Source organism: Ranitomeya variabilis, chromosome 5 (genome assembly GCF_051348905.1).
Source record: "Ranitomeya variabilis isolate aRanVar5 chromosome 5, aRanVar5.hap1, whole genome shotgun sequence".
Taxonomy (NCBI): domain Eukaryota; kingdom Metazoa; phylum Chordata; class Amphibia; order Anura; family Dendrobatidae; genus Ranitomeya; species Ranitomeya variabilis.
The window spans coordinates 394,528,204-394,600,292 of NC_135236.1; the positions used below are offsets into that span (position 1 = coordinate 394,528,204).

Genomic DNA, 72,089 nt, shown 5'->3' on the forward strand with positions numbered 1-72,089 from the left:
ATAGTGGATCGGATAGATTCCATTTTGAAGTTTTGATTTTCTAAAAAGATGTTTAACTTTTTAAGGTTTATAATAGTTCTGAATGATCCATCTGGTTTTGGAACCAAAAATAAAGGGGAATACAATCCCCTTCCCTCCTGATGAAACGGAACTTCCGCCAATACCCCTTTGGATAGATGATTTATTATTTCCTGCTCTAAAGCCTCCTTTTGTGATTGAGACTTTAAGGAAGTCAATAAAAATGAGTCCGGAGGGACTCGGGCAAATTTTAATTTTAGGCCAGAAGTTATGAGACTATTCGCCCAAATGTTGGAAGTTATTGCTCGCCATTGACTCGAGAAAAAAGACAATCTACCTCCCACGGGTAGATCTGCTCTAACGGGGTTTGTCTTCAGTTTTAAATGGGTGCTTCCCAAAAAATGCACATCTCTGTTTGGTGTCTCTATTGGCCCAGCGGTCCTGGTTTTTAAAATCCTTCCTTTTATTAAATACGGGCTTCCGGAATGCTCTCCTATAGGATGGAAAATAATTATTAGGGAACCCCTTTTTCATTTCACCCGCTTTGGTTAGGATTTCGTCTAGTTTAGTACCAAACAGGTACTCACCCTGACACGGAAGGCCACATAATTTAGATCTGGATTTAGATTAAGTCTGGGGATCTCCTTTCCAGCCCTTAAGCCAAAGAGCCCGACATGCTGCATTCGTCAGGCCTGCTGATTTGGCTGCCAACCGTATAGAGTCAGCAGACGAATCCGCCAAGAAGGCTGCAGCACCTCTGATCAAGGGTATAGAGATTAGTTTATCTCTAGAAAGACCGCCTTTTAGCCCCTCCTCCAGGTCGTTTAACCAGACTAACATGGACCTAGCAGTGCATGTAGCTGATATAGCCGGTCTAAAAGCTCCTGTACAAGATTCCCATGCTCTTTATAAGAGAGAGTCAGCATTACGGTCCAGTGTGTCTTGTAACGAACCTGAATCCTCTACTGGTAGCAAGGATTTTTTGGACGTGGATGCTACCGCCGCATCTACTTTTGGGGCTTTTGACCATGTGGAAAATTCTTCATCATTAAAGGGATAACGCCTTTTTGATGATGATGGTAATCCCCTTTGCCCCTGGCTCTCCAAATCTCTTTTTTGACTAAATTTTTAATTGCTCCTATTACTGGAAAAGAGGGTCTTTTCCTTTCTGATACGCCAGCAAACATTATGTCTTGTGGCGTTTTAGGGTCCTTAGTATCTTCGATGCCCATGGTGTTACATGCAGATTTCACTAGGTTATCAATGCTATCTGTGGGAAAGCATGTATCCTGTTCACCATCTGAGGAAATGTATTCCTGGGAAACGTCCGAATCTCTATCGTCCATATCCGTATATTGGTCAGATTTAGGTGGATTGTATTTACTCCTATCTTTAGAATGAGGAATACTCTCAGAACTACGTAAGACTCATAATTCATCCCTAATCATTTTCCTATGTCTTCTGATCTTACTGAGGACTCTTCACGTAAAGTAGAATCAATGCATGAATTAAATAGTCTCTTTTTAGGACTATCCGGGAGGGGCTGGGAACATAACGCACACTGTTTGTGTTTCGTTTTCTCAGTTCTTTTTGCCTAGGGTGTACAGAAGAAGAGGGAACAATAATCAGCTTAATAGGGTAGATACACACTCACCCCACTGAAGCTATTTTCCAAAGTACCGGCTGACGAGGAGACGGAGGCACAGGCTGAGGAATAGATCAGTCCGATCTTTTATCCTTGGTGCTTTTCGTGGAAGACCTGCTCTGTTTGGAGCGTAAGCTGCTGGTACAGCTGCCTGGTGTAGTTGCGGTGACTTCCAGTGAAGACATCGCAGGGTCCTGTGGAGATTCCATATTGGACGCCGGAGTATCAGCGCCGACGTCCTTTTGACAATGGGGGCTGCAGTCTTCTTCCTGTTGGACCCGGAAGTGTTCATCACTTCCGGGTCGTGGCCATGCTGTATGCGCCTGCGCGGCCACGGGTATCAGCGCAGGCGCCGTCTATCCTCCTTCTTCACCCCGGAAGTTCTAGCTGTTACTTCCGGGGGAAAATAAACTGGAGCCCCACGCTGCCTGTGCGCCCGCTGAGGACGGCGCGACGAAACCCTCACCCGAGTGCTTGCTCTCTGCAGACCATCCCGGATGGATTTCCGTGAGCCAGATGACTCCTCCGGTCCTGGCCTCACAGCGTCTGCCAGTAGAAGGGGGAACTGAGCCAGGACCCCGACGCTGCTTCCAGCTCTGGAGCCCTTGCCATCCTCAAGGTAAACTGCGCAAGTGGCATCCAGGCTAGGTATCCTCTTCTCTCCATGGATTCCCGTAGGAACAGGAAACCAACTGTGGGAGCGAGAGGGACCGCCCCTTTTATCTCTCCATAGGGTTTCCTGCTCCTAGGGGCGGATCCCCTCTCTCAAGTGGGTGCTGTCGTGGCGAAGAGAAAAAGATTTGTTATGTAATTTCTCGTCCAACCTGCTCTCTGTGCTTCAAATAGAAGCCTAAGGCTATGTGCACACGTTTTTTTGAGGTTTGATTATTTTTCCGCAGCGGATTTCAGAAATCCGCAGGTAAAAGGCACTGCGTTTTACCACGGATTCCAATTATGGGGCAGGTGTAAACCGCTGCGGAATCCGCACAAAGAATTGACATGCTGCGGAATGTAAACTGCTGTGTTTCTGCAGCATGGGCACAAGCCGTTTCTTTTTTCCATAGGTTTACAAGGTACTGTAAACTCATTGAAAACTGCTGCGGATCCGCAGCAAAATCTGCAACATGTGCACATATCCTGAGACTATCACAGATCAGGTGCATTTATACAGAGACTTGATTACACACAGGTGGATTATATTTATCATCATTAGGCATTTAGGACAACATTGAATCATTCACAATAAACTGCTGAGTGAGTTTGCTGCACTGAAAGTAAAGTGGCCGAATAATATTGCACGCCCCACTTTTCAGTTTTTGAATTTCCACAAAACCTTAAAATAACCAATAAATTTCATTCAACTTCACAATTGTGTTCCACTACTTGTTGATTCACCAAAAATTTACATTTGGCATTTTTATGTTTGAAGCATTATATGTGGGAAAAGGTTGACAAGTTCCAGGGGGCCGAATACTTTCGCAAGGCACTGTATGTATGGTAGATATATCTATAAATATATCTATATATAGCTGTAGAAAGGGACCCGCAAATGCTGGAATATCAAAACACGCTTTTCCCCAAGACAGATGTAGACTTCCAACCTCTGACCCAGCAAGGCCAAAATATTAGCAGCAGGGCTGGCAGTGGAAGAAGAAATTTCTGAGTCCTTAGACACTTTTTTTTTTTTTGAGACAAACTCGTGCACCAGCACAACAGAGTCCAAGTCTTACACGTGGTGAACCAATGGAGAGGATGGTGTAGGAGTGTCTAGAACTAAATATCAATAGCGTCAGGGAGGGTTTGGACCATTTCACATTTTGGTCTTCCAAAATGGAGGAGAGGCCTGAGCTCTTCACATGACATGGAGGTTTTATCGTGGCCAGCGTTCTCTCAGAACATGTCTTCAGCGCTGCTGGTGGTGTCCTGATGAATAAGCGCATCTGGCTGAAAGTGTAGACTGCCTAACTTTCATCAAGATGAACAAGTCATGGATCTCCAAGGACTTTTGCACGCCAATCGCAGACTGTACAGACTAGTTGATATTGCATTTTTTCAGTGTGATGCATTAATGTCTCATAACTGCACTCTGATATCTTTAATGTCGCTTCTGTGGCTGCTGTTAACACACATTTGTGGAAATGTGAACATGCATGGTTGGTCTACATCTGCTGGGTTAGCTGTAGTGGAAGACATGTCGGTGCCAATTATACTATTTCTAATTCTCATGACAATTATTCCATTTCGGTGGTGTCAGGCCCTCATTTTTTAAAATGTGAACACTCCTGGTTGGGTGCCCATCTGCTGGATTGAGTGTAGTGGAAGACCTGTCGGTCCCTATTAGACTTTCTACTGTGGTGAAGTTGATGCCACTTCAGAGGTGTAAGGCCCTCATTTTTTTAAAATGTGAACACTCCTGATTGAGTGTCTTAACTGCTTGATTGCGTGCAGTGAAAGACCGGTCGGCCCCTATTCTACTATTTCCACTGTGGTGAAATTGATGCCACTTTGGTGGTGTCTGCCAATCATTCTTGGAAATGTGAAAACTCCTGGTTGGGTCTCCTTCATGCATGTTACCTGTAGCAGTAGGCCTCGGAGACGGTTTCTCAGACAATGGTAGTCTACAAAAATTATTTGTGCCACCCGAGTGTGGCTCAGCATGCAAGCAGGTAGAGGTGTTACATGTGGTATCAGGGATCCCAGCAAAGCGGCCTACACCGATCCCTCACCCACCTCGTCTTACTGTGACATTCAATTGAAAGCTGTAAATGCTGTACCAGACCCAGATACCTCATGCCTGGCTGATTGCTGCAGTTCCATGCTGCAATTTGTACTGTGGGTGAATTGAGGCCACTTTCCCGGTATCTGTCCTTTTGATGTGTTTTGACAGCATTTGGGGCTGTTCTAAGGTGTTGTGCATGCATTTGATTTGCCTCCCATTGAGGCGAATGGCGTTCAGTTATGTTCGGCGAATATTTAATGAATTAATCAGCGAATATTGCAAATTTCTCAAACGTAATCCAAACCCAACATTCAAATATTCGCTCATTTCTAGTCCTGATAGGAAAGGGACAAACAATGGAATGGTGGATTAAAGGAATAGGGGCTTTAACCATTTGTCCTGGCATTTTTAAGTCAGTAGTACAATCTTTAATGGGTTGTAGTTACGTAAAACACATTTTCATATCTGAGTGTTCAATACAATTGCAGTTGTGTATTGGCCAATATCCTACAACTACTCATTAGCTAAGGGATATTTTTATATATATCACAACTGTTCCCAACATCATTGTAAAGAATTTAAAACTTTATTAGCACAAGAGAAATCACAAACCGCTGCCAAAAGCCTAAAATATGCAAATATAAACCCAGGGCAGTGTAGTCATATCAAAAGGTGCAACAATAGCAAAATTATATCACAGTAAATATAACAATGAACTAGTAAGAATACCAGTCTATACAGATTAATACAGCAGTTAATGCACATTTCCATGCCACACATCCAGCAATAAAAAAGTCAATATATCAACGCAACTTGTGTAGACTACAAGTCCTAAGTACTAAATACACCAAAACAGGTCTATCAGCCAGGTCTGTATTAAATGGCCCACCTCTGACATGACAGCATCCATGAGCTTAAGGATTAGCTGACCTGTTGTGACTTCATGCCAGGCTGGCTAATCAAAAGCAGAACAGACACCGACATGGTCACAATGGAACATAAACAACCGATTTTTAGCAACTCAACATAAGATACAATTGCCAGCACATGCCATTGAAGTAAGTCATATGACAAGTGGTTCACTGACATCGCACAGCAGGTATTGCACTTACTGCCTTTAGGATAAGATTGCTTACACAAATTGCATTGTTATAGGGGATATTTTTATTGTTTATCTATGGCACTATAATACCCCTCATCTTAAAAGTAATTTTAGAATAGTGTATATTTTGGGGTATGCTTCAGTGGTACATTTATGCAAGTCTGTAGTGGGTTTTGTGGTTTAGTAAAGCGTACAGGATGGATCAAAAGTAGTTGATTAGTGGCAGAAAAACCTTAGGCGTGAGTATAAGAATTTATCATAAAACTATGTACTGTCCAGTCTTTAACCCCTTCTCACCACGGCCCTTTCGTTTTTGCGTTTTCCCCTCCCCTCCTTCCCAGAGCCATAATTGTTTTATTTTTCCGTCAATATGGTCATGTGAGGGCTTATTTTTTGTGGGACGAGTTCTTTTGAACGACACCATTGGTTTTACCATGTCTTGTACTAGAAAACAAGAAAAAAAATTCCAAGTGTGGTGAAATTGCAAAAAAAGTGCAATCCCACACTTGTTTTTTTTGTTTGGCTTTTTTCTAGCTTCACTAAATGCTACAACTGACCTGATATTATGATTCTGCAGGTCATTACGAGTTCATGGACACCAAACATGTTAAGGTTATTTTTTATCCAAGTGGTGAAAAAAAATTCATAACTGCTTAAAAAAAAAAAATGCCCCATTTTCTGAAATTCGTAGCGTCTCCATTTTTCGTGATCTGGGGTTCGGTGGGGCTTATTTTTTGTGTGCTGAGCTGGCGTTTTTAATGATACCACTTTTGTGCAGATATGTTTTTGATCGCCCGTTATTGCATTTTAATGCAATGTTGCGGCGACCAAAAAAAGGTAATTCTGGAGTTTCAAATTTTCTTCTCACTTTGCTGTTTAGCGATCAGGTTAATGCTTTTTTTTATTGATAGATCGGGCAATTCTTAATGTGGCGATACCAAATATGTGTATGTTTGATTTTTTTTGTTTTATTTAGAATGGGGCGAAAGGGGGGTGATTTACACTTTTTATTATTTTTTCATATTTTTAAAAACATTTTTTTAAACTTGTGCCATGCTTCAGTAGCCTCCATGGGAGGCTAGAAGCTGGCACCACTGGATCGGCGCTGCTATGTAGCTGAAATGCAGGCTTGCTATGAGCACCGACCACAGCGTGGCGCTCACAACAGGCTGGCATCAGTAACCATAGAAGTCTCAAGGACTCTATGGTTACTGTCCTGACATCGCCGACCCCCGATCATGTGACGGGGGTCGGCGATGAGCTCATTTCCAGCCATGTGGCCGGAAGCGGTAGTTAAATGCCGCTGTCAGCGTTTGACAGTGGCATTTAACAGGTTTATAGCGGCGGGTGAATCACGATTTCACCTGCCACTATTGCGCGCACATGTCAGCTGTACAAAACAGCTGACATTTCGCGACTTTGATGTGGGCTCACCGCCGGAGCCCACATCAAAGGGGAAGACACGACATGCGCTGTACTAGTACGGCGCATGTCGTGAAGGGGTTAAAGAAAAGGATGGACAATTTACATTTAAAAAAAAAAATAAAATGAACTTGAAACATTAGGAAAGTTAATCTTCAGGTAGTTCAATAATTAGGGATCAGACCGCTGCCATCCCAACAGATCAGCCATTTTCTACAATACCTGGGAACAGAGCCGTTCTGCTCTGCTGAAAGCCGATCTGTAAGAGTGCCATGTCTATGATCCCCATCATCTGATATGAAGGACAGATCCTGAAAATAGGTCATCTGTACAGTAAGCCTGGAAAACCTCTAAATCAGCTTTAAGTCTACGTAACATTTTCAGATAACATTTAATATATGCGTGTGGGCAAAGTATGAAGGCATTTACTAGCAATGAAAAACAGAACAGCTTTTGGAGCCATCATAGAAACTAGAGTACAGTGTGCAGATTAGAAAACAAGCAATTACTAATAGAAGACTTTATTAACTTGATACTATTTCAGAGTGACAGTACACATTAAAATAAGGAAATTATAGTACACAAAGCACCTATAGTTACATTAAGTTTACTACATCCACTCCCCATACTAATATGTGACATGATTCCATTCAAAATATCTCCATATAGGTGTAAATATAAATTATAAAAACTGACTAGACATTTACATATGAGCCAACACATGATTTGGTTATGAATGGTTTTGTCTATGGATCCATTGATTGCAGCTATTGTTGTGAAGGAAGTGCTAAAACAATGAATGAATACTGTGCACAAAGCTTAGAAAGTAACAGTACAAAGTGCAGCAAATGTAAGGAGCACCGTACATGGGGAAAGGCAAATCTAAAAAAGATTTACTTATGGGTTTTGGTTTTTTTTGTTTTTTTTTTTACACAGATAAATACTACAAACCCAAGTGATATACATCAAACACTGAAATTAAAAATGCCATTTTTCAGCTGACATCACCATGAGCCAACTCGCTCTGAGGAACAGTTTTCATTTGCTGACTTCACATTTCAAGGTTGGATCTCATCCTGAATATTTAGAAGAACTCTCCAACATCTGCTCTCTTGTCACGCAGTTTGCTTCTAGCCTTTGTACGAGCTTTGAATGCTGCAGAGTTGTTCATGTGCTTAAATGAAAAATAACTTTAGTCAGACAAATTTCACAATGCACTTATTATCCAAGATAAATACAGATGTATATCTTGTGCTCATATGCAAAGGAGGATTCCTTTTAGTGATTACTACTTAAAGGGTTAAAGTAACTTTTAATGTTCTGAAGGTCTCAGACCCCTAGTCTGCAGAAGTTCAGATCAGTGGGATGCTGACACCCGAGACAAAATTCACCACCTTTGATATGGTCTAATGGGTCTCATACATAGCGCCTTACAGTGGTTCTGTATACACACTGGTAATATGGCTCCTACGGAATATAGGCCTATACTACAGCTGTGCACACCAGATTTTATTCCTTAAAAAAAAAAAAATCAGAGAAACTTCAATTAAATGAGATTAACATTTCACCGTACTATATAAATATACTGCATCTTGAATATGTGTCTTAAACCTTAAGTGTAAATGTGCAATCCTGTGATCACTAAACACAAACCATGTCACTTCCAAGAATAAACAGGCCACACTTGCGGCACTCTACTCTTCCATAACGCAACACCCTTCCAAATAAACTGCTGACCACATAGCCCGTATACATTCCCAATCACACCCTAGACACCTTATGATGGAGTGAATGTTGGAAAGGAACATGGGCCCCAATTAAAAGCTTTTAAGCCAGAAAACTGGGGTATAAAATTAAGTCACAAAACTTTTGAGCAATATGCAAACATCCTGCAACTTTTAGCTTTTTTACATCATAATGGCCCAGCTCCAAAGTAGTATGTGGAGCAAGGGCAGGACAGGCATGGCAACCAACGCTCAAATTGTTGACTTGTAGTTGCATTCTTTAAGCCACAAATATTACTCCTTTCCTTAACTGAAGGGTTAGGGCGAGGCACACACTATTTAGTGCCTCACCAGATTCATTAAGATGTCTCTTAATAAATCAAATGCCTTAAACGCTACTACCCCCTCAAACTAGAGTGTGAAAAACACATGATAAATTTGAGCTATAGTTTCCCTTGTGTAAACCAACAACTAGCAAAAGCTGGAAACAAGAAAAATGTACCAGATAAAATGGCTTCGACAACTTACCCTTTCGTCACGAGAAACCTTCATTGCTTTAAGAGTAGCTGCATCTAAGAGCAAAGGGGGACCAAGCTCAAAAATACTACGGAGAAATCCGTTTGTCTAGGTGAGGGGAAAAAAAGGTTTATTTTAGAGACCATAATTACAACAGTGATTTTAGAAGGGAAAAAAAATAAACAGTTTCGATTATGGATGCCTTTAAGAAGAATCCTACAACTAATTTTTGAAATGCAGGGATTGCTTGAACAGCAACATAGTCCCAGTCTTCAGTAACACCTGAGACTTTACATCAGATTTCAATCAATACCAAGTAAGACTTCACATCAGTAAAGGGCAATGCGCACTTATAATGCGGTGAACCCAGTGATCATACCAGATTATAGGAGGATCTTAAAAAAAGAGATGGCCCAGGTTTGGGGTTCAAGTCTGCAGTCACTGACTGCAGACTTGTGAGTCATCACAGATCACACAATGCACTCTATCAGGATTCGCTGGTCCCAGGTGGTCATGTGACTGCAAGTATGCAATTTGCATATTTACAGCCATATTTTATCTTCCATTCACATCCAACCAATCGCCATTCACTTATATTGAGAGGCTGCGTACATTTAGTAAGAACACTTGCAGTTTTGCACCTGGCCCATTCCCAAGAATCTTGACTGCACACTGAGGATTCACAAATCGGCAGCCAGACTTTCAAAACCTCCAAAAAATATTCTAAAGTGACAATTTGAAGCGTTAAAATTTCCCTTTCCCTGTATGTAGGAGAAGATAGGTGCTTGGAAGCCTCAGACAAGTGGGCATTCCCTTTGAAGGAACTATGATCTAAAACTGCTCATCTCCTAAACTCACCATAAGATGAAACTGCATGCCAGAGCCAAAAAGTTCCTTGAAGACGCCATACGTGAGCCTCTTCACCCAGCAGTCAATGTGCATGCGTTCTCTCCCAAAGCGAATCATCTCAGACTGGAATTCTCCATCCTATGCACAATAAGATAACTGCTGACAATGGAACAGAAGTGGGAAGACCTTGTGTGACGTTCATCGCCATTACTTACCTCTACTGCTTTAAGGACATCTCGAAAAACTGATCGCTGTTTCCTCCTATCTACTTTGGCTCTGTGTTTGTTGCAGTCGGTGGCCAAAGCTTTCAATGTTTCAGTTAAAGGTTCAAGTTCTTCATAATAAAAGTCCTAAAGTTAAAAGTGGAAGTTAAATTACATATATGTTTTAACACTGAATACTACAACTTTAAGAACATGTACACTTCTACAATCTTGTTGGCATCTAATATAATTGATAAAAGTATGCATACTTTGTAAAAATGCTTAAGTACAAACATATTCCTGCTCACCCAGACTGTAGTTGCCAGCAATCCTTAGCACAGATAAAAACCACTGCTGCTTAAAATAGTAAGAAGCAGCATATGAGAAGGAGAAATGCAGCAGTTTCCAGATAAATAGGCAAAAACATTAGCCCAAAATAGAGTAAATCGGAAATCCCAGTGTTCCAAAACTAAGAACAAACCCTACACGTTTCAGACGAAAATCTAGTCCTTACTCATGGATTTTTTTATCAATGTGTAATCCACACGTTTTAGTCTGAACCAAGTAGGACTTGATTTTAACAATTTTGTACTAGCGGGATTGCCTATATTAAAATAAAGTTTTTTGCATATTTTATATGGATGCACCTATTTAAAAATAAGACCCTTGTTACTAGCAACCATGTCTTTCAAAAGTGCTACTACCATTCATGGACACCTGTGTGAAGAAAAAAAAAAAAAAAGTTGGGCACAGGGAAAAAGTCTGCTCAACACAGCTCCCCTTTAGCTTCTCCCCTCCCAGCTCAGCTGGCTTAACAGGGCTCTTCCTATACAATCATTTCATTAACCCCTTCACGACATATGACGTATATTTATATCATGTGTCATTTCTTTGACTTTGCATCTTTTCCAACACACCGGCTGATTTAATCAGCCATCATGTGCCTTTGACAGCCATGGGTGCAGCGGTGCTCTGCCCATGGCTGGTAACCAGTTAGATCATGATCTTTGACAGTGGGATTTAATAGGTGCCGATAGGGGCACGCATTAATCAACACTCCCATTGGTGCGCTAAAGACATGATCTTGGGGCGTAGACGGGTTTACATAACAATGCCTACAGGAAATATACATCTTGGTACAGTGTTAGCCAGTGGATAGAGAAATATTTAGAATTGAGAGTCCTCAGTAGTTGATACCTTTTAATGGCTAACTGAAAAGATGGTAGCAAATTACAAGCTTTCGAGACTACTCAGGTCTCTTCATCAGGCGTAGACTAAAAGAAATAACTTTCTGTTTTTCCAAGACCAGCAGCATCTCCATTTATCGGGATCTGGGGCTAGGTGAATTATTAGTTACCGATACCATTTTGGGGTAGATACGATGTTTTGATTATTATTACATTTTATTGCAATGTTGTAGCAACCAAAAAAGCAATTCTGGCATTTTGAATTTCTCATTACACTGAACCTATGGGATTAATTTATATTTTGATAGATTTGGTATCGCTGCGTTCACAAACGCCCAATGTATATTTTTCATATTATTGTTTTATTTTGAATGGGGCAAAAGGGGGTGATTTGAACTTTTATTTTCTCCAGTCACCTTCCACGACAGCAGTATCGGAGGATGTCTCCCCGCCCTAATAGGGGACAGGAAACAGAGGTTAAATACCGCTCCCCTTCCTGCAACCACCAGTGTTTTTCCTGTCCCCTATGGGGCATGAAGAGGTTCTCTGATAGTGCTGCCGTGGCCAGCAATCGGGAGCGCTGTTACTTTGAAGCCGGGCAGTCGAGGTCAGGGGCTCCGCTCTCCTCCTCCTTTAGACTGCTCTCATCTCCGTGTCCACCGCACGACTTGGGACCTTCACCCGCCCTACCTGCGCCTTTTTCGGGAGGCAAAGCAGGGCGGTGTAGTGAACTTCCGGTTTCCTCGGCACCATACGCTGCAGCTCCTGCCCGCGCCAGCCGGCACCCTGCCCCTAGGACATCCAGCGGCAGCCATGACGGGCGTCTCTAACCCCCCCACGGACCCTAACGAGGAGGAGGAGCACCACCATATTCGCTGGGAGCCTCGGTAAAGTATTTATTCCTGGCTGGGGAAGCCTCCAGGTAATACCTTCTGTCTGTGACCCTTTATCTGGACCACTGACCATATGGACGGCGACAAACCTACATTCTGCTCCTGCGGAGCCCAGCGTGCACCCCCCTACTGTAAGTAGTGGGATGATGTCCCTTGCTGTCCATTTAAATTTAAGTCCGCCTTTCTCTCTCGTTTTAGGGAGACAAGGTTCCTGCCCCTAGGAAAGATAAGATGCCCAGCCGCAAGTGTGCTGCATGTGTGTCCAAGCTTCCTTCCGCATATAAAAAAGCTCTGTCAACCATGCACAGACGAAGTTCTGCATAGTGAACAGCCCTCACTCATGGACAGCATCAGAACCCTCAGACAAGAGGTTCAGTCCTCCATGGCGGCCTTTTCTCAGACCCCAACACCGCAGCCTCCCCCTCCTAAGAAAAGGAAGATGGCCCCGGCAGTTTCTGACTGACTCAGGCAAGATACATACCTCGGGTTGAGAGGACATTTGGGAGAATGAGGGTTCTACTTCTGCTCCCAAATCTGACAATAAAAAAATCTCTTCTCCTCCGAGGATATGGAAGAGTTAGTTTCCATGGTGGGGGGGGCACCATGGGGGTAGAAGAGGAGGTAGAGGGCCATTCTGTACAGGATGACGTTTGGGGGGTTTGAAACCTAAGACTGAAGGAATTCCCCATACACGAAAATATCAAAAACCTTATCCTCCATGAGTGGGGCCTACCGGAAAAGGGGTTAAATGTCCCATCGGAGTTTAAGAATCGGGTCCCCCTTGAGGGAGACTGTTCTCCATTAGAAATGCCCAAAGTAGATGTACAAGTGTCAAGGGTAACCAAAAAAAAACAGCACTACCCTTTGAAGATTCCTCTCAGCTGAAAGATCCCATGGATCGGAAAACAGAGCTTATTGAGGAAATCTTGGGACACTTCAACTAATTTACTGAGATCTAACGTGGCCTCAACATGTATAGCCATATCCTTGTTTCTCTGGCTGCGTACCTTAGAGAATCACCTTGTACAAGGTACGTCTAGGGAAGAGATTCTTAATTCACTGCTTCAGAAGGCGACTGGATTCCTCGCGGACGCCTCCGCAGAATCAGTACAAGTAGCTGCTAGATCCGCTGTCCTCACTAGTTCGGCTAGAAGGGCCTTGTGGCTTAAATCCTGGGGAGGCGATATTACCTCAAAGTCCAAGCTGTGTAGTATTTCCTTCCAAGGTCATTATGTATTTGGGCCAGTCCTGGATGAAATCTTGGACAAAGCCTCAGATAAAAAGAAAGTCCTTCCGGAACAAAAGAACCCTAGGAAGCGGTTTTATTGTTCCCCCCCGTTACCAAGCTCCCCAGCAGAATTACAGGGGTAAAGGAAAATCAGGACGGTAGAGCTACCCCAAGGGAGGGAAAACCAGAAATATCCTGGTCCCCCAACCTCAGCAGACCTCTGAGAAGCAATGACTGCTCTCCGGTCGGAGGTCGACTCTCGGGTTTCCTCGCCCAATGGCAGTCGATCACCACGGATTAGTGGGTCCTGCGTACCATACGGGAGGGCCTAAGATTAGAATTCGAGAGTCCTCCCCCTCACCGTCTAACCATCACTTCTCTACAGTCTCCAGGACTTCGGGAATCTCTGATGCCGGATATTCTAAGCCTGCTTCAAGCAGAGGTGATTTCCCATGTACCACATCGGGAAATAGGTGGTCACTATTCCCACCTTTTTCTGGTGAAAAAACCCTCTGGAAAACACCGTAGTCATCATAAACCTGAAACCTCTAAATCAGGTAATAAAATACTGAAGATTCAAAATGGAATCGATCAGATCAGCAATCCCGCTGATTGGGTAATGGCGACGTTGGAGCTGAGGGACGCATACTACCATGTGCCAATACATCCAGACCACAGAGGTTCCTCAGGTTCACAATTCCCCAAAACAAGCGGGTCAGCCATTACCAATTCAATGTCCTTCCTTTCGGAGTCTCGTCTGCTCCACGAGTCTTCACCAAGATCATGTCAGAAGCGGTAATCTTTATCCGACAACAGGGGGTCTGTGTCATCCCATACTTGGACGACTTTCTCATCATCGCCCCATCCGCTTCGCGCCTCAATCAGGACGTGACGAAGGTCCTCGATATCCTAAGGTTACTCGGGTGGATTCCGAATTTGGCAAAATCAGATCTCTGGCCATCTCCACGCAAGAAATTCCTAGGAGTTCTTCTGGACTCTGAGAAGAGGATGTCCTTTCTACCCAAGGACCGTCGGATCGATCTTGTCCACATGATCTCCAGGTTCAGAAGCTAAAAAACTCCGACTCTAAGAGACTGTGTCAATCCTGGGTTCATTAACATGCATCCAGGCAGTCTCCTGGCCCAAGCCCATACGCATCCAGGCAGTCTCCTGGCCCAAGCCCATACGAGAATTCTTCAATCTCACATCCTGACGTATTCAAGAGGACACCAGATGGCTTTAACCAGGAAGACTCCCCTTCCCACTCGTGTGAGATCCTCCCTCTCATGGTGGCTGAACTCCCAAAACCTACATCGGGGAGTCAGCTGGGTTCAAACTCCTCTCAGAGTACTCACAACAGACGCAAGCCAGAGAGGTTGGGGCGCCGTGATCGAAGGCTCCCACTTTCAGGGGTTGTGGCCCCCAGATGTAAGACACAGCTCCTCAAATCTGAGGGAATTGAAAGCAGTGGAGGAGGTGCTAAGAAACGCATCGGTCCTCATTCAAGGTCACCATGTACGGGTGATGTCCGACAACATGACCACTGTGGCCTATCTCCGGCACCAAGGGGGCACAGGACACTCAAGCCTAAAGTTAACTGCTGGAAGGATTTTTTCCTGGGCGGAGAACCACCTTCTGCCCATCTCCGCAGTACATATAAAGGGATTGGACAATTCTCAGGCGGATTACCTCAGCAGGAGGGACTTCTATCCAGGAGAGTGGTCTCTAAACCAGGATGTATTCCTATCCTTGGTCTGGAGGTGGGGAACTCCCGATGTGGACCTGTTTGCCAACAATCGGAATACAAAATCAAACACCTTCTCCCTGACCTCCACAAACGAGGCGCAGGGACTGGACGCTTTCTCCCACCCCTGGGAGTTTGCCCTGGCATATGCCTTCCCGCCAATCCCATTGCTACTCAGAACACTACAGAAGATCCGGATAGATCAAGTTACAACGATTCTGGTAGCCCCATTGTGGCCAGGGAGAAGCTGGTTCAGCGCATTAACAGGCATGTGTCTAGAAGGCCCGATTCTGCTTCCCCAAAGACGTGACCTTCTTCAACAGGGTCCCCTACTTCATCCGGACCTACACAAGCTGAAGCTGGCAGCCTGGTTACTGAAGCCGAGATCCTGAAAGCCAGAGGACTCACAGGAAGTGATTGAAACCCTGCAAAAGAGTAGGAAGCCAATAACTAACGCCATTTATGGCAAAATATGGAAAAAATTCTCATCATGGTGTTCCCCGAACAAACCAGATCCATTCAACCCAAATATTGCACAGATCCTTCAATTCCTCCAGAAGGGCTTGGAACTGGGGCTTTCACCTAGTACCCTAAAGGTTCAGATGTCAGCTCTTGGGTCTTTCTTCGACCAAGATCTAGCAAACAACCGGTGGATCAAACGATTCATAACATCTGCAACTAGAATCCGTCCGAGACTTCACGTCCACACCCCTCCTTGGGACTTGAACCTTGTTTTAAAAGGTCTGACCGGTGACCCCTTTGAACCCCTTTCAGCCTCCAGCTTAAAAATCCTGACCCTTAAAACAGTCTTCCTGGTAGCTATCACTACCGCCAGGCGTATAGGAGAACTACAGGCCTTGTCAGTCCAGGAGCCATTCCTGACCATAACCATGGATAGTACAATCCTCAAATTAGACCCTTCCTTTATGCCTAAGGTAGTTTCAGACTTCCACAGAAATCAGGACATCATTTTACCCTCATTCTGTCCAAATCCCTCTAATCCAAAAGAAGAGGCCTTTCACACCCTGGACGTCCGCAGATTGGTCCTGTTCTACCTTCAACAGACAGAAAGTTGGAGGTTGGACCAAAACCTGTTCGTCCAGTGGTCAGGATGAAATAAGGGCAAGAAAGCAGCCAAAAGCACGATCGCTAAAGAAATTAGCAGTTGGTATCACTCCGATACTGCTGTCGTGGAAGGTGAATGGAGAAAATAGAATTAGACTTACCGGTAATTCGGTTTCTAGGAACCTTCCACGACAGCACTAATTTCCCTCCCTATCTGATTTATTTATTAGATGATTCCTGCACTTAAGTGGTAACTATACATGCTACTGTGTCCAGAAAAAACACTGGTGGTTGCAGGAAGGGGTATTTAACCTCTGTTTCCTGTCCCCTATTAGGGTGGGGAGACATCCTCAGATATTGCTGTTGTGGAAGGTTCCTAGAAACCGAATTACCGGTAAGTCTAATTCTATTTTTTATTGTTAAAACTTTTTTTCTTGCTACAATAGTCTGCTTAGGAGACTCGAACCAGCGGTCATTTGATTGCTTGTGCTACACATAGCAGGGCTTCAGCTGCTAGGAATGCTCATCTGCTATGAACGTTGGCCACAGGGCGGCACTCACAGAAGATCGGCAATGACAACAATGAGGTTCTTCTGCAAACCCCCAGTTGTCATGCCAACCCATCGACACCCTGCCATCATGTGACGGGGCGGGTTACTGACGCATTTCCAACACAAGCATGTTAAATGACGCTGTCAGATTGACAGCGGTATTTAACATTTTAATAGCCGCAGGTGAATCATGATTTCACCCGTGGCCGTTAGGGGCACATGAAAGCTGATTAAATCAGCTGTCATGTGCAGGGGGGAAAAAAATGTGGGGTTAGCAATGGAGCCCACATCAAAGGAAGGGAAGCGATCTATGACTTAGACATGGATGTCATGTTGTGAAGGGGTTAAGTCAATTTATATATGAAAGATAAGAGTCATTGTCCATAAAACTAAGCAGGATGGCAAGTCTCCTATAAAGCTAAATGTAACATCGCACCAACAGGATTCAATAAAAGTACAATCAACTGATAAGCTGTCCATTTCATCACGTCCGGCTTAGTAACTGAGGACCGTAGTACATGAATGACTATCTAGAGGCACGATCAGCACAAGAGTAGAAATATGTGAACATTACGCACTTACCGCATTGGCTTCTCGTGCAAATTCAAACAAGAGAGCGAGCGTCTCCCCTGCTGCAATCCTCATGTTCACATCATCACATGACAACAGGCGCGGAAGTTTACACAGATGTCTATAAAAGAGGAAAAAAAATATAGATGTAGAATCTGGTATACCAAAATTACACGGTCTCAAAACATTATGAACTACTAGGCTTATATCCATGCAAAACAAGTGTCAGACTGGATGGGAGGACTAGCAGCTGCACAATGTACACCCCACTGGTGCCAGTAATAACCACTAACTGGTCCAGAAGTGGGCATGGGCTAGTGTGAGCAGCAGCTTGCTTCAATGACAAGGAGATACTCCCTCTACACAAGTTAATTATGTAGGGGAATCCAACTAGAAATTATTTAGTGACATGTCTGAGGAAGTAAGATACATTGCCAGGCTTGCTCATCAGTCCACACTCCTGTCCTGGCAGAAAGGATGAGTCCCAGACAGCAGGAATAGACAGGCACTGATGGTTATATGTTGGCAACTTAGTTGGCTGCTCATGCAACTTCATATTCGTGCAAAAAAAAAAAAAAATGATCAGTGAAGAACTAAAGTCAAGAAATGGGTTATCCTAAAGAGACAACATTTTGAAAAATTGTGTGTCACTTCTTGACCACTTTAGAATACTGCCATAAGTAGCTATGGTGGTGAGGCCAGGATGTAACCAATTACATAAGAATCAGTGGATGGTGTAAATAGCTTGCTTACATGTCAATTTTTTTCTTCACCTCGCTGCTATGACATATGGTCAGCAGGAGAGCCCACGAAAGCAGCGCCTGGATGTGGAGTGCAGAGGCATTGTCGGATCCCCCTTCTGAGTGGTACTGCTTGGTGAACAGATTCTCCATGCACTCCATTGTCAAGTACAAATCCTGAAAGATTTTTTTTATTAATTAGGACTTACAGTTTGGGGCTTGCATATATTAAATAGAAAGGGTAGTAACAGCAAGATTAAATTCAGAAATTCAGTCTTACCTCAATGTCATCCGTGGCAATGAAGCAGCAGAGACCCAAATAACCGGCACACTAAAATAACAAAAATGTACATTTACCAACAAATCAAACTTTGACTTGTGCTTTCAATCTTCTCACTTACAAATATCACCCAAAACCTGTAACCTTTATGCAAACCCTTGCACAGACCGCTGCTTTAGTGCCAACATTGACACCATCAGGTGTGAACTCCATTAGGGTAGGTGCACAAGTTCATTTGGCGCAGAAATTTTGTTGCAGATTTTTCCCCCACTTAGTATGGGTGAAATCAGGAGAAAAAACAAAATTGACATGCAGGGAGATTTAAATCTGCAAGTCACAAATAAGCAACGTGTGCATGACACTGCAGGATTCTCATTCACTTCACTAGCACCTGGAAAACTTCTGACCTTTAATAGCTCTTGTTTGTTATCAGATTTACCTTCCTAATCCAAACATTTCTGCCTGACAAGGTTTCCAGTTGCCTCTGCAGATGTCAAATCCGAGTTTATTCTGTTCATTCATTTACATGTCAAAATCTATCACTTACGGCAGCTGAGACGGAGCCTTGCACAAGACCAGCAGTGAGGTGACAGTACTTGGTTGTCCTGCACCTATACAAGTCCATAAGACGCAGCTGACCAGATGCAATACTCACAGCCTGGCGAGCCGGCATGCTGGCACTCCGGTCACAGATGATGCTTTTTAAGACAGGAGCTAAGGTTTTGAAGACTTCTTCGCTTTCCACTCCGGAGCCAAGCTGGCAGCACAGGAGGCAGGCGAGGGCTGCAGCCACACGCTGCTCTTCACCTTTACCTAGATAAATGTTCGCAGTCATTTAAAGACTGAAAAACGGCATCTCCTGGGAAATCACTCAGAGCATAAGCCTTAACTGGATTACGTACCCTTCTTCAAGCAACGTTCAATACTATCTGTGAGCGTTATCCTTCTTTCTAGGATGAAGTCGTAGAGGATCTTCGATGACAGCCCACTCTTCAGTCCTTCAAGGGCAGCTTGTCTAGTCTTCGCACTGCAGGCCAGAGAGAAAATCGCCATATGGTTACAGAAATTATTGTTCTTACTTAAAAGGTTTCAGTCAAAAATCCAACATGGGAATGAAATTACAAGGGTCGTCAGAACAAAAAGACTCCAGTCTTAAGCTTTTCGTGTACAGCAGCTTCATAGATTGGGTCCTTCCTCTTTCCATTAGGAAGGTTTTATTTTTATGCATTTCGGATTACAAAGCCTTTCTACAATTTTGGTTCATTACAAACACTGCAGTTTGGCTTTTACAGGCTTTGCTTCTCTGCATATTCTACATAATGTGGTCTGTGTATGAAAGCTGAGAGGAGCTCAGAAAAAGACAGATAAGGGTTACAAACTTTCTTTGTAGGCTGTTAAAGGGAACCTGTCACCCCCCCAGGCGTTTGTAACTAAAAGCCACCTTGCGCAGCACTAATGCTGCATTCTGACAAGGTGGCTCTTTTAGTTCTTGTTCCTACCACTGCTGAAAGAATCGTTTATTAAATTTGTCCCTCACTCCTTGAAATCGTCCGGGAGGCAGGTCTTTCCCCCCTAACACAGACGCACCACAGCCATCAGTTACTTCCTCATGTTTACAGTGCACCGCCTCCTCAGCGTTTTTGAATTTTCCCGGCGCCTGCACTGTGATATTAGGCCTTGGGCATGCGCAGTTAGCGCTGCCCATCCACTGACATCACTTGATGTCTTTCTTATTGCAGCTGCGTGGACGCGCGGCCCGAGATCGCGCTCCGCAGTGTGAATATCTCATCATCAAGTGATGATATCTCACACAAAGCACTGACGAGGGGCTGTATCCTGAGACTGCAAATTGGCTTTTATCCAAAGTCAGGTAACAAAGCTCTTAAAGGTCAATTGACTTAAGGTACCTTCACACGAAACGACATTATAACGATATCGCTAGCAATCCGTGACGTTGCAGCGTCCTCGCTAGCGATATCGTTTCGTTTGACACGCAGCAGCGATCAGGATCCTGCTGTGATGTCGCTGGTCGCTGAATAAAGTCCAGAACTTTATTTGGTCGTCCGATCGCTGTGTATCGTTGTGTTTGAAAGCAAAAGCAACGATACCAGCGATATTTTACACTGGTAACCAGGGTAAACATCGGGTTACTAAGCGCAGGGCCGCGCTTAGTTACCCGATGTTTACCCTGGTTACTAGCGTAAAATGTAAAAAAAACAAACAGCACATACTCACATTGCGTCCCCTGCAGTCTGCTTCCTCCTCTGACTCAGCGCCGCAAAGTGAAAGTGAAAGCAGCACAGCGGTGACGTCACCGCTCTGCTCTCACTGTACGGCGCTCAGTCAGTCAGGAAGTGGACGCAGGGGGACGTGAATGTAAGTATGTGCTGTTTGTTTTTTTTAGATTTTACGCTGGTAACCAGGGTAAACATCGGGTTACTAAGCGCGGCCCTGCGCTTAGTTACCCGATGCTTACCCTGGTTACCAGGGGACCTCGGCATAGTTGATCGCTGGAGAGCGGTCTGTGTGACAGCTCTCCAGCGACCAAACAGCGACGCTGCAGCGATCGACATCGTTGTCGCTATCGCTGCAGCGTCGCTTCGTGTGAAGGTACCTTTAGGCCAAGTCCATCGTTTTAATTTAGTGGTTAAGGAAAATTTAGAATTTTACATTAAAAAATTTAAAAGATTGCGACGCAATTTTCTGAAACCTGGAGCTTTTGTTTTTCCATGCATGGAGGGCTAATTTTTCGAGTACTGATATTTCTAACAATATTTTTTTTTTAGTACATAAAACGTGGATTGTTTTTCATTTTATTTTTTGGAGGAAATGTTGCAACTGAAAAACAGAAATTCTAGAGTTCATTTATTTTATTGTTCAGAGGAAAGTTTAAATAATTTTTTTACTTTGATGCTACAATGCCAATTAATGTTATAAACTTTAGGCCTTTATCTCTGAAGAGTGAAAGGGCAATTTAAACTCTTGATTTTTCTAGGGGATTTGAACCTGCCAGCCCTTTGATCACTTATACTAGAATACCACAGTGGCCTTGAGCATCACAACTACAATGGCAGTTATAGGGGACCTTCAGCATGGTAACACTGGCTTGCCATGAGTGATGCTGTCCATTTTTAAATGATTTAATGACCATTCAAATGGTTAAATTGCAGTAAGTGGAGCAAGCGCCAGTTGCTGCAGTTCTGGACAGATCTTGGCTGTATATCAGTGAGAATCTTCCTGGTATGGAAGAGGTTCAGCTCCCGAGCCGGCTTCATACAACTCTTAGCGACCCATGACAAACGTGCATAGGTTGTTTGGAAGTTAAAATGTACATTGAGCACCTACCTTTTATCCATTGTAAGCTCTATTAATCCCTTCAATTTGAATTCAAAGTCTTCCTGAGCAGCTTCTTCATCAACCTCAGCTCCTACAAGAAGAAAACAAACTTACAGTACACTCCTAAATAAAGAGCACAGAGGAGATGGGTAAGAAAAACACTTACCATCCTCGGCAAAGCTGGCAACATCACTATAGCTACTGCAGTGACTCATGGTTTCAACTGAGGAATCGTCGTCACTAAATGGTTGGATGTTTTTCTGACGGCCACCTAAAAAGCAGTGATCATAAGTGAGACTTCTTCAAATAAAATGCTAAATTACTTATTTTAACCAAATATAATTCTCTGCTCATTTAACACTCAGATCTCTATATCAGGAAACAAAGCAGTACCAGACCAATGACATCTACAGATACCTGCTGTATGTGTGCATGATAGGTAGGCAGTGCTGGACTGGGATGCCAAGGGCCCATAGTAACAGTCTGGTGGCCCACTGTTCAGCTACATGCAAATATATTGCCCTCACTCACAAATTTGCCTATATTTCTATGTAAAATAAGTGAGGTAGTTTGCTAAATGAATGTTTAGATTATGCCCTTGTCTATTCTTAGTGAAACATGTATTATGCCAACTACTTCTCATAAGAGACATGGAGAGCCCATCCCTGCATGGGGCCCACCAGAGGATCCTTCTGTAGGCCTGTCCAAGCCTTTGGGTATTATGTCCCTGTGCTATTCTAAACATCAATTCCTACATCACTCACCGCTGCATCGGTAGGAGAGTAGACAAGAGCACGTTAAAAAAAGTGTATAATCTATTTTATTTAGGGTAATACTTTCTTATTTTTACACAGGTAAGCCAGTATATTTTTTTGGAAAAGAAAACTTTCACATTTTCTTCACCACTTAAACAGTATGCAAATCAAGTTGCCATGTAATTTTTACTGCACACTGAACAGTAAAAAATAACCAAAAATATAATTGTGAAATTGCATTCATTTTTCCCTCACTTTTACTGCACTCAGAATTATTTCCAGTTTTTCACCACATTTGGTAACTGAATGGCTAAACAAGAATAAGTAAAGCATACATATGAACCCCAGCATGCTCCTTCACGTGTTACTCTTTAATTCTAGCAGGAGAGACATTTTCTAGAGCCAGGACAAACAAGGCTGGGTCACAGAACAGGCTGACATGGCTTACTGGAGCTGATAACGCATTTATCAGGTATTTACACAGCACATTAGAATGGAAAGTTAAATATCCACAGATGTGCAAGTGTCAGGTCATTTCAGAAAAGGAGAAAGCCTGTACAAGGGGTGGGCCGAAATACAACTTCATTTCCATCCTATACCCCCATTCAATTCCCTAATCTAAACTACTTAATATTCTTCCTTAACTACACTTAGGGTACTGTCACACAGTGGCACTTTGGTCGCTACGACGGTACGATCCGTGATGTTCCAGCGATATCCATACGATATCGCTGTGTCTGACACGCAGCAGCGATCAGGGACCCTGCTGAGAATCGTACGTCGTAGCAGATCGTTTGGAACTTTCTTTCGTCGCTGGATCTCCCGCTGTCATCGTTGGATCGGTGTGTGTGACACCGATCCAACGATGCGTTCGCTTGTAACCAGGGTAAACATCGGGTTACCAAGTGCAGGGCCGTGCTTACTAACCCGATGTTTACCCCTGGTTACCATCGTAAAAGTAAAAAAAAAATAAAACGTACATACTCACATTCCAGTGTCCGTCAGGTCCCTTGCAGTCTGCTTCAGGCTCTGACTGACTGCCGGCCGGAATGTAAGAGCAAGAGCACAGCGGTGACGTCACCGCTGTGATCTGCTTTCACTTTACGGCGGCACTCAGTCAGAGCGGGAAGCAGACTGCAAGGGACCTGACGGACACCGGAATGTGAGTATGTACGTTTTTTTTTTTTTTTACTTTTACGATTGTAACCAGGGTAAACATCGGGTTACTAAGCGCGGCCCTGCGCTTAGTAACCCGATGTTTACCCTGGTTACCCGGGGCCTTCGGCATCGTTTGTCGCTGGAGAGCGGTCTGTGTGACAGCTCTCCAGCGACCACACAATGACTTACCAACGATCACGGCCAGGTCGTATCGCTGGTCGTGATCGTTGGAAAGTTGCAGAGTGTGACAGTACCCTAAAGGTACCTTCACACTAAGCGACTTTGCAACGATAACTATAGCGATCCGTGACGTTGCAGCGTCCTGGATAGCGATATCGTTGTGTTTGACACGCAGCAGCGATCTGGATCCTGCTGTGATATCGCTGGTCGTTGCTGAAAGTTCAGAACTTTATTTGGTCGTCAGATCGGCGTGTATCGTTGTGTTTGACAGCAAAAGCAACGATGCCAGCGATGTTTTACAATGGTAATCAGGGTAAATATCGGGTTACTAAGCGCTAAATATCGGGTTACTAAGCGCAGGGCCGCGCTTAGTAACCCGATATTTACCCTGGTTACCATTGTAAAAGTAAAAAAAACAAACACTACATACTTACATTCCAGTGTCCGTCAGGTCCCTCGCCGTCCGCTTCCCGCACTGACTGCGTGCCGGCCGTAAAGTAAAAGCAGAGCACAGCGGTGACGTCACCACTGTGCTGTGCTTTACGGCCGGCACTCAGTCAGTGCGGGAAGCCGACGGCGAGGGACCTGACGGACACCGGAATGTAAGTATGTAGTGTTTTTTTTTACATTTACAATGGTAACCAAGGTAAACATCGGGTTACTAAGCGCGGCCCTGCGCTTAGTAACCCGATGTTTACCCTGGTTACCCGGGGTCTTCGGCATCGTTGGTCGCTGGAGAGCTATCTGTGTGACAGCTCCCCAGCGACCACACAACGACTTACCAACGATCACGGCCAGGTCGTATCGCTGGTCGTGATCGTTGGTAAATAGTTTAGTGTGAAGGTACCTTAACTTTTCATAATGCTTTGTTTGAGAATTCCAGGACATGCTCGGATATTCAAAGCATCATTAGGGGCAGAGGTTGTGGTCACTGCACAGTGCGCTCTCGCCATTTCAGATCAGTAGCAAGGAGATGCAACAGAGTGCACTGTTAAGTGTGTTGTAAGACGCATAGCATACCTGGCTCGCAGAGATCAATGACCCCTTTCCAGCAATTGACAGCATATGGCACTAGTCTGAGACCGCACTGGTCTCTGCACGCTGGGTTTAGTCTCACAAAAAAGTAACAAAATTTTGAAGAAACAAAGAAAAAAAATTGTGAAAAAAAATAAGACAAATCAGAAGAAAAACAAATTAGCTTTATAAAAAGGTAGGGCATTGATGTAGTACACACATACACATTTGTTTTTTACAAAAAAAGACCCAGAGCCGAGCCCACACCTTTCTGGACACATGACAGCCAACATGTACCCACAACAGCTGTGTGTGGAATCGTGATCCACCAATGGCTGTTAACTAGTTAAATGCCATTGTCAATCTCTGACAGTGGCATTTAACTGGCGCTTACAGGAAGCGCGCTGCTAACCCTGCCCAACGGTGACCCCGTCACATGATCGTGGGTCACCGATGGGTCAGTATGACAACCAGATGTCGGTAGCAGACCTCTATTGTTGTAATTGCCAAATGGCTATGAGCACCACCCTGTGAGCATTTCTGCGGCACACAAGTGATCTGATCATCGCCTGTATGTAGGAGAAGCGAGCAAAGTACTGCAGCTTCTAATCTCCTATGGAGAATATTGAAGCATGCAAAAAGTTTAAACAAAAAAATTTAAAATATTTACATAAAAATCTAAAAGTTCAAATCACACCCCTTTGGCCCCATTCAAAACATTTAAAAAAAAATCAAATATACACATTTGGTATCACCGCATTTAGAATTGCCTGAATATAAAAAAATAATTAACCTGATCGCTAAACAGAATAACGAGAAAAAAAAAAGAAAAATGCCAGAATTACATTTTTTAGCCGCTGCCACTTTGAAATAAAATGTAATAACGGGTGATCAAACGAACATATCTGCACCAAAATGGCGCTTGGCCCTCACCCAACGCAAGATCACGAAAAATGGAGACGCTACCTACAGGTCTCAGAAAATGTTGCACTTTTTTTTTTTAAACCAAATTTTTTTTCCCATTTTCTAGTACATGATATGTTGAAACCAATGGTGTCGTTCAGAAGTAGAACTCGTCCAGAAAAAACAAGCCTTCACATAGCCATATAGATGGAAAAATAAAAAAGTTATGGCTCTGGGAAAAAGGGGACTGAAAAAAGGAAATTCAAAAACTGAAATATGCCTGGTCGTTTAGGGACCTCTCCAACATAAACCTCAGGTTCCATCTTGAGCAGGGAGGCAAGACCTTATCTGGTCAGAGGGCCAATGTCGGAATGAGCAAATTCCAGGAGTGACTGACTGCTGTGTAACAGTCTGTCTGCCCTTTGTAACATACATAAATTACATAGCTTTATGTGGTTAAAAACTATTTGCTATTGATATGAATCAGACCTCTGAGGATACATGTAGAAGTGTTAGGTGTTTTAGTGGCATACTGAGATTAAATATTTTCTTTTGTATTCCATTTTTTGGGCAAAGTCTTTCAATAATGGTAGGAGAGCTGAAACCCTACAACCTTCCCAAGTGTCCGATTTACGCACGTGCCAAATTTGGTGCAGTTAAGTCCAGTCGTTTGGCCGTGAACAAAACAGAAATGTAAAAATATCATTGTGGACAAAGCATTTCATTTTTTACAATGAACTATCCTACTCTTAGTCATTTTATATCAATATACCCCCCCCCCCCCTTCTCAGCCAACTTATACAGGACATAAGGGAGGAAGGGTACTTAGGCTCCACACTAAATAGACCAAGCCTCACCCCCCAATATACAATCCCTTGATGGAGCAGGTCAATGTAAAAAGAACTTCCCCAAATAGCCAGAATCTATTACCTCATGCCTTCAGACAAGTCCTACTGCTGTTATCCTCATTTTGCACAGCGATCAGCTAGTGCCTCCTCACCAGCAGCATTCTGCCTACAACGTGCAAGTCACCCATCAGCTGTTTATCTTGCATGCTTCTCCAAGAATGACTTCACAAATAGACTGGTGGTTTGCAAAATTCCAGTGCACAATCACCTTGGGTGAACCCCAACCATTATATCGGGGAAGTGAGAAGTGGAAACTCCCTAATACATACAGCCCATCATACATATTCCTTTTTACTGACAAAAGAAAGCAGCCATTCATTTGTAGGACTGTGCAGGATAAACCGCTACATGTACAGGTTAAAGCACCACTCCAGATGGTTGTATTTTACTCCTGGAGTGGCGCCTATAATCTACTCGTACACGCAGCCATCGCCACTGCTTCTGTCAATCTCCAGCAGTTTGTGACCTGTCTGATCGCACCAGTCTTTCATGGAGCAAGTCAGAGGTCATAACTCAGTACAAGTCTATGCTCTCAGACCGACATTGAGAGCTTGTGATGTAATGTTGACTTCCAGCCAGTCAAAAATCAGTCACAACATGGCACCACCAAAAAAAGGTGGAGATGCTAGAGGGTGAGAGACTGGTGGCAGGGACTATGGATTAAAAGCACCACTCCAGTGCGGAGAAACTAAATATGCTGGAGTGGTGATTTAATATTGCCAAAAGGACACGGGAAAAAAACCATTTAACAACCCTAACAGTGTAATGACACTGGACAATCAGTGATGAGCGAACGTGCTGTGATAACATCTTATCCAGCCACACGGGTGTCCGTATCTTGTAGTGCTCGTATAATATTTTAGGCTACTTTCACACTAGTGTCGGGTGACGTCCATTGCAATGCATCGCTTTGTTGAAAAAAAACGCATCCTGCAAAGTTGCCCGCAGGATGTGTTTTTTCTCCATAGACTTGCATTAGCGACGCATTGCCACATGTCGCATCCGTCGTGCAACGGATGCGTCGTGTTTTGGCAGACCGTCTGCCCAAAAAAACGTTCCATCTAACTTTTTGTGCGTTGTGTTCGCCATTTTCGACCGCGCATGCGCGGCCGAAACTCCGCCCCCTCCTCCCCGGAACTCACAATGGGCAGCGGATGCGTTGTAAAACTGCATCCGCTGCCCACGTTGTGCTACATTCACACACTGTCCGTCGGTACGTCGGGCCGACGGTTTGCGATGGCCCGTACCGACGGACTAGTGTGAAAGTAGCCTTAGTCACTTTGGCTACATGATTTTCGGCTGTTCGACAACCTCAACACACGTGGGGAGTACCTAACAAACAGGTAATCCCCACATGTTGCGACTAATACACCAGAGCATACTCAGATAAGATGTTATCCGAGCACGGCCACTCATCACTATTGTTCAGATATTCAAATCATTTTTCATCTTTTTTATGATACATGAGGCCTAGTTTTTATCTTAAAAAAGGTATGTAAAAAAGGCTAATCTATGCACATGCACCGCAATGTGAAAGATGTGTAGCTTCAGTCCTGAGATTCTTTTAACAGCTTCAGGCATCGAAAGCCATGAAGCAGCTAGAAATTGTCATTTTTCAGCCACCCCAACAACTAAGACAACACTTCAGGAAAAACAAGCACAAGAGTTTTCCTGACGTGCCCTCTGCTTCAATCCTCAGCAGATAGAATGCCTGTTTTCATGTTAGTTTTGTTGTTGTAAAAAAAAAAAAAATAAAAAAAAAATTCTTTATCAAAATGACGCCAGCAGTCAACTCCACCATTTTGCTAGAAAAAAAAATAGGCTCCATGAAAATGGCACCTGAGCAGTAGCATCTATCAGAACAATGGTACTGCACATGAGCGGCCGTTGGCGCCATTTTAAGATTAACTTTGGTACAAAAAAAAAAAAAAAAAAAAGAAATTGTCTACATAATCATGATCTCAAGGTGCAGATGGGGTAAAAGAGGGCTACCCACACTTAATCATTTAGATGCCATAGTCACTACTGACAGCTGCACCTAAGGGGTTGAACTGGCATACTCATATCTCTGGTCACTAAAAATGTATATTGGTGGTCACTAAGTGGGTTAAAACAGCAAAGGCTAGATAACCGATTTTTTTCTCCTACTTAAAAATCACTGGTGGCAAAAACAGACCAAATGATGAAACTGACAAAACACTGATTATCATGTTTTTATACACAAGAAAGTCTACAGACATCTTAAAGAGGCTATAGTGACCAGTGCCAGGCAGCTGCAGTGAAAAACCATCACAGGATGCATTAAAAGTGGCATAGATGTGCATAAGAACATAGTTCTGACTATATAAATGTCACTAGTGCGACCACATTTTGACTATAGTGTACAATTTTGTGCTTCCATGTAGAAGGCCATGGCTGAAATTGAGCAGGTGCAGAGAATCACCAAGGTTATTTGGGGAATGGTTGAACTACAGTACCAAGCAGGTTATCACATCTGAGGTTTTTCTATTTGGCAAAACAAAGAATTAGGGCAGATCTTTTTCCAATGTACAAATAAATGAAGGGACAGTAGAGATCTTTGTGATGATCTTTTACACCTAGGCATATAATGATTACATGGGGGCATCCTCCAAGTCTAGATGAAAGAAGGTTTAGTCATAATCAGACTGCAATTCTTCCTGTTTAGAGCAGTGAGACTGGAAATCTGCCACATGATGCAATGGTTGACTTCATATAAAAGTACAAGGACGGCCAGGACGAGTGCTTGATAAATATAACTACAGGTTATGGGCACTGAATTCTGAGATAGGACGTTGATCCAAAGAATTAGCCCGATTACCATATGTTGGGTCCGGAAGGAATTTTTCCCCTAATGGGGCAATTAGCATTTGCTTCATGGGTTTTTTTTATTTTTTTACTTCCTTTGATCAACTTGTTAGGTTGTAGGTTGAATTTGATGGACTTGTGTCGCTGTTACACTGAGGGCTGTAGAGTCAGTAAGCCAAACCTCCGACCCCCAGCGCTGGTCACTACTGAGCATGTCCATAAAGTGCAGCACAGGTTCATCTCAGCTAAAGCCAAGATCCTTAGATCAGGAATTGAACAGACATTCCCTAGCAACCAGGCAGCCCCCACATGTACTTATGCTGGCTAGTAGATGTAAATCATTCAGCTGCGGCGATGAAAGCTAAATCTCCGAGCACTAAAAAATACTCGGAGGACACCCGAGCATGCTCAGGAAATCTCGAGTAACGAGTATATTCGCTCATCACTATTGTATACCAAAATTGGAATGAAAGGGTAATGTCCCCGAATTCTGTACCAATATCCCTCATCCTGGCATATATATGATAAGGGGGCTATGTATGTATAACTGGATTGGAGAAATTATATAATTATATTCCCCAATCAAGGTATACATACAGTACATAGCCCCCTCATGTATATGCCAGAATGGGGGATATCAGTACAGAATTGGGGACCATTACCCCTATAAGTGGCAGCAGCAGATCTCTCCACCCCCCTCCCCCATTAACTCCTTACTGACCTCCGCCGTACTATTACTGCGATGGTCGGATCCCCTGCTTTGATGTGAGCTCCGGCGGTGAGCCCGCATCAAAGCCGGGACATGTCAGCTGTTTTGAACAGCTGGCATGTGCCCGCAATAGCGGAGGGTGGAATCACGATTCACCCGCCGCTATTACCTAGTTAAATGCCGCTGTCAAACGCTGACAGTGGCATTTAACTACCGCTTCCGGCCATCGGCCCGGAAATGAGCGCATCGCCGACCCCAGTCACATGATCGTGGGTCAACGATGCGTCGGCATAACCAGGTCTCCTTGGTTGTTGATGCCGGATTTGCTGTGAGCGCCACCCTGTGGTCGGCGCTCATAGCAATGCAGTAAATCTACATAGGGGCGATCTGAATCACTCCTATGTAGCAGAGCTAGAGTTGTGCCAGCATAAACTCAGTAAAACAAAAGACGTGCGCACTGTTCAGCCTGAGCTTCCTGTTTCACCTCCCTTCGGCTTAGGAACATTTCACTACCACTACGGACCAAGGGTGCTCATACAGGAAAAAAAAGTGGCTGTCCCTCCACTGCATCTCCCTGCCATGCTCTGTTTTTTATCGTAAAGCCACTTCAATAAAGACCGGACTTGAACACACGGATGGTGAGTGCTCTCTCTTTTCTTCTATGGATTCAGAGTTGTGCCACCTCCTAGCCTCCCATGGAGGCTATTGAAGTATGGCAAAAGTAAAAAAGTTTTAAAAAACATGAAAAAACATACAAAAGTTTCAAACACCCCCTTTCGCCCCATTCAAAATAATAATTAAAAAAAAAGTCAAAAAGTCAAACCTACACATTTGGTATCACCGAGTTCAGAATCACCAGCTCTATCAATAAAAAATAATAATAATCTTTATTTATATAGCGCCAACATATTCCGCAGGGCTTTACAGTTTAACAGTTTCAAACAACAATCATAGGTAACAATGTTAGCAATACAATAATAAAGCAAAATAAGACGACCCTGCTCGTGAGAGCTTGCAATCTACAATGAGGTGGGGGAGATACAAAGTACAGGTGTGTATTTACAATTATGTATTTACAATGATGGTCCAGCAGTCTTCAGGGGGTGGGGGATAGATGGAGAGTGAATGGGCTACACACACACAAACATAAAATGACCTTGATTAGTTAATGTGGTAGGCAGCTCTGAACAAATGTGTTTTGAGGGAGCGCCTAAAACTATGCAAGTTGTGGATGGTCCTAATATCTTGTGGTAGAATAAAAGGATTAACCTGAGCGCTAAACAGCGTAGAGAGAAAAAAAAATTCGAAAGGCCAGAATTACGTTTTTTTGGTAATCACGACATTGCATTAAAATGCAATAACGGGAGATCAAAAGAACGCATCGGCACCAAAATGGTATCATTAAAAACATCAGCTCGGCAAGCAAAAAATAAGCCGCCACCCAACCCCAGATCACGAAAAATGGAGACACTACGGGTATTGGAAAATTGAGCAATTTTTTTTTTCTTTAGCAAAGTTTGGAATTTTCTTTACCACTTATATAAAACATAACCTAGACATGTTTGGTGTTTATGAACTCGTAATGACCTGGAGAATCATAATGGCAGGTCAGTTTTAGCATTTAGTGAACCTAGCAAAAAAGCCAAACAAAAAACAAGTTTGGGATTAAACTTTTTTTGCAATTTCATCGCACTTGGAATTTTTTTCCCAGTTTCTAGTACATGACATGGTAAAACCAATGGTGTCGTTCAAAGTACAACTTAAAAAACAAGCCCTCACATGGCCATCTTGACGCAAAAATAAAAAACGTTATGGCTCTGGGAAGGGAGGGGGGGGGGGGGGGGAGAAAAACGAAAACGCAAAACCGAAAAATGGCAAGGTCTTGAAGGGGCTCAACAGTGCATCATGATGACCTTTTGCTTAAATTTTTTTCTATTTTCCTCCTCGAAAAGCTAGTTTTGTCTTATAGTCTGAAAAATATTGTAAATAAAAAAAAAAAAAAAAAACTGTCCATGTTTGGCATCTACAAACTTGTTAATGACGTGTAGAATTATAATGGCATGTCAGTTTTAGCATTTAGTGAACATTGTTAAAAAATACAATTGTGGAATTCCATTTTTGCTATTTCACCGCACTTGGAATATTTTTCCTGTTTTCCAGTGCACTATGGTAAAACCAATGGTGTCGTTCAAAAGTACAACTCGTTGCACAAAAAAACAAGCCATATTGATGGAGAAATTTAAAAAAAAAAAAAAAGTTATGGCTCTGGGAAGAAGGGGAACGTAAAACAAGCACTCAAACCAAAAACTCCAAAGTGGTGAAGGGATTAAGGAATGTATAGAAAGGTGTGATTACCATCTTGAACTCACTCATGTGTCTCAATTTTATAATACTGGGCCATGAAAAAATAATATTGCTCTTTTTTTCCCAAAGAAATGGCACTTCAGCCCTAAATTTTAAGTTTTCCCAAAAAGTAACAGGAGAAAATGTACCATTTGTTGTGCAATTTCTCCTGAGTACACAGATACCACACGTGTGCGTGTGTGGGGGGTCTGGCTTGGGCAAACAGCAGTGCTCGCAAGGGAAGGAGCGCCGTTTGACTTTCGGAGGTAATTTTTGCTACAATAGAATGCATATGACATGTCTTATTAGGAGAGCCCCTAAGGTGCCACAACAGCAGAAACCTCCACAAAGGACCCCATTTTGAAAACTACACAGAGGAATTCATCTATGGGTGTACAGATCATCTTAAATACACAGGTCATTTACTGAATTTTATACCACTGGGCTGTGAAGATGAAAAACTACATTTTTTTCCAATCATGCAACAAAATTATTTGGTCTGTTTTCTCGCGAGCATGCATATGTGATGGGAAACTACTTTTGAGGTACAATGCAAAGTTTAACAGGGCACACGTGTCATTATACAGGAGATGTAGCTGGAATGGTTTGCGGGTGCCATATTATACTAGCAATGCCTTTGGGGAGAAAGACCAGAAAAACCTCACCCCATAAGTGACTCCATTTTACAAAATACATCCTTCAGAGAATTTACCTAGGGGGGCAGAGAGCATACTAATGCCACAGGTGTGTCAGTTTATACCACCGAGTAGAGAATAATAACCACATTTTTATTACTAAACCCTCATAAGACATTACCTATAACAAGACAAGCAGGGTTATTCTTCACCGTATGATAAGTGATGATACAGCACTTTTGTCTTTCTGCACCATGAATTTTTAATCCCCTATAAATAAACGTATCCCAATGCCAGACTCCATCTATATTTGTATACTTACATGGCCACGTCCTGAGAATAGGCAGGGAAGCACTACCACTATCAAGTGACTGAAAGGTTTCACAGACATGTTTCTTTTCACAAGACCACCTCATTTGGGTCAGTGAGATTAGTGATACCCCATTTATAGGCGCTTCTACACAAAAACGGTTTGGCCTCTTTAGCAGATCCACAAATGGTGATAATTTACATAAGCAATTCGGAGGACATACACGGCTATACAAATTCACAAGTCCGGCATCAATGCGTTTCAGGTGTCTGCACATGCTTCACCATGATTAAAGGGCACCTGTCACCTCGTTTTTTCAGTATGAGATAAAAATACTGTTAAATAGGGCCTGAGCTGTGCATTACAACAGTGTATTTTGTGGACCCCTATTCCCCACCTATGCTGCCGAAATACCTTACCAAAGTCGCTGTTTTCGCCTGTCAATCAGGCTGGTCTGGTCAAAAGGGCGTGGTGTCTTCCCCCAGATCTTGCTTAGTTTTCCGTTGGTGGCGTAGTGGTTTGCGCATGCCCAAGGTCCCGAATGCACTGCACAGGGGAGTTAAAAGAGCACGATGTGCACTATTTCATTGGTGCTCGGTGGGGGCGGCCATCTTCCTTTGGCTGCGCGTGCGCCGAGATGCGAACTCTGCTTCAGGAAAATGGCCGCCGAGATCTCCATCAGCGCACGCACGGCATCCCGCGGCCATTTTCCTGAAGCCGCGGCCAAAGGAAGATGGCCGCCCCCACCGAGCACCAATGAAATAGTGCACATCGCGCTCTTAACTCCCCTGTGCAGTGCATTCGGGACCTTGGGCATGCGCAAACCACTACGCCACCAACGGAAAACTAAGCAAGATCTGGGGGAAGACACCACGCCCTTTTGACCAGACCAGCCTGATTGACAGGCGAAAACGGCTACTTTGGTAAGGTATTTTGGCAGCATAGGTGGGGAATCGGGGTCCACAAAATACACTGTTGTAATGCACAGCTCAGGCCCTATTTAACAGTATTTTTATCTCATACGGAAAAAACGAGGTGACAGGTGCCCTTTAAAGGTGCGCAGACACCGGAAACGCATTGATGCAGGACATGCGAGTTTGCATCGCTGTGTATGTCCCCCGAATTGCTTATGTGAATAAAGAATCACAGTTTGTGGAGCTGGAGTCTCTACATTCTGCATTTTCCACGCCTTGACCGGACGCTTCCGGGTGCCGAGCACCCTCAAGATGCAATCAATCAGCTGGATTTTATGTTCTTTTTTATAGTGTTTACTGCAGGGTCTAAATTGCATGACAGGTTGTCAGAACTGGCAATACAAAATATGGACTTTAGTTTATGTTTGTCTTCCATAAATTCAGATTTCAGGTTTTTCCTTCTGTACTTAGATTTTTTCACATTTAACACTTTCTTTTTAATCGTTTTAGTCCCCATACAGAATTTGTTTTGTCTTATCACTGGCTTAATGCATTGCCATACTTAAGCATTGCACTGCATGAGACTTGTCATTGTCACAAAAGCAGAATGCCTGTTAGACCCTTCTTATGGCAGGGTGCAACAGGCCGCTATAGAGGGTTGACTACAGAGGTCATTATTTGACCTCTGGCTGCCATGACAACCATCACATCATGGGGGAAAAGATGGGGCAAGATAGGTCTCCCACTTAAGGCCCCGTCTCACTAAGCGATTTACCAACGATCACGACCAGCGATACGACCTGGCCGTGATCGTTGGTAAGTCGCTGTGTGGTCGCTGGGGAGCTGTCACACAGACAGCTCTCTCCAGCGACCAACGATCAGGGGAACGACTTCGGCATCGTTGAAACTGTCTTCAACGATGCCGAAGTCCCCCTGCAGCACCCGGGTAACCAGGGTAAACATCGGGTTACTAAGCGCAGGGCCGCGCTTAGTAACCCGATGTTTACCCTGGTTACCAAAAAAAACAAACAGTACATACTCGCCTTTCGGTGTCCAGGTCCCTTGCCGTCTGCTTCCTGCTCTGACTGAGATCCGGCCGTACAGTGAGAGCAGAGCGCAGCGGTGACGTCACTGCTGTGCTCTCACTTCTCACTGTACGGCCGGCAGTCAGTGAGAGCAGGAAGCAGACGGCAAGGGACCTGACGGACATCAGAAGGCGAGTATGTATTGTTTGTTTTTTTTTACATTTACGCTGGTAACCAGGGTAAACATTGGGTTACTAAGCGCGGCCCTGCGCTTAGTAACCCGATGTTTACCCTGGTTACCAGTGAAGACATCGCTGGATCGGTGTCACACACACCGATTCAGCGATGTCAGCGGGGCCTCAACGACCAAAAAAAGGTCCAGGCCATTCCGACACGACCAGCGATCTCGCAGCAGGGGCCTGGTCGCTGGTACGTGTCACACATAGCGAGATCGCTATGGAGGTCGCTGTTGCGTCACAAAACTTGTGACTCAGCAGCGATCTCGCTAGCGATCTCGCTAGCGATCTCGCTAGCGATCTCGCTATGTGAGACGGGGCCTTTAGTGTTAAATGGCGTGAATGCTGTTGATCACAGCAGGATTAAGCAGCGGCCCTGGCTGTCATAGCTCCTGCTGAGCACGGGGCACCGATTGTGTGGGGGCAAGCTCCTGTGCCAGCAGGATCAACACGATGCACCACTGCGCCCACTTGTGGGATCTACCTGCAAAACAGGACGTACTGGTATGATTAATGTCAGGGAGGAGTTCTAGGGGTCCTCCATTGAAGATAACAGATTGGTGGGGGTCACTTGCACTGATCAGCAGAACAGGGCACTATACCCCAAGTAGAACAGAGCGGCAGCAGCCATGTCCAACCACTACCATTCATTCTCTATGGGGCTGCCATACAAGGCACAGCAGGGGGTTCTGCTGATCAGTCGGGGTCTACAAGTAACCACCAGTCAGGACAGATGACGTCCCTCCGGATACAGGCAAGTGTGCTAGCTGACTGGATACATATGGCAGCCCCGGGCATAAAGGGGACCAGCACCCAGGAAACCAGCAGTGAGGAGGGAGCAGCAGCTGCCACAGCGGAGCAGGCCTCAGTACTGCCCTGCGGTATCTGCAGCCGCCACATAGTACATGAGCACTGCGGCCGCCACTGGACACGTCACCTCGGACGGGCTGACGTCACTCGGTCTTTGGCCGGACACCAGTGACGCAAGCAGGACACGTGACACTTCTCGCTGAGCCATATCGGGCAGCACCCAGCAACCTGGCGAATACCGGCTGCAGCACGCGCCTCGTAATCTGGGAACTGTAGTCCACGCCCTCTCAAAACAGCGTGCAGCCCAGCTTCACGTACTACAACACCCGGCGTGCACTGCGCCCTTCACCGCCAGCACTAGGCCTGCCAGCCACCCGGCTTACCCGCCAGCCACCCGGCTTACCCGCGGCCCGCCAGCCACCCGGCTTACCCGCGGCCCGGTTGCTCCTCTTCTTAGATTTCGGCATGTCTGTGGCGCGGTCCCCGGCCCTCGCTTTAGCTCACCGCGTCCGGCTTACTTCTGGTGCCTCGGTGCGATGTGTGGCTTTCAGTAAAAATCAGCCGATGGAAGAGCACTTTTTACTAAAACGTCTCTCAGGAATAAGGTTCGAATCTTCTATCGGCAGATGTGAGAAATGCTTGTAAGAAGAACTGAATGAAACTCCGGTGAAAGCCTGTGAATGAAGACGATACATTTTACCTCTGAACACCTCGAGATAAAGCTCTGCGCGCCGCTGCTCGGCCTTTTATCAGTGCGGCTCTTGACGTCAGAGGGGCTGCCCTTCACTACTGACCAATCGGACGGCAGGAGAGAGCGTGCCTCTACACTGGCAGCTGCCGCCATACTGTGTCCTGGCAAACCGCCCTATAGCTGTGCTGGAGCCGTCAGCTGGCTGTGCGTGCCGACCAATGAGCTGCTGCGTCACACTCATACTGAGGGGAGAGCTATCCATAGCGACCAATCAGGAAGCAGCTGTCATTTCCCAACACTGGCTGGAAATAAAAGGAACAATCTGAGTGGTTGCTATGTCCATACTGTTGACGAAGTACCCCATAATGTCTATAATCAGATATTGTACAATTCGGGGGGGGGGGGGGGGTAGTTACCTCACAACATTAGACTGAGGGCAAAACAGGCTACATTGTCGGACAGGCCTCTCGGCGTAGCTTTAGCTCCAGAGAACGCAATGAGTCGCAGTCTATGGGACAACATAGTCAAAGCCCTATGTGTGAATACTTCCCAGAGGGCCCCCATAGGAAGTGAGAACGCCCTGAATGCAAACACCATCTAAAGCCATAATGGTCCCAGTGCCCCTGATGCCCCACATACAGTACGCATGCCACGAGTGCCCCCATATCAAATAGGAATGTCCCGAGTGCCCCTATAACAAGGAATCACGCCGATGAGTGGCCGCCGTAAAAATTAATGGCTGGGGTGTTCCTTGTAAAGCAATAATGCCCCAAGTGCCCCCTTATGTAGTGCTTATTCCTCTACATAAGTAATAATGTGCCAAATACCCCTGTATAAAGCAATAATGCCCTGATTATCCTCTTATGTAGTGCTTATCCCTCCACATATAAAGTAATGATGTGCCGAACATCCCTGTCTAAAGTAATATTGCCCCAAGTGCCCCCTATAAAGTAATAACAGCTGGAGTGCCCCTTATAAAGTAATATTGCCCCAAGTGCCCCCTATAAAGTAATAACAGCTGGAGTGCCCCTTATAAAGTAATATTGCCCCAAGTGTCTCCTATAAAGTAATAATGCCTGGAGTGCCCCTTATAAAGTAATATTGCTCCAAGTGCCCCCTATAAAGTAATAACAGCTGGAGTGCCCCTTATAAAGTAACATTGCCCCAGTGTCCTCTATAAAGTAATAATGCCTGGAGTGTCCCTTATAAAGTAACATTGCCCCAAGTGTCCCCCATAAAGTAATAATGCCTGGAGTGCCCCTTATAAAGTAATATTGCTCCAAGTGTCTGGAATCATCATTGTCCATATACTACGGGGACATGCATATTCTAGAATACCCGATGCATTAGAATCGGGCCACAGTCTAGTCTATATATATAATTGTCTAAGGGTTTTTCTGTCTGTCCTGGAAATCCCGCGTCTCGGATTGGTCGAGGCCGCCTGGGCCTCGACCAATCAGCGACGGGCACAGTATCGACGTAGATGTCATAATGGTTGCCATGGCGACGATGATGTCATAAAGGTTGCCTCGACCAATCAGCGACGGGCACAGTCTGCCGCGAATTCTGGAATCATCATTGTCCATATACTACGGGGACATGCATATTCTAGAATACCCGATGCGATAGAATCGGGCCACAATCTAGTAAAGGAATATTACCCGAAGTGTCCCCTCTAAAGTAATAACAGCTGGAGTGTCCCTTATAAGGTAATATTGCCTCAAGTGTCCCCTTTAAAGTAATAATGCCTTGAGTGCCCCTTATAAGGTAATATTGCCCCAATGTAATAGGACACCCCTATGCGGGTCTATACTTAGGAGCCAAATCTACCCGAGATAGCTGCATATTCATCCTATGCTGTGACACCTCTTAATTGGCTCTTAAAGCACAGTTTCCCAATCGGGCTCACAGCCCCACAAGGGTGGCTTACTGCAGTCTTTTTAGGCAGGTGCCACTCTCATCTGCATTGGCATCCACACAGGGTATTATCATTTGTTCAGGAAGGCAGTCAGGGTCAATGTTACCTTATAAGGGACACTCCAGGCATTATTACTTTATAGAGGACACTGGGGCAATGTTACTTTATAAGGGGCACTCCAGGCATTATTACTTTATAGAGGACACTGGGGCAATTGTTGTGAATTCCGTTCTCGAGCTCCCTCCTGTGTTTAACTATCAGGTCATTTCTGGTGCACCTAACCACCAGGTCCATAACAGGCAATGTTACTTTATAAGGGGCACTCCAGGCATTATTACTTTATAGGGGACACTTGGGGCAATGTTACTTTATAAGGGGCACTCCAGCTGTTATTACTTTATAGGGGACACTTGGGGCAATATTACCTTATAAGGGACACTCCAGGCATTATTACTTTATAGAGGACACTGGGGCAATGTTACTTTATAAGGGGCACTCCAGGCATTATTACTTTATAGGGGACACTTGGGGCAATGTTACTTTATAAGGGGCACTCCAGCTGTTATTACTTTATAGGGGACACTTGGGGCAATATTACCTTATAAGGGACACTCCAGGGATTATTACTTTATAGGGGACACTTGGGGCAATATTACCTTATGAAGGACACTCCAGGCATTATTACTTTATAGGGGACACTTGGGGCAATATTACCTTGTAAGTGACACTCCAGCTGTTATTACTTTTTAGGGGACACTTGAGGCAATATTACTTTATAAGGGGCGCTCCAGCTGTTATTACTTTACAGGGGACACTTGGGACAATATTACTTTATAAGGAGTACTCCAGCTGTTATTATTTTACAGGGGAAACTTGGGGCAATATTACTTTATAAGGGGCACTCCAGCTGTTATTACTTTATAGGGGACACTTGGGGCAATATTACCTTATAAGGGACACTCCAGGCATTATTACTTTATAGGGGACACTTGGGGCAATGTTACTTTATAAGGGGCACTCCAGCTGTTATTACTTTATAGGGGACACTTGGGGCAATATTACCTTATAAGGGACACTCCAGGGATTATTACTTTATAGGGGACACTTGGGGCAATATTACCTTATGAAGGACACTCCAGGCATTATTACTTTATAGGGGACACTTGGGGCAATATTACCTTGTAAGTGACACTCCAGCTGTTATTACTTTTTAGGGGACACTTGAGGCAATATTACTTTATAAGGGGCACTCCAGCTGTTATTACTTTACAGGGGACACTTGGGACAATATTACTTTATAAGGAGTACTCCAGCTGTTATTATTTTACAGGGGAAACTTGGGGCAATATTACTTTATAAGGGGCACTCCAGCTGTTATTACTTTATAGGGGACACTTGGGGCAATATTACCTTATAAGGGACACTCCAGGCATTATTACTTTATAGGGGACACTTGGGGAAATATTACCTTATAAGGGGCACTCCAGTGATTATTACTTTATGGCCGGGGACACACTGGTGCGAGATACGGCCGAGTCTCGCTGGTTAAAAGCAAGCTGTGGCACCTGCAGTCCGGAGCGGAGCGTGCAGCTCCATGTATTGCTATGCAGCCGCACGCTCCGCTCCGGAGTGCAGGTGCCACAGCTTGCTTTTAACCAGCGAGACTCGGCCGTATCTCGCACCAGTGTGTCCCCGGCCTATAGGGGACACTTGGGGCAATATTACTTTATAAGGGGCACTCCAGTGATTATTACTTTAGAGGGGACACTTGGGGTGTTATGGAAATATTAGGGTTGGATAAATATATCCCTGTGTGTGCTGTGGCCGCTCCCAATTAGACTGAGTATTTTGAGCGCTCATCAAGAATGGACTGTACACAACTGTGACAGAACAACATTCCATCAATACTGAATCTTTATTGTACATACATAGTTTTATATTTTCACATAGAAAGGAGTGGTTAGGGGTTGTCAGGGGTGGTTAGTTAATTACCATATTGTCTAGCTCCTCTGTCATTGGTTATCTAAACATATATGGAATATTGTGACTAATGCTCATATGACAGCAGATTAAGGAACTAAAATGTACCTCTGTATGTAGGACAAAGATGAGACATTTGATCAGCAGTTAATACATCTGACACTGTTCTGCTTTTGAGAGATGGAAAACCCCATATGATCTGTCTGGGTTATATCAGTTTGTCAGCCATTTTAAACCATTGATTATAATGTATATATTAGATGTGAGCATATAAGTATATATTTGATTATAGAGGAGTATACATGCAAGTGAGATCTACATGATATATATATTTCTATCACAGGGGAAATAACACCTTATAAGGGACACTCCAGGCATTATTGCTGGGCCTCGACCAATCAGCGACGGGCACAGTATCGACGTAGAAATCCCACGTCTCTGATTGGTCGAGGCCGCCAGGGCACGGGCACAGCGACGGGCACATTATCGATGTAGATGTCATAATGGTTGCCATGGCGACGATGATGTCATAAAGGTTGCCTTGACCAATCAGCGACGGGCACAGTCTGCCGCGAATTCTGGAATCATCATTGTCCATATACTACGGGGACATGCATATTCTGGAATACCCGATGCGTTAGAATCGGGCCACAATCTAGTAAAGTAATATTACCCGAAGTGTCCCCTCTAAAGTAATAACAGCTGGAGTGTCCCTTATAAGGTAATATTGCCTCAAGTGTCCCCTTTAAAGTAATAATGCCTTGAGTGTCCCTTACAAGGTAATATTGCCCCAATGTAATAGGACACCCCTATGCGGGTCTATAGCTGCATATTCATCCAATGCTGTGACACCTCTTAATTGGCTCTTAAAGCACAGTTTCCCAATCGGGCTCACAGCCCCACAAGGGTGGCTTACTGCAGTCTTTTTATGCAGGTGCCACTCTCATCTGCATTGGCATCCACACAGGGTATTATCATTTGTTCAGGAAGGCAGTCAGGGTCAATGTTACCTTACAAGGGACACTCCAGGCATTATTACTTTATAGAGGACACGGGCAATGTTACTTTATAAGGGGCACTCCAGGCATTATTACTTTATAGGGGACACTTGGGGCAATGTTACTTTATAAGGGGCACTCCAGCTGTTATTACTTTATAGGGGACACTTGGGGCAATATTACCTTATAAGGGACACTCCAGGCATTATTACTTTATAGAGGACACTGGGGCAATGTTACTTTATAAGGGGCACTCCAGGCATTATTACTTTATAGGGGACACTTGGGGCAATGTTACTTTATAAGGGGCACTCCAGCTGTTATTACTTTATAGGGGACACTTGGGGCAATATTAAGGACACTCCAGGCATTATTACTTTATAGGGGACACTTGGGGCAATATTACCTTGTAAGTGACACTCCAGCTGTTATTACTTTTTAGGGGACACTTGAGGCAATATTACTTTATAAGGGGCACTCCAGCTGTTATTACTTCACAGGGGACACTTGGGACAATATTACTTTATAAGGAGTACTCCAGCTGTTATTATTTTACAGGGGAAACTTGGGGCAATATTACTTTATAAGGGGCACTCCAGCTGTTATTACTTTATAGGGGACACTTGGGGCAATATTACCTTATAAGGGACACTCCAGGCATTATTACTTTATAGGGGACACTTGGGGAAATATTACCTTATAAGGGGCACTGCAGTGATTATTACTTTATAGGGGACACTTGGGGCAATATTACCTTATAAGGGGCACTCCAGTGATTATTACTTTATAGGGGACACTTGGGGAAATAACACCTTATAAGGGACACTCCAGGCATTATTGCTGGGCCTCGACCAATCAGCGACGGGCACAGTATCAACGTAGAAGTCCCGCGTCTCTGATTGGTCGAGGCCGCCAGGGCACGGGCACAGCGACGGGCACAGTATCGATGTAGATGTCATAATGGTTGCCATGGTGACCATAATGTCATAAAGGTTGCCTTGACCAATCAGCGACGGGCACAGTCTGCCGCGAATTCTGGAATCATCATTGTCCATATACTACGGGGACATGCATATTCTAGAATACCCGATGCGTTAGAATCGGGCCACAATCTATTAAAGTAATAACAGCTGGAGTGTCCCTTATAAAGTAATATTGCCCCAAGTGTCCCCTATTAAGTAATAATGCCTGGAGTGCCCCTTACAAGGTAACATTGACCCTGACTGCCTTCCTGAACAAGTGATAATGCCCTGTGTGGATGCCAATGCAGATGAGAGTGGCACCTGCCTAATTTCTGCCTAAAAAGACTGCAATGAGCCACCTTTGTGGGGCTGTGAGCCCCTCATTGGGAAACTGTGCTTTAAGAGCCAATTAAGAGGCGTCACAGCATAGGATGAATATGCAGCTATCTCGGGTAGATTTGGCTCCTAAGTATAGACCCGCAGACCTGAATGTTCAGCTGATGTACAGAGATATTATCACTACACAGCTACTAAGGGTACCGTCTCACAGTGGCACTACATGGTCGCTACAACGGCACGATCTGTGACGTTCCAGCGATATACATACAATCTCGCTGTGTCTGACACGCTACTGCGATCAGGGACCCCGCTGAGAATCGTACTTCATAGCAGATCGTTTGAAACTTTCTTTCGTCGTCAAGTGTCCCACTGTGGCGGCATGATCGCATCGTGTAACAAAGGTGTGCACGATATTGTATACGATGTAATGGGTAGAGGAGCTTGATACGTACGACTTCTACATCGCAAATACGTCATGAAATTATCGCTCCAGCCGCCGTGCATTGCGAAGTGTGACCGCAGTCTACGACGCTGGAGCGATAATGGAGCGACGCTGGAGCGTCACGGATCGTGCCGTCGTAGCGACCAAAGTGCCACTGTGAGACGGTACCCTAAATCATAAAGGTACCGTCACACTAAACGATATCGCTAGCTATCCGTGACGTTGCAGCGTCCTGGATAGCGATATCGTTGTGTTTGACACGCAGCAGCAATCAGGATCCTGCTGTGATATCGCTGGTCGTTGATTAAAGTTCAGAACTTTATTTGGTCGTCAGATCGCTGTGTATCGTTGTGTTTGACAGCAAAAGCAACGATACCAGCGATATTTTACAGTGGTAACCAGGGTAAACATCGGGTTACTAAGCGCAGGGCCACGCTTAGTAACCCGATGTTTACCCTGGTTACCAGTGTAAAATGTAAAAAAAACAAACAGTACATACTCACCTTCGCGTCCCCCGGCGTCCGCTTCCTGCACTGACTGAGCGCTGGCCGTAAAATGAAAGCACAGCACAGTGGTGACGTCACCGCTCTGCTGTTAGGGCCGGCGCTCAGTCAGTGCAGGAAGCGGACGGCAGGGGACGCGAAGGTGAGTGTGTACTGTTTGTTTTTTTACATTTTACACTGGTAACCAGGGTAAACATCGGGTTACTAAGCGCGGCCCTGCGCTTAGCAACCCGATGTTTACCCTGGTTACCCAGGGACCTCGGCATCGTTGGTCGCTGGAGAGCGGTCTGTGTGACAGCTCTCCAGCGACCAAACAGCGACGCTGCAGCGATCAGCATCGTTGTCTGTATTGCTGCAGCGTCGCTTAGTGTGACGGTACCTTAACCCCAAAGTAATCAGGAGCAGATGTTTTAGATAAGGTCAAATGGAGTGATCACAATGTTTGCTAAATTTATCACCCCTTCCGAACATGTGGTGTGCTTACTGTATATTATAATGAACACAGAATATTATATCTGCAGCCGCTTCAGGTATAATACACCATTTGTCAATAAGAGGTTAAGGGGTTTCCTGGAAAAATTGCAGAAGTCAGGCAGCCAATTATGCACTAAACGAAAGGCTGGGGCCATAGGGCCAAAGGTTACTATGTGTATCTGTAAGGGCTTGTTCACACTATCCTTTTTTTGCTGCGGATTTTTCAGCTGCGGATTTTGAAAAACCGCAGTGCAAAACCGCGGTGGTTTTCACTGCGTTTTTTTGTGCGGTTTCTACTGCGGATTCCACTGCGGGTTTCCAACTGCACTTTCCTATTGGTGCAGGTGGAAAACCGCTGCGGAATCCACAGAAAGAATTGACATGCTACTTCTTTTTTTCCGCAGCAAATCCGCGCTGATTTTCAAGCGGAAAAACGCAAAGTGGGCACAGCGGTTTTTGTTTTCCATAGGGTAACATTGTACTGTACCCTGCATGGAAAACGGCTGCGGATCCGCAGCTGCAAATCCGCTGCGGATCCGCAGCAAAAACCGCAAAGTGTGAACATAGCCTAACATTGCAGAAAAAGTTTGCAGTGTAGCTCCATTTACTTATAGTGCTCTGTGCTGCAATATAGTGACCTTTGGCCACACAACTTGCATCACGGACAATGTAGCCCCAGCCTAAGGCCAAGCAGAGCCAGAAGGTTCAAATCCCTGTAAGAGCACTAAACAAAATTGTAAGGCAGAGTTTAAAGACATTTGTCCTTTTTTTCATTAACCCCTTAGTGACAGAGCCAATTTGGTACTTAATGACCAGGCCAATTTTTACAATTCTGACCACTGTCACTTTATGAGGTTATAACTCTGGAACGCTTCAACGGATCCTGCTGATTCTGAGATTGTTTTTTCGTGACATATTGTACTTCATGATAGTGGTAACATTTCTTCGATATTACTTGCGATTATTTATGAAAAAAATGGAAATATGGCAAAAAAAATTAACATTTTGCAATTTTCAAACTTTGTATTTTTATGCCCTTAAATCAGAGAGATATGTCACAAAAAATAGTTAATAAATAACATTTCGCACATGTCTACTTTACATCAGCACAATTTTGGAAACAAATTTTTTTTTTGTTAGGGAGTTATAAGGGTTAAAAGTTGACCAGCAATTTCTCATTTTTACAACACCATTTTTTTTTAGGGACCACATCACATTTGAAGTCACTTTGAGGGGTCTATATGATAGAAAATAACCAAGTGTGACACCATTCTAAAAACTGCACCCCTCAAGGTGCTCAAAACCACATTCAAGAAGTTTATTAACCCTTTACGTGCTTCACAGGAACTGAAACAATGTGGAAGGCAAAAATGAACATTTAAATTTTTTTGCAAACATTTTACTTCAGAACCATTTTTTTTTATTTTCACAAGTGTAAAAACAGAAATGTAACCATAAATGTTGTGCAATTTCTCCTGAATACGCCGATACCCCACATGTGGGGGTAAACCACTGTTTGGGCGGACCGCAGGGCTTGGAAGAGAAGGAGCTCCGTTTGACTTTTTCAATGCAGAATTGGCTGGAATTGAGATCGGACGCCATGTCACGTTTAGAGAGCCCCTGATGTGCCTAAACAGTGGAAACCCCCCACACGTGACACCATTTTGGAAACTAGACCCCTTAAGGAACTTATCTAGATGTGTGGTGAGCACTTTGAGCCCCCAAGTGCTTCACAGAAGTTTATAAAGTAGAGCCGTGAAAATAAAAAATCGCATTTGTTTACACAAAAATGATCTTTTCGCCCACAAATTCTTATTTTCACAAGGGTAACAGGAGAAATTAGACCACAAAAGTTGTTGTGCAATTTCTCCTGAGTATGTTGATACCCCATATGTGGGGGTAAACCACTGTTTGGGCGCACCGCAGAGCTTGGAAGAGAAGGAGTGCCGTTTTACTTTTTCAATGTAGAATTGGCTGGAATTGAGATCGGACACCATGTCGCGTTTGGAGAGCCCCTGATTATTATTATTATTATTATTATTCATTTTTATAGCGCCATTTATTCCATGGCGCTTTACATGTGAAATGCGGGTCAAATATAGACAAATACATTAAACATGAGCAAAAAACAAGGCACACGGGTACATAAGGAGGAAGGACCCTGCCCGCGAGGGCTCACAATCTGCAGGGCATGGGTGATGATACACTAGGAGAGGGCAGAGCTGGTTGTGCGGCGGTTCAGTAGGAACCCTGATGTGCCTAAACAGTAGAAACCCCCACAAGTGACCCCATTTTGGAAACTAGACCACTTAAGGAACTTATCTAGATGTGTGGTGAGCACTTTAAACCCCCAAGTGCTTCACAGAAATTTATAAAGTAGAGCCGTGAAAATAAAAAATCCTTTTTTTTTCCTCAAAAATAATTTTTTAGCCTACAATTTTTTATTTTCTCAAGGGCAACAGGAGAAATTGGACCCCAAAATTTATTGTGCAATTTATGCTAAGTAGGCTGATACCCATATGTTGGGGTAAACCACTGTTTGGTCACATGGCAGAGCTCGGAAGGGAAGGAGCGCCGTTTTGGAATGCAGACTTTGATAGAATGGTCTGCGGGCATTATGTTGCGTTTGCAGAGCCCCTGATGTACCTAAACAGTAGAAACCCCCCACAAGTGACCCCATTTTGGAAACTAGACCCCCCAAGGAACTTATCTAGATGTGTGGTGAGAACTTTGAATGCCCAACTGCTTCACAGAAGTTTATAATGCAGAGTCGTGAAAATAAAAATAAAAAATTTTTTTTCACAAAAAAGATTTTTTAGCCCCCAAGTTTTTATTTTCACAAGGGTACAAGAGAAATTGGACCCCAATAGTTGTTGTCCAATTTGTCCTGAGTACACTGATACCCCATGTGTGGGGGGGACCAGTGTTTGAGCGCATGGCAGAGCTCGGAAGGGAAGGAACGCCATTTTGGAATGCAGACTTTGATAGAATGGTCTGCGGGCATTATGTTGCGTTTGCAGAGACCCTGATGTACCTAAACAGTAGAAACCCCCCACAAGTGACCCCATTTTGGAAACTAGAGCCCCCAAGGAACTTATCTAGATGTGTGGTGAGAACTTTGAATGCCCAAGTGCTTCACAGACGTTTATAATGCAGAGTTGTGAAAAGTAAAAAAAAAAAAATTTTCCACAAAAAAGATTTTTTAGCCCCCAAGTTTTTATTTTCACAAGGGTAACAAGAGAAATTGGACCCCTAAAGCAGTGGTCCAATTTTTCCCGAGTACGCTGATGCCCCATATGTGGGGTAAACCACTGTTTGGGTGCACGGCAGAGCTCGGAAGGGAGCACCATTTGACTTTTTGAGCGCAAAATTGGCTGTGGCGTTTAGAGACCCCCTGATGTACCTAAACAGTGGAAACCCCCCTAATCTAACTCCAACCCTAACCCCAACACACCCCTAAGGCTTCTTTCACACTTCAGTTGTTTGGCGTCAGTCAGCTCCGACATAGTGACGGATCCGTCACAATTGTTGAGAAAACGGTTCTAACGGATCCGTTTTTTTTATGGATCCGTTACTTGGGGGTTGTCTGGGAAAAGTATCTACTTTTTGGAGCATGCGCAATTGAAAAAGCGGATTGGGGCGACGGATCCGCCGAAATGACGGTAACGACGTATCCGTCGCCCATAGGCGGCCATTCTATGGAATGACGAACGCGACGGATCCGCCATTTCGGCCCAGACAAAAAACGTTACAGTGGCCGTCAATGTCTAGATGACGTCCGCCAAATCTCGATGGATCCGTCGCATGGCGGATGGAACGGACGACCATCCGCCACAATCCATCGCTAATGCAAGTCTATGGGAAAATAGCGGATCCGCAAAAAAATGGCGGATCCGCTATTTGACGAAAATGGCGGTTTCAGACTGACGCCAAAAGACTGAAGTGTGAAAGAGGCCTAACCCTAATGCCAACCCGATCCATAATCCTAATCACAACCCTAAGGATAATCGCAACCCTAACCCCAAAACAACCATAACCCTAATCAGAACCCTAAATCCAACACACCCCTAATCCTAATCTCAACCCTAACTCCAAACCTAACCCTAATCCCAATACACCCCTAATCCCAACCCTAACCTTAACCCTAATCACAAACCTAACCCTAATCCCAAACGTAACCCTAATGCCAACCCTAATCCAAACCCTAATCCCAACTCTAACCCTAACTTTAGCCGCAACCCTGGTCCTAACTTTAGCCCCAACCCTAACCCTAACTTTAGCCCCAACTCTAACTCTAGCCCTAACCTTAGCCCCAACCCTAACCCTAGCCCTAACCCTAAATTTAGCCCCAGCCCTAACCCTAAATTTAGCCCCAACCCTAACCCTAAATTTAGCCCCAACCCTAACCCTAAATTTAGCCCCAACCGTAGCCCCAACCGTAGCCCTAACCCTAGCCCTTACCCTTACTCTAATTTTAGCCCCAGCTCCTCTCTCCTGCCAGCCGGCAGATGGCAGCAGAGACAGCAGAGAGCGGGCGCACTGCGCATGCGCCCGCCATTTTCTTTCCATTGGAAGAAGCCGGCGGGCAGGAGGGGACGCAGGAGGACCCAGGGACACCGGTAAATATGATAGGGTCCCTGAATCCCCCTATTTCTCTGTCCTCTGATGTGCGATCACATCAGAGGACAGAGAATTACACATCGCTTTTTTTTTTTTTTTTGCGGTCGCCGGTAAACAGTTAATTACCGGCGATTGCAAAACAGGGGTCGGTAAAAACCGACCCCAATCATGTTCTTTGGGGTCTCGGCTACCCCCAGCAGCCGAGACCCCAAAGATCTCCCGGGTGCCGGCCGGCGGGCGCACTGCACATGCGCCCGCCATTTTTTTGCCAGAAGAAGATGGCGGCGCCCATCGGGAGCCACGAGGAGCACCGGGGGAGACAGGTGAGTATCGGGGGCGATTGGGGACCCCATTTCTCTGTCCTCTGATGTGCGATCACATCGGAGGACAGAGAAATTAAATGGGAAATCGCGTTTTTTGGTTTTTTTTGCGACTGCCGGTAAACGGTTAATTACCGGCGATCGCAACTCGGGGGTCGGTAAAAAACCCCCGAATCATGTTCTCTGGGGTCTCGGCTATCCCCGGTAACCGAGACCCCAGAGAAAATCCGACTCCGAAATCTCCTCGTCGTGAAAATCATTTTCTCTGGTACATCACGACGAGGAGATTTCATTCCTTGACACCAGAGTTATGAAAGATGCTTCCGGCAAACTCAGCACAGACTTATACACGAAACCAACAGATTGTAACAGTCTACTGTTGTACAATAGTTGCCACCCAAAACCCACTAAAGAGAGCCTTCCCAGATCACAATTTAAAAGGGTCACTAGGATTGTCTCCAACCCTGAGACCAGGGAAACCAGAGTACTTGAAATGGCCGACAAATTCAGGGTACGTAACTATCCAACCAAGCTCCTGGATTTAGAATCTACCAAAGCCCTCAGTGAAACCCACGAAACAACCATAACCACCCATAAAAATCCCAGACTTCCATTCGTCTATAATCACCACCCCTCCATGCACAGGATCCACAGCCTCATACGGGGACATTGGCCTCTCCTTACGAAGGCCTATCTTCAGATTCAAATTTTTAAGGATCCACCCCTAATGTGCACAAGACGACCACGGAACGTAAGGGACAGAGTTGTTAGGGCCGATTTGGGTACATCTAAACCACCTCCACTCAGGACATTGACAGGCCAAAAGAGGACAGGCACATTCCCTTGCCTCAGTTGTATGAGCTGCTCTAACATCATCAAGGGTAGTGAAGTACTACACCCCCGCACTGGCAAATCCTTTCCTATCAAAGAGTACCACACATGTGACTCTAAGTTTGTGGTATATGTCATCAAATGCCCATGTGGATTACTTTACGTAGGCAAGACTACCCAAACTATTAGAGACAGGATCTCCAGCCATAAGTCCACCATCAGGTGCGGGAAAACATGGCTACCACTCCCTCTTCACTTCAAAGAAGCTCAACACACGGTTGCGCAGTTAAGATATCAAATTATAGAGAAAGTCCAACGCCCCAGAAGGGGTGGCAACCATGTCCAATTGCTAAAACAGCGAGAAACATTTTGGATCTCTACGTTAGATACTCTTCATCCCCGAGGTCTTAACAGGGAAATTGATTGGCTAATTTAACCAGGTTTTTGTTTTTCTCTAGGCGTATTGACCCATCGCACTTGTAGACTTGATTCCCCACATACGCAGGATGGTAAGACCTTAGGAGCTTTACAAGTTTCATTTACACCCTTTAGTAAGGTTTTCCCCTTCTTTCCCCCTTTTTATTTTTTATTATTTTTTTATTATTTTTAATTTTTATTTTTTATTTTATTTTCATTTTATTTTTACATTCATTTTCTTTTTGATCCCGACTCATGTTTTCAACTCAGAGACTGTTCTGTGAATAATCATTTTGGTTTGGACTCCTACGATCTGTTCTCTTTATGTTGCATTTATTGTATGTTATCCTGATTTCCTTGGAGGGACATCCTCCCTTGAGTGACAGCTTGGTTCAGAGGGTATCTTATATTGATGCCTACCTATCATTTTTTACCAATACTATGTGGGGATCCAGGGTTCACTACCACAACACCAGCACTACTTTTGCCCCCTTACTTTGGGCTGCACATATGCTATATTCAGCCATTCCTATTATGTATCTGGGGCCATATCTTTACCTGGGGCTCTCTCCACTGGGGCCTTATCTACCGCATACATTAACTTTTTTCCTCCTGGCAATATGTGCCTCCTATTACCACTCTGCGAACCGCAGTCCCGGCGGTCCTCTATAGCGCATGCGCCGAGATGTATCCTTGTACGCAGGCGCCAGGGTTTTCCCATTGTGACCGGCACCGCTACTCTCTGCGCGGTCCTCTATTGCGCAGGCGCCGGTTTCTGTCATTGTACGCAGGCGCTAGTTGGTTTTCCATGGTGACCGGCACCGCTACTCTCTGCGCAGGCGCCGGCGTCTTTTCAGTAGTTCCGGACACGTGACCGGCCTGGACGGTTATAGAGCGGCGCATTACAGCCAGGTTACGGCCGCCTTCACCCGCCAAGACACGGACCGTGTCGGCACCTCCCACTATACCACCGACGTTGGTCTCCGGGACTCCCGTGCTCCCCTCCGTGCTGCATAAGGGTAGGAGCGCCTCAAACCAAAGATAAGTCATTGCCGATACTAGCAATAATGTGCTGTCACCCCCTTCTTTTAGGATTAAAGCAGGCACATCCATCCTGCGTGATGGAAATGCACTCCATGCTGATATCTCAGTTTATCTATTCCCTGTCGGCATAACTCTGCACGGGCAAGTAGTATTCAAGTATATATATTTATATACACCCTGGCATGTCACTAATTACCTAGTAATATTCCATACCCAACACGTGTACCTGTCTATTTCTTACAGCTAATCGTATATGCAATAGTTGGTATGGTGGCATACATTCACCTTTACAGGCTCTCTTTGATTGACATGCAGGTCCTGCATCCCTGATTTGGGCAATTACCTTCTTTTTGTATATATATCTTACCCCTTCATACGCCGGACTACTGTACACTTAGAGTCCACAATTCTATTCACATGACCTCAAACCAGGGGGGTAAACCATATATTTACACATGTTGGGATCAGCATAAATACAGGTCGCTTCCTCATTATTTCTCATTACCTTTAACAGGCTAGAAACTTGTCTATCTCCACCTCCGATTGTATACGCATGATGCAACAAACTTTGATAGAAACGAATAATCAATAAGGGTATGTGCATCCGACTTTACCTCCTGTTTAATCTCATATATTAAGTGAACTTCTTGATAAACCAGACTCTGTCTTTAATGTTCTTTTGAATATAGGTCACAAAATTACCAGGATCTATACTGGTTATATATGGATTCCTGACATGTCTTCCTTTGTTTTATAATATTGTAGATAGAATTTTTTGCTCTAGTAATGTATAACTTGTAAATATTAGTACAACACTATGTATCTCTGTGTTTATACACTATTTTTTATTTATTACAGCACTGTATTGTGAACAAGGCCACTGCGTGGCCAAAACGTTAAAACTGCCAAAATCACCTTCCGTTTCGTCTGCATCACCGTATTCTAAATAAATATTCACTTCAACAAAGAACCTTGTTTTTCTGAACTGGATGAGTGCAGTGATTTTTTGCATACTTATTGTCTGTGGGACCGCTGGTTCCTTTCACATGCACCTCCGAACTCTGTGACTAGTCGAGTGCTAACTCTTCGTCTTCTCCATTACAAGTTCATAGACACCAAACATGTCTAGGTTATTTTTTATCTAAGTGGTGAAAAAAAATTCCAAACTTTTAAAATTTGTGCCATTTTCCGATACCCGTAACGTCTCCATTTTTCATGATCTGGGGTCGGGTGAGGGCTTATTTTTGCGCACCGAGCTGGCGTTTTTAGTGATACCATTTTGGTGCAGATACGTTCTTTTGATCGCCTGTTATTGCATTTTAATGCAATGTTGCGGTGACCAAAAAAACGTAATTCTGGCATTTCGAATATTTTTTCTCGCTACGCTGTTTAGCAATCAGGCTAATCCTTTTTTTTTATTGATAGATTGGGTGATTCTGAACGCGGCGATCCCAAATATGTGTATGTTTGATTTTTTAATTGTTTTATTTTGAATGGGGCGAAAGGGCGGTGATTTAAACGTTTATATTTTGTTTATTTTTTTCAGATTTTTTAAAACATTTTTTTTTTTACTTTTGCCATGCTTCAATAGCCTCCATAGGAGGCTAGAAGTTGGCATAGCCTGATCGGCTCTGCTACATAGGATCGAAGCTCGGATCCCTCCTATGTAGTAGAATTGTTGCATTGCTATGAGCGCCGACCACAGGGTGGCACTCACAGCAATCCAGCATCAACAACCATAGAAGTCTCAAGGAGACCTCTGGTTGTCATGCCGATGCATCGCTGACCCCCGATCACGTGACGGGGGTCAGCGATGAGCGCATTTCCGGCCGGATGGCCGGAAGCGCTAGTTAAATCCCGCTGTCAGCGTTTGACAGTGGCATTTAACTAGTTAATAGTGGTGGGTGAATCGCAATTCCACCCGCCACTATTGCGGGCACATGTCAGCTGTTCAAAACAGCTGACATGTCCCTGCTTTGATGCGGGCTCACTGCCGGAGCTCGCATCAAAGCAGGGGATCTGACCTCAGACTTACTATCCCGTCCAAGGTCAGAAAGGGGTTAAGCAGAGCACCACATAAAGACTGAAAACTGAAAATAAAGATTAAGCAACAACCATAAGACGGATTTCATCAACCAAGGTATCATTTTAATCAGTATAACGGCGCCGACCTGACAGTGTCTGTAGGTTACTCAGCACAGTCCAGCTGATAGGTTCCCTTTAACTTTAGGCCTTTTAGGGTATGTACCCAAGTTCAGGAATTGCTGCAAGTTTGATGCTGCATATTTATGCAGCGTCAAACCTGCAGTGGCTAGATGTTACAGTATAGTGGATGGGATTTCTAGAAATCCCATGTCAACTATGCGACTCTGTGCACCTGCGTATCACTGCAGAAACTGCCATAGAATGAATTGAATGCGGTAAATCTGCATGGTTCAGTGTTTTGGATGCAGCAAAAATATGCTGTGTCCAAAGCGCTGCTACATCCGGAACATGAGCACATAATTTCATCTTCAACTTGCTGAACAGTTCACAACAGCAGTACTTTTTACCAGGATTGCTCAAACTTTTACATGCCACTGTGTGTGTGTGTGTGTGTATATACAGGGGCGGACATATCATTGGTGCAACCTGTGCAGCCACACAGGGGCCCAAGGGGTAAGCGGGCCCATTTCAGCCTCCAAAGCAGGTGCAATTTTGCATTTTTAGGAGGTCTTGGGCTGCAAAGGGCCCATATATTGTTCTTGCACAGGGGCCCTTTTCTATCTGTGTCCACCAGCGTGTGTATATATATATACACTCACTGGCCACTTTATTAGGTACACCATGCTAGTAACGGGTTGGACCCCCTTTTGCCTTCAGAACTGCCTCAATTCTTCGTGGCATAGATTCAACAAGGTGCTGGAAGCATTCCTCAGAGATTTTGGTCCATATTGACATGATGGCATCACACAGTTGCCACAGATTTGTCGGCTGCACATCCCAAAGATGCTCCATACAAGGCAGGATGGATCCATGCTTTCATGTTGTTTACGCCAAATTCTGACCCTACCATCCGAATGTTGCAGCAGAAATCGAGACTCATCAGACCAAGCAACGTTTTTCCAATCTTCTACTGTCCAATTTCGATGAGCTTGTACAAATTGTAGCCTCAGTTTCCTGTTCTTAGCTGAAAGGAGTGGTACCCGGTGTGGTCTTCTGCTGCTGTAGCCCATCTGCCTCAAAGTTCGACGCACTGTGCGTTCAGAGATGCTCTTAGGCCTACCTTGGTTGTAACGGGTGGCGATTTGAGTCACTGTTGCCTTTCTATCAGCTCGAACCAGTCTGCCCATTCTCCTCTGACCTCTGGCATCAACAAGGCATTTCCGCCCACAGAACTGCCGCTCACTGGATTTTTTTTCTTTTTCGGACCATTCTCTGTAAACCCTAGAGATGGTTGTGCGTGAAAATCCCAGTAGATCAGCAGTTTCTGAAATACTCAGACCAGCCCTTCTGGCACCAACAACCATGCCACGTTCAAAGGCACTCAAATCACTTTTCTTCCCCATACTGATGCTCGGTTTGAACTGCAGGAGATTGTCTTGACCATGTCTACATGCCTAAATGCACTGAGTTGCCGCCATGTGATTGGCTGATTAGAAATTAACTGTTAACAAGAAGTTGGACAGGTGTACCTAATAAAGTGGCCAGTGAGTGTATATATATATATATACATATGTACATACATACATACTGAGGGGTTGACACGCTTAGCTGCTTCTTCAGGTAGTCACAGGGACACTTGGAGAGTGAAACACCTGCTGGTTTATTAAGGTCAGCATAGACCAAGGCAGGTTCCACGAAAACAAAAGCCAAGCCTTCCTGGCTTAATGTAAAAACAAAACAAATAAAAGTGTAACAGAGTCCTTTCTCTGCAGGTTCCACCTGCAGACACATGGCAATGTCCTCCGCTCCACCTGGAGCCACGTGGGAGTGTTCCCTCTCCCAACACATACACACTCTCTCATATCCAGGTATTTAACCAGGACCATGTGATGATCTTGACATTACCGCAGGACCTGCTAGTACACATGCCCTCCAACCCTTTGGGTGCTCACATAAAACCAGCCCATTGTAACTTTAAGATTAACCCTCTCAGCACTTAGCATGCTGGAGGCAAAAATAATCTGGTTCTATGCCACTGACTGTAATATATACAGTGACAAGTATCTCCTTTCACACATCGTGCCAGTGACCCTGTCACAATATATTATATATATGTATACACTGCTAAAAAAAAATAAAGGGAACACTTAAACAACAGAATATAACTCCAAGTAAATCAAACTTCTGTGAAATCAAACTGTCTACTTAGGAAGCAACACTGTTTGACAATCAATTTCACATGCTGTTGTGCAAATGGGATAGACAACAGATGGAAATTATTGCCAATTATTAAGTCTAAGGGGTAAGGGTTCTCCTTGTGGAGAGTGACATACTAGATCTGGCTTGTCATGGTAAGGAGGCTTATTCGCTGAGCAATGCTCCTCTGGGAAATTTAATATGCAAATTGCCTCTTCAGAGAAAAAGAGGACTTGAACTCTATAGCGCCACCTGTTGGATGTAGCGATCCTACAAGTCACAATCAACCCTTTAACGAGTTTTGCAATATGACTTAGGATAAAAGCCAAATCAGTATCTTAATTGGCAGACCCAGTGTTTCGGGCTGTTGGCCTTCGTCAGTGCAAAGCGCTATAGAGTTCAAGTCCTCTTTTTCTCTGAAGAGGAAATTTGCATATGGCAATTATGAAGACACACTCAATAAAGGAGTGGTTCTGCAGGTGGGGACTACAGAACACATCTCAGTACCAATGCTTTCTGGTTGATGTTTTGGTCACTTTTGAATGTTGGTTGTGCTTTCACACTTGTGGTAGCATGAGACGGACTTTACTACCCACACAAGTGGCTCAGGTAGTGCAGCTCATCGCTGCTGTGGCAAGTAGGTTTGCTGTGTCTGTCAGCGTAGTGTCCAGAGGCTGGAGGGAGGAGACAGGCCAGTACACCAGGAGACATGGAGGGGGCCGTAGGAGGGCAACAACCCAGCAGCAGGACCGCTACCTTAGCCTTTGTGCAAGGAGGAACAAGAGAAGCACTGCCAGAGCCCTGCAAAATGACCTCCAGCAGGCCACAAATGTGCATATGTCTGCACAAACAATTAGAAACCGACTGCATGAGGATGGTCTGAGTGCCCGATGTCCACAGATGGGGGTTGTGCTCACAGCCCAACACCGTGCAGGACACTTGGCATTTGCCACAGAACACCAGGATTGGCAAATTCACCACTGGCGCCCTGTGCTCTTCACAGATGAAAGCAGGTTCACACTGAGCACATGTGACAGACGTGACATAGTCTGGAGAAGCCATGGAGAGCGATCTGCTGCCTACAACATCCTTCAGCATGACCGGTTTGGCAGTGGGTCAGTAATGGTGTGGGGTGGCATTTCTTTGGAGGGCCGCATAGCCCTCCATGTGCTCGCCAGAGGTAGCCTGACTGCCATTAGGTACCAAGATGAGATCCTCAGACCCCATGTGAGACCATATGCTGGTGCAGTTGGCCCTGGGTTCCTCCTAATGCAGGACAATGCCAGACCTCATGTGGCTGGAAGGTGTCAGCAGTTCCTGCAAGATGAAGGCATTGAAGCTGAATCTGATTGAACACATCTGGGACATCATGTCTCGCACCATCCACCAACGTCACATTGCACCACAGACTGTCCAGGAGTTGGCGGATTCTTTAGTCCAGGTCTGGGAGGAGATCCTTCAGGAGAACATCTGCCGCCTCATCAGGAGCATGCCTAGGCGTTGTAGGGAGGTCATACAGGCACACGGAGGAACACACACTACTGAGCATCATTTTCTTGTCTTGAGGCATTTCCACTGAAGTTGGATCAGCCTGTAACTTCTTTTACCACCTTGATTTTGAGCATCATTCCAACTCAAGACCTTCGTGGGATATTAGTTGTGATTTACGTTGATCATCTTTTGGTTTTATTGTTCTCAATACATTCCACTATGTAATGAATAAAGATTTACAACTGAAATATTTCATTCAGTAATATCTAGGATGTGGGATTTTAATGTTCCCTTTATTTTTATGAGCAGGGTGTATATATATATATATATATATATATATATATATATATATATATATATATACATATATATATATATATATATATATATATATATATATATACACAGTCATATGAAAAAGTTTGGGCACCCCTATTAATCTTAAGCTTAATGTTTTATAAAAATTGGTTTTTTTTGCAACAGCTATTTCAGTTTCATATATCTAATAACTGTTGGACACAGTAATGTTTCTGCCTTGAAATGAGGTTTATTGTACTAACAGAAAATGTGCAATCTGCATTCAAACAAAATTTGACAGGTGCATAAGTATGGGCACCCTTATCATTTTCTTGTTTTAAATACTCCTACCTACGTTTTACTGACTTACTAAAGCACTTTTTTTGGTTTTGTAACCTCATTGAGTTTTGAACTTCATAGCTAGGTGTATGCAATCATGAGAAAAGCTACTTAAAGTGGCCACTTGCAAGTTGTTCTCCTGTTTGAATCTCCTCCGAAGAGTGGCATCATGGGCTCCTCAAAACAACTGTCAAATGATCTGAAAACAAAGATTATTATACAGTATTGCAATTCTTTTGCTTGCCACAGGGGCTATTTTGGACTTGGAGCAGAAAGTATTTCACGTAGACTTTTCATCAGGATCATTATCATCGCAGGAGAGATTACAATGACAGGTAGCACCTCTATACACAGCTGATAGGAGATGCATCATTCACACCAGGTGAGGTCACAGTAACCTTTGCCCATGTTCATTTGATGCTAGTGTTGAGCGATACCTTCCGATATCGGAAAGTATCGGTATCGGAAAGTATCGGCAGATACCGTCAAAGTATCGGATCTAATCCGATACCGATACCCGATCCCAATGCAAGTCAATGGGACGAAAATATCGGAATTAAAATAAACCCTTTCTTAACTTGTAGGTTCATTCTACATGAAGGAAAACAACTAAGAATAATGTAGGATGTATTGGGGGACGTGGCGGAGACATTAAAGGAACAGAGGTTTAGCCCAATCTAATAGAATAGCAGGATTTTGTTTTGTTTTTTATGACGTTCGGCGTTAGAAAGATTTTGACTATGTTAATTTTTTTTTTATTTTGTCAGATATTGATGTTTCACTACTTCCACGCCCTTCACCTTCTTTTTTACTTCTCCCACACTTTCTTCTTCATTATCCTCATCATCAGCTTCTTTGACATCAACTTCTTCACCTTATTCATCTTCTTCTTCATCTTCTACCTATTATTTTTTTTGTTACATTGTTCATATTCTTTTTATTTTACTATTATCTTCTTCATATTCAACTTCTTCATCATATTCTTATTTGTGACAGGCATTCCCGTAGTTGTTATCTATAAAAGTTTGAAGATTACACCTTCCGTTCTGCCTGTCACAAAAGAGTTACATTTGTCCGCGTTCAGTTTGGCCTGCAGCATCAGGCTTTATCCAGGGGCACCACGAGGAGGAACGGACTCACCCCCATACACTGCTTAGTCTTCTTCTGCTTATAATTTAGATAATATCTTTTGCTCTGATATTTAGTCTTATGCTTAATGTTCTTCTGCTCTTTGTTCCGCAGCCTCTTGTTCTTCTGCTTCTCGGTCTTCCAGGTCGTCGTCGTCTCCAGGGTCGTCGTCTCCGGGGTCGTCGTCATCGGGGTGGTCTTCAGGGTCATCGTCTCCAGGGTCGTCATCATCTCAGTGGTTGTCGTCTCTGGTGTCGTCGTCATCTTAGGGGTGGTCTTCCGGGTTGTCGTCTTTAGGGTCTTGAACTTGGAAATGTAGCAGAAGGTACAAGTAGGCTGAGAAAATGCCGAGAAACAGCTGATGGAACTGGAACTCGGATGGCTACCCGAAGGTCCAAGAGCCAATGGAACTACCGAGGACCAGCTGACGTTACTGGAACCCGGTTACTAAGCAGGAGGTACCCGTGCTGAAAGCACTACCAAGGACCACCTGACGTTGGTGGAACTCAGATACCCAGAGGGAGGCACCTAAGCCAAAGGCTCTGCCCGGAACCAGCTGACGGTACTGGAACCAGGATGGGGAGCAGAAGGTACAAGAGCAAAAGACACTGCCGAGAACCAGCTGACGGTACTGGAACCCGGATGGGTAGCCGAAGGTCCAAGAGCCAATGGAACTACCGAGGACCAGCTGATGTTACTGGAACCCGGTTACTAAGCAGGAGGTACCCGTGCCTGAAAGCACTACCAAGGACCACCTGACGTTGGTGGAACTCGGATACCCAGAGGGAGGCACCTAAGCCAAAGGCTCTGCCCGGAAACAGCTGACGGTGCTGGAACCAGGATGGGGACCTATTCAAGCTTGTCTTCCTAGAGCCCCAACTAGCGGTGTTGGAGCAAGGGGTCAGCAGGGGGAGCAGAGTGTAGGCCGAAGCCTGCACTGGAGGCATTTGTAGGTCTGTTGTGTCTGCATGGCATTTGCAGGACACGTTGCCGGCTACACAGCAGGGGAACAGCTGGCGGTGCTGAACCCCACTGACACATTGGCGGGTGTTTTTCTCTGTGCAGCTAGCAGTACCGGGCCCCAACTGGTGGTGTTAGAGCCCAGGGTCAGCAGGAGGAGAGGGAGCAGAGTGTAGGCCGAAGCCTAATTGAACCAATTTTAAAGGTAACCTTTAACCCCCCCTCAGGTGTTACAAAGTAGAAGAGCCACGCCTTATGCAGCAGTAGTGCTGCACAAGTCAAAGGTTGCTCTTTTAATTTTGTTCCTTGCACAAGCTGAATGAAACACGTACAACATTTTGGCCCTTATAGAGTCAATCTGTCTTGGAGGCGGGAGTTCCCTTCGTAATGAGACGCAGCACAGCTGGCAAAAATACCACCTTGGTGCTTGGCGCGGCCTCCTGAGCATTGCATTTTGATGTACAGGAGTCTGCGTTGTTGCGTTATCCCTTGGCCATGCGCTGCCCATCTTCTGACATCATTTCATGTCGGCTGGTGCGGTTCGCGATGCCCATGAATCCCAGCCCCGCAGTGTCTTTACAGTGTTTCACACTGCGGGGCTGGGATTCATGGCCTGGCGCAGTACATAGGTTCGCCTCTCGCTCGTGTCCTTACACCTGCTACAGACTGTGCTGCGTCAGCTGATCCCTTATCGCATGCCGCGGCCCACTGACACATTGGCGGGTGTTTTTCTCTGTGCAGCTAGCAGTACCGGGCACCAACTGGCGGTGTTAGAGCCCAGGGTCAGCAGGAGGAGGAGAGGGAGCAGAGTGTAGGCCGAAGCCTGCACTGGCGGCAGCTTTGTGTCTGCGTGGCTGTTGCAGGACACGTTGCCGGCTACACAGCAGGGGAACAGCTGGCGGTGCTGAACCCCACTGACACATTGGCGAGGTGTTTTTCTCTGTGCAGCCAGCACTTCGGGGCACCAACTGGCGGTGTTAGAGCCCAGGATCTGCGGGAGGAGCAGAGTGTAGGCCAAAGCCTAATTGAACCAATTTTAAAGGTAACCTTTAACCCCCCTCAGGGGTTACAAACTAGAAGAGCCACACCTTGGGCAGCAGTAATGCTGCACAAGTTAAAGGTTGCTCTTTTAAATTCTGTTCCTTGCACACGCTGAATGAAACACGTATGACATTTAGCCCCTTAAACAATCAAAACTGTCTTGGAGGCGGGAGTTTCCTTCTTAATGAGACGCAGCACAGATGTCAAGAATCCCACCTTGGTGCTGGGCGTGGCCTCCTGAGCGTCGTTATTTGCTGTACAGGAGTCTGCGCTGTCGTGTTATCCCTTGGCCTTGCGCTGTTAGCGCTGCCCGTCTCCTGACATCATTTAATGTCGGCCGGTGCGGTTCGCGATGACCATGAATCCCAGCCCCGCAGTGCCTTTACAGTGTTTCACACTGCGGGGCTGGGATTCATGGCCTGGCGCAGTACATATGTTTGCCTTTCGCTCGGGTCCTTACACCTGCTACAGGATGTTTTCCTTTATTGGATGCTGCCCTTCCCGTGGTTGTTCCCTCCCGGGGAAAGGTCTGGCTATTCACTGCTTGCGTCGAGAAACACGTGATGGTGTCTCCGCAGCTATCCTACATGCATTTGCATATTTCCCATAAGGGATGGGGGCAGTGTTCTGGATCACTGCGTTGAGAAACACGTGATGGTGTCTCCGCGGTGTTGAATGTTTTGGTCTCCCCGAGGCCAATCATCTGTTCCTTCACAGCCTTTTACTAGGCACTGCTCCTAATAGCCAGATTCCTACTCCACACTGATGAGGGGCAAACACCCCGAAACAGCTGTCTGTGGATGGATACCATGCCAGCGCGGCCGCACAGGCGCAGCCATCCTGACACCAAATGATGTCAGAAGACGGGCAGCGCTAAGTGTGCCTGGCCAAGGGATAACATAACAGCGCAGACTCCAGGACAGATTCAAACAACGCTGAGGAGGAGGCGCACGGCGCCAAGGGGGTAAGAATGACGGCTGTGCTGCGTCACATGACAAAGGAAAGTTCCACCGACCGGACGGTTTAACCGTGTGAGGGGACACATTTCATAAGTGTTAGGTTCAGCATGTGCAAAGAGCACCACGAAAAGAGGCACTTTTTCCCTTTGCATCATTACTGCTGCACAAGGTGTCTCCTTCAGTAACAAACGCCTGGGGGGGGGGACAGGTTCCCTTAAATTTAACTTGTTGTGCCTGCGTGGCGGTCGCAGGACACGTTGCCGTATACACAGCAGGGGAGCAGTAGGCATTACTGAACCCCACTAACACATTGGCGAGGTGTTTGGCTCTGTGCGGACAGCACTTCTGGACAGCAACTAGCGGTGTTGGAGCCCAGGGACAGGAGGAGGAGGAGGTGGAGGAGATAGGAGGGATTGCCACACACACAGCTGGGGAACAGCTGACGTTACTGAACCCCAATAACAGAGGAGGGACTGTTGGGACTGTGCGGGCAGCACTTCTGGACGGCAACTAGCGGTGTTGGAGCCCAGGGACAGGAGGAGGAGGAGGTGGAGGAGATAGGAGGGATTGCCACACACACAGCTGGGGAACAGCTGACGTTACTGAACCCCAATAACAGAGGAGGGACTGTTGGGACTGTGCGGACAGCACTTCTGGACGGCAACTAGCGGTGTTGGAGCCCACGGACAGGAGGAGGAGGAGGTGGAGGAGATAGGAGGGATTGCCACACACACAGCTGGGGAACAGCTGACGTTACTGAACCCCAATAACAGAGGAGCGACTGTTGGGACTGTGCAGACAGAACTTCTGGACGGCAACTAGCGGTGTTGGAGCCCAGGGACAGGAGGAGGAGGAGGTGGAGGAGATAGGAGGGATTGCCACACACACAGCTGGGGAACAGCTGACGTTACTGAACCCCAATAACAGAGGAGGGACTGTTGGGACTGTGCGGGCAGCACTTCTGGACGGCAACTAGCGGTGTTGGAGCCCAGGGACAGGAGGAGGAGGAGGTGGAGGAGATAGGAGGGATTGCCACACACACAGCTGGGGAACAGCTGACGTTACTAAACCCCAATAACAGAGGAGGGACTGTTGGGACTGTGCGGACAGCACTTCTGGACGGCAACTAGCGGTGTTGGAGCCCAGGGACAGGAGGAGGAGGAGGTGGAGGAGATAGGAGGGATTGCCACACACACAGCTGGGGAACAGCTGACGTTACTGAACCCCAATAACAGAGGAGGGACTGTTGGGACTGTGCGGACAGCACTTCTGGACGGCAACTAGCGGTGTTGGAGCCCAGGGACAGGTGTTGTGAATTTGGATTTTGGGCTCCCCCGGTGGCCACTGGTGGAATTGAACTTGTGTCATCATCTTTCCTGTTCACCTGTTCTCATCAGATCTGGGTGTCGCTATATAACCTGGCTTCTCTGTTAGTTGCTTGCCGGTCAACAATGTTATCAGAAGCCTCTCTGTGCTTGTTCCTGCTCCCAGACATCTACTAGATAAGTTGGACTTTCGTCCATGTTTGTTTTTGCTTTTTGGTTCCAGTTCACAGCTGCAGTTTCGTTACTGTGTCTGGAAAGCTCTTGTTGATCAGGAATTGCCACTCTGGTATTATGAGTTAATGCCAGAGTCCTAAAGTAATTTCTGGATGGCGTTTTGTTAGGGTTTTCTGCTGACCATGAAAGTGTTCTTTCTGTCTTCTGCTATCTAGAAAGCGGACCTCAAATTTGCTAAAACTATTTTCCTGCTGTGTTTGTTATTTCATCTAAAATCACCGCCAATATATGTGGGGGGCCTCTGTCTCCTTTTTGGGCATTTCTCTAGAGGTGAGCCAGGTCTTATATTTCCCTCTGCTAGCATTATTTAGTTCTCCGGCCGGCGCTGGGCATATAGGGATAAAAAGTAGGACATGCTACCTGGCTACTTCTAGTTGTGCGGTAGGTTTAGTTCATGGTCAGTACAGTTCCCATCTTCCAAGAGCTTGTTCCTATATAGGCTTATGCTATGTTCTCTAGCCATGGAGATCATGACAGTTTGACCGGCCTACTAAAGGGTTAATTCCTTGGCTGAGAAAGGAGTGAAATAAGAAGTCTGCTGAGAGTTTTTTTTTTTTTTTTTTTTTTTTTTGTGCTCTTAATTGGATCATTTGCTAGTCTGTCTATGCTGCAGTCTTTCTTTTTTTTCTCTCTCCTTCTAATCTTTGAATGGCTCTGTGTTCACCTGTTTATTATGGATCTTCAGAGTGTAACTGCAGGTTTGAATAATCTCACCACGAAAGTACAAAATTTGCAAGATTTTGTTGTTCATGCTCCGGTATCTGAACCGAGAATTCCTCTGCCGGAATTTTTCTCGGGGAATAGATCTGGTTTTCAGAATTTTAGAAATAATTGCAAGTTATTTTTGTCCCTGAAATCTCGTTCTGCCGGGGACCCTGCACAGCAGGTTCGGATTGTGATTTCTCTGCTCCGTGGCGACCCTCAAGACTGGGCTTTTTCATTGGCACCAGGGGATCCTGCGTTGCGCAATGTAGATGCGTTTTTTCTGGCCTTGGGGTTGCTTTATGACGAACCTCATTTGGAACTTCAGGCAGAAAAAACTTTGATGTCCCTATCTCAGGGGCAAGATGAAGCTGAAATTTACTGCCAGAGATTCCGTAAATGGTCTGTGCTTACTCAGTGGAATGAGTGTGCCTTGGCGGCTACTTTCAGAGAGGGTCTCTCTGATGCCATTAAGGATGTTATGGTGGGGTTCCCTGTGCCTGCGGGTCTGAATGAGTCCATGACAATGGCTATTCAGATCGATAGGCGTCTGCGGGAGCGCAAACCAGTGCACCATCTGGCGGTGTCCACTGAGAAGACGCCAGAAAGTATGCAGTGTGATAGAATTCTGTCCAGAAGCGAGCGGCAGAATTTTAGACGGAAAAATGGGTTGTGTTTCTATTGTGGGGATTCTACTCATGTTATATCAGCATGCTCTAAGCGTACTAAAAAGCTTGATAAGTCTGTTTCCATTGGCACTTTACAGTCTAAGTTTATTTTGTCTGTGACCCTGATTTGCTCTTTGTCATCTATTACCACGGACGCCTATATCGACTCTGGCGCCGCTTTGAGTCTTATGGATTGGTCCTTTGCCAATCGTTGTGGGTATGATTTAGAGCCTTTGGAGACTCTTATTCCTCTGAAGGGGATTGACTCCACCCCATTGGCTAATAATAAACCACAATACTGGACACAAGTAACTATGCGTATTAATCCGGATCACCAGGAGATTATTCGTTTTCTGGTGCTGTATAATCTACATGATGATTTGGTGCTAGGATTGCCATGGCTGCAGTCTCACAACCCAGTCCTTGACTGGAGAGCTATGTCTGTGTTGAGCTGGGGATGTAGGGGGACTCATGGGGACGTACCTTTGGTTTCCATTTCGTCATCTATTCCCTCTGAAATCCCTGAGTTCCTGTCTGATTATCGTGACGTCTTTGAAGAACCCAAGCTGGGTTCACTACCTCCGCACCGTGAGTGCGATTGTGCTATAGATTTAATTCCGGGTAGTAAATACCCAAAGGGTCGTTTATTTAATCTGTCTGTGCCTGAACATGCTGCTATGCGAGAATATATAAAGGAGTCCTTGGAAAAGGGACATATTCGTCCATCGTCATCTCCCTTAGGAGCCGGCTTTTTCTTTGTGTCAAAGAAAGACGGCTCTTTGAGACCATGTATTGATTATCGGCTTTTGAATAAAATCACGGTTAAATATCAATACCCATTGCCGTTGCTGACTGATTTGTTTGCTCGCATAAAGGGGGCCAAGTGGTTCTCTAAGATTGATCTCCGTGGGGCGTATAATTTGGTGCGGATCAGGCAGGGGGATGAGTGGAAAACCGCATTTAATACGCCCGAGGGCCACTTTGAGTATTTGGTGATGCCTTTTGGTCTTTCTAATGCCCCTTCAGTCTTCCAGTCCTTTATGCATGATATTTTCCGCGATTTTTTGGATAAATTTATGATAGTGTATCTGGATGATATTCTGATTTTTTCGGATGACTGGGACTCTCATGTCCAGCAAGTCAAGAGGGTTTTTCAGGTTTTGCGGTCTAATTCTCTGTGTGTCAAGGGTTCTAAGTGCGTTTTTGGGGTTCAGAGAATTTCCTTTTTGGGATATATTTTTTCTCCCTCTTCCATTGAGATGGATCCTGTCAAGGTTCAAGCTATTTGTGATTGGACGCAGCCCTCTTCTCTTAAAAGTCTTCAGAAATTTTTGGGCTTTGCCAACTTTTATCGTCGATTTATTGCTGGTTTTTCGGATGTCGTTAAGCCATTGACCGATTTGACTAGACAGGGTGCTGATGTTGCTAATTGGTCCCCTGATGCTGTGGAGGCTTTTCAGGAGCTTAAGCGCCGTTTTTCTTCTGCCCCTGTGTTGCGTCAGCCTGATGTGGCTCTTCCTTTTCAGGTTGAGGTCGACGCTTCTGAGATCGGAGCTGGGGCAGTGTTGTCGCAGAAAAGTTCTGACTGCTCCGTGATGAGGCCTTGTGCCTTCTTTTCCCGTAAATTTTCGCCCGCTGAGCGGAATTATGATGTTGGGAATCGGGAGCTTTTGGCCATGAAGTGGGCGTTTGAGGAGTGGCGCCATTGGCTTGAGGGGTCCAGACATCAGGTGGTGGTATTGACTGACCACAAAAATTTGATTTATCTTGAGACCGCCAGGCGCCTGAATCCTAGACAGGCGCGCTGGTCATTATTTTTTTCTCGGTTTAATTTTGTGGTGTCATACCTACCGGGTTCTAAGAATGTTAAGGCGGATGCCCTTTCTAGGAGTTTTGAGCCTGATTCACCCGGCAACTCTGAGCCCACAGGTATCCTTAAGGATGGAGTTATTTTGTCAGCCGTTTCTCCAGACCTGCGGCGGGCCTTGCAGGAGTTTCAGGCGGATAGACCGGATCGTTGTCCGCCTGATAGGCTGTTTGTTCCTGATGATTGGACCAGTAGAGTCATCTCTGAGGTGCATTCTTCTGCATTGGCAGGTCATCCTGGAATTTTCGGTACCAGGGATTTGGTGGCAAGATCCTTCTGGTGGCCTTCCCTGTCACGAAATGTGCGAGGCTTTGTGCAGTCTTGTGACGTTTGTGCTCGGGCCAAGCCTTGTTGTTCTCGGGCTAGTGGATTATTGTTGCCCTTGCCTATTCCTAAGAGGCCTTGGACGCACATCTCGATGGATTTTATTTCAGATCTGCCTGTTTCCCAGAAAATGTCTGTCGTCTGGGTGGTGTGTGACCGTTTTTCTAAGATGGTCCATTTGGTTCCCCTGCCCAAGTTGCCTTCTTCTTCCGAGTTGGTTCCCCTGTTTTTTCAAAATGTTGTTCGTTTGCATGGTATTCCTGAGAATATCGTTTCTGACAGAGGAACCCAATTTGTGTCTAGATTTTGGCGGGCATTCTGTGCTAGGATGGGCATAGATTTGTCTTTTTCGTCTGCTTTTCACCCTCAGACTAATGGCCAGACCGAGCGGACTAATCAGACCCTGGAGACATATCTGAGGTGTTTTGTGTCTGCTGACCAGGATGATTGGGTTGCTTTTTTGCCATTGGCGGAGTTCGCCCTCAATAATCGGGCCAGCTCTGCCACCTTGGTGTCCCCGTTTTTCTGTAATTCGGGGTTCCATCCTCGATTTTCCTCCGGTCAGGTGGAGTCCTCGGATTGTCCTGGAGTGGATGCGGTGGTGGAGAGATTGCATCATATTTGGGGGCAGGTGATGGACAATTTGAAGTTGTCCCAGGAGAAGACTCAGCTTTTTGCCAACCGTTACCGTCGTGTTGGTCCTCGGCTTTGTGTTGGAGATTTGGTGTGGTTGTCTTCTCGTTTTGTCCCTATGAGGGTCTCTTCTCCTAAGTTTAAGCCTCGGTTCATCGGTCCGTATAAAATATTGGAGATTCTTAACCCTGTTTCCTTCCGTTTAGACCTCCCTGCATCCTTTTCCATTCATAACGTTTTTCATCGGTCGTTATTGCGCAGGTATGAGGTACCTGTTGTGCCTTCCGTTGAGCCTCCTGCTCCGGTGTTGGTTGAGGGTGAGTTGGAGTACGTTGTGGAGAAAATCCTAGACTCCCGTGTTTCCAGACGGAGACTCCAGTATCTGGTCAAGTGGAAGGGATACGGCCAGGAGGATAATTCTTGGGTCACTGCATCTGATGTTCATGCCTCCGATCTGGTTCGTGCCTTTCATAGGGCCCATCCTGATCGCCCTGGTGGTTCTGGTGAGGGTTCGGTGCCCCCTCCTTGAGGGGGGGGTACTGTTGTGAATTTGGATTTTGGGCTCCCCCGGTGGCCACTGGTGGAATTGAACTTGTGTCATCATCTTTCCTGTTCACCTGTTCTCATCAGATCTGGGTGTCGCTATATAACCTGGCTTCTCTGTTAGTTGCTTGCCGGTCAACAATGTTATCAGAAGCCTCTCTGTGCTTGTTCCTGCTCCCAGACATCTACTAGATAAGTTGGACTTTCGTCCATGTTTGTTTTTGCTTTTTGGTTCCAGTTCACAGCTGCAGTTTCGTTACTGTGTCTGGAAAGCTCTTGTTGATCAGGAATTGCCACTCTGGTATTATGAGTTAATGCCAGAGTCCTAAAGTAATTTCTGGATGGCGTTTTGTTAGGGTTTTCTGCTGACCATGAAAGTGTTCTTTCTGTCTTCTGCTATCTAGAAAGCGGACCTCAAATTTGCTAAAACTATTTTCCTGCTGTGTTTGTTATTTCATCTAAAATCACCGCCAATATATGTGGGGGGCCTCTGTCTCCTTTTTGGGCATTTCTCTAGAGGTGAGCCAGGTCTTATATTTCCCTCTGCTAGCATTATTTAGTTCTCCGGCCGGCGCTGGGCATATAGGGATAAAAAGTAGGACATGCTACCTGGCTACTTCTAGTTGTGCGGTAGGTTTAGTTCATGGTCAGTACAGTTCCCATCTTCCAAGAGCTTGTTCCTATATAGGCTTATGCTATGTTCTCTAGCCATGGAGATCATGACAGACAGGAGGAGGAGGAGGTGGAGGAGATAGGAGGGATTGCCACACACACAGCTGGGGAACAGCTGACGTTACTGAACCCCAATAACTGAGGAGGGACTGTTGGGACTGTGCGGGCAGCACTTCTGGACGGCAACTAGCGGTGTTGGAGCCCAGGGACAGGAGGAGGAGGAGGTGGAGGAGATAGGAGGGATTGCCACACACACAGCTGGGGAACAGCTGACGTTACTGAACCCCAATAACAGAGGAGGGACTGTTGGGACTGTGCGGACAGCACTTCTGGACGGCAACTAGCGGTGTTGGAGCCCAGGGACAGGAGGAGGAGGAGGTGGAGGAGATAGGAGGGATTGCCACACACACAGCTGGGGAACAGCTGACGTTACTGAACCCCAATAACAGAGGAGGGACTGTTGGGACTGTGCGGACAGCACTTCTGGACGGCAACTAGCGCTGTTGGAGCCCAGGGACAGGAGGAGGAGGAGGTGGAGGAGATAGGAGGGATTGCCACACACACAGCTGGGGAACAGCTGACGTTACTGAACCCCAATAACTGAGGAGGGACTGTTGGGACTGTGCGGGCAGCACTTCTGGACGGCAACTAGCGGTGTTGGAGCCCAGGGACAGGAGGAGGAGGAGGTGGAGGAGATAGGAGGGATTGCCACACACACAGCTGGGGAACAGCTGACGTTACTGAACCCCAATAACAGAGGAGGGACTGTTGGGACTGTGCAGACAGCACTTCTGGACGGCAACTAGCGGTGTTGGAGCCCAGGGACAGGAGGAGGAGGAGGTGGAGGAGATAGGAGGGATTGCCACACACACAGCTGGGGAACAGCTGACGTTACTGAACCCCAATAACAGAGGAGCGACTGTTGACTGTGCGTACAGCACTACCAGGCAACAACTAGCGGTGTTGGAGCCCAGGGACAGCAGGAGAAGCAGAGGAACACAATGTAGGCCGAAGCCTGATTGGAGAAAGTCGAAAGGGAACCTTTAACCCCCCCCCCCCCCAAGGCGTTTGTAGCTGAAAGAGCCAGCTTGTGCAGCACAAAAGATGCAAAAGGAAAAGGTGGCTCTTTTCATTATGCTCCTTGCAAACACAGAACTAAACACTTATAAAATGTGTCCCCTGAAACCGTGAGACCGTCCCGGAGGTCGGACTTTCCTTCGTAATATGACGCAGCACAGCCGTCATTCTTACCCCCCCGGCGCCGTGCCCCGGCTCCTCAGCGTTGTTTGATTCCGTCCCGGAGCCTGCGCTGTTATGTTATCCCTTGGCCAGGCACACTTAGCGCTGCCCATCTTCTGACATCATTTGGTGTCAGGCTGGCTGCGCCTGTGCGGCCGCGCTGGCCGAGAGCCCGCCTAGCAGTGTCGTCTAATGTAATCCCACCGCGGGCCTGGGATCCGTGGCCATGCGCAGTGCATATCCTCGCCTCTCACTCCCCTCCCTACGGCTTCTTCAGACTGTGCGGCGTCACGGCCGTGGCATGCTATTAGGGATCAGCTGACGGCGCACAGTCTGAAGAAGGCGTAGGGAGATGAGTGAGAGGCGGAGGTTCAGATATGCACTGCGCATGTCCATGGATCTCAGGCCCCCAGTGGGATTAAATCAGAAGACAATGCGAGGCGGGCTCTCGGCCAGCGCGGCCGCACAGGCGCAGCCAGCCTGACACCAAATGATGTCAGAAGATGGGCAGCGCTAAGTGTGCCTGGCCAAGGGATAACATAACAGCGCAGGCTCCGGGACGGAATCAAACAACGCTGAGGAGCCGGGGCACGGTGCCAAGGGGGTAGGAATGACAGCTGTGCTGCGTCATATTACGAAGGAAAGTCCCACCTCCGGGACTGTTTTACGGTATCAGTGGACACATTTTATAAGTGTTAAGTTCTGCGTGTGCAAGGAGCTAAACAAAAATAGCTAGCTTTTCCTTGTGCAGCATTACTGCTGCACAAGGTGGCTCTTTCAGTAACAAACGCCTTGGTGGGGGGGGACAGGTTCCCTTACATTTCAGTTGTTGTGTCAGCGTGGCGGTCGCAGGACACATTGCCGGCTACACAGCTGGGGATCAGCTGACGTTACTGAAACCCAATAACACTGGGTCGTATGTTTTGACTGTGCAGACGGCACTTCAGATCCTCAACTGGTGGTGTTGGAGCCCAGGAATTTAAGTTCAGGTGGTAGAAAGATGAACACAACAGGAGACCTGGATAACGTCGACAGTCACCTAATTATTTAATCAGGAAGAGGAGTGGCAAATTCCTGCGAGATCCAGGCCTTGTTCATTTTCAGGAAAGTAAGCCGGTCAACGTTATCGGAGGATAGTCGCATGCGACGGTCAGTTAGTACACCACCTGCAGCACTAAAGACTCGTTCCGATAATACACTAGCCGCAGGGCAAGCCAGCACCTCCAATGCATACTGGCTTAGCTCTGGCCATGTATCCAGCTTTGAGAC

At 45.5% G+C, this 72,089-nt stretch overlaps 1 protein-coding gene and 1 long non-coding RNA gene across 3 annotated transcripts; one reads left to right on the top strand and one right to left on the bottom strand.

Annotated features, from left to right (window-relative positions):
* Window positions 1-4,949: 4,949 nt before the first annotated feature.
* IFRD1 (interferon related developmental regulator 1) lies at window positions 4,950-37,390 on the bottom strand. Of its 2 annotated transcripts, none has more exons than XM_077265058.1 (12): window positions 36,949-37,390; window positions 21,959-22,063; window positions 21,802-21,883; window positions 19,359-19,483; window positions 19,112-19,269; window positions 18,457-18,507; window positions 18,190-18,353; window positions 17,449-17,557; window positions 10,211-10,345; window positions 10,005-10,133; window positions 9,159-9,254; window positions 4,950-8,080 (listed from the first exon to the last, which is right to left on the bottom strand). In XM_077265058.1, exons 1-12 carry the CDS (start codon window positions 36,983-36,985, stop codon window positions 7,991-7,993), a joined length of 1,281 nt encoding a protein of 426 aa, XP_077121173.1. In that variant the 5' UTR covers window positions 36,986-37,390; the 3' UTR covers window positions 4,950-7,990. The 2 variants fall into 2 exon arrangements, with proteins under 2 accessions (XP_077121173.1, XP_077121172.1); XM_077265057.1 differs by having other exon boundaries at window positions 36,922-37,130.
* A 13,662-nt stretch (window positions 37,391-51,052) lies between these two features.
* LOC143773689 (uncharacterized) lies at window positions 51,053-53,013 on the top strand. Its single transcript, XR_013215306.1, has 3 exons — window positions 51,053-51,105; window positions 52,572-52,651; window positions 52,916-53,013. It is a non-coding gene; the product is annotated as an uncharacterized LOC143773689 (long non-coding RNA).
* The last annotated feature ends 19,076 nt before the right edge of the window (window positions 53,014-72,089 follow it).

Coding starts and splice junctions, on each gene's coding strand:
- IFRD1 (XM_077265057.1), bottom strand. CDS start 36,985: ATGCCGAAATCTAAGAAGAGGAGCAACCGGGCCGCGGGTAAGCCGGGT. Junction 18,508..19,111: donor GCATGCCGGCTCGCCAGGCT/GTGAGTATTGCA, acceptor TTGTTATTTTAG/TGTGCCGGTTATTTGGGTCT. Junction 17,558..18,189: donor GTGAAGAAAAAAATTGACAT/GTAAGCAAGCTA, acceptor CCTCTTTTATAG/ACATCTGTGTAAACTTCCGC.